The sequence below is a fragment of the Pituophis catenifer genome, unplaced genomic scaffold (genome assembly GCF_029215685.1).
Source record: "Pituophis catenifer annectens isolate HBS135680 unplaced genomic scaffold, rPitCat1.0.hap2 SCAF_2, whole genome shotgun sequence".
Classification (NCBI taxonomy): domain Eukaryota; kingdom Metazoa; phylum Chordata; class Lepidosauria; order Squamata; family Colubridae; genus Pituophis; species Pituophis catenifer.
In genome coordinates, this window is record NW_027256882.1 from 283,229,341 (window position 1) to 283,301,429 (window position 72,089).

Below are 72,089 nucleotides of genomic sequence, written 5' to 3' on the forward strand. Positions count from 1 at the left end.
ACGCGGCACTAGGGATTCGAACCACTGAACTGCCGACCTTTCGGTCGACAAATTCAGCATCTTAGCCGCTGAGCCACTGCGTCCCTATAAATCTTATAAGTAAATAAATAAACAAATGGTTCTTTGATGTTGAAGTTTTTAAGTATATTATGAAGTAAAAGCTATCTTGACATATTCTGAAATAAGTTGTTTCCAGATTTTCTTATATATTCTGGAGAATCAACATAATCCTCTCAAAATTCTGCTAAAGCTTTTTTTCCTATTTTTCTCAAATCAAAGTGGATGGTATTGCTATAACACAATAGTTTCACAACTTTAAGCATAAAGAAAAAAACCACCTAATTTTGTAAAAAAAAACCCAAACAATTTAATCTATATCTGTGTATTGGGCAAAAATAATTTAGCACTCATAAATTATACACTGAAACATTGAAACTTATGAGAAGTAATAAGTGAGCAAATGCTGAAAGATATATTTTTTTTACAATGAAAGCATTTCTTGTATAAAGTGCTGTTCCTATGAAGAAACTCAACTACCATACATAAAAAACACATTGGTTGCTAAACCAACTATTCCAAACAACAACACACATTTTTTTAAAAAAATCAGGTTTATAAGGTGACATATTTAAGCATCCATTTCCGTGTTTCTATTCCTTGTACACACTTTTAATAGGTCCCCTCCTTCTTCAGAGACCATTTAATGAAGCAATAAATTAATTTGTACTTTGAGTGAACTCTTTAATCCCTTTTTGTTCTCTCCCTCCTCACAAATCTATGCACACTCCAGAATTTGCATCCATTAGCATAAGACTGCATTAATTACTCCGCATTTCAGCTAGGACAAGCCTGTTGCTCCAATCAATCTCAATCTCAACATTGGAAGGGGAAATAGCACCAGTTAGCTTTATCAAGACAGCAGAATAGACCCAAAATGTATACCTGCTGCCTGTTGTGGACATGATGTATCCTCAACGTCTAAAACAAAAAGCAGAAAATATGGACATCAGTGATGTGTGGACAAATGAAATGCATGGTTTTAGTGGAACTAAAGTGGCTTTTTATCAGGGGAATGAGGTAGGATGAACCAGCAAAAACTCCAGAGACGAAATTACCTTTTTCCTAGTTTACCATCTGTGCTACACCACAATAAGGGCCTGTATACCTTTTGGGATAAATTTGGAACCAGGTTTTGAACTATTTAAGACTCTCTGGGAATAATATTTCCAAAGTTCAGGGCTCAGTCAAATTCTTCATGTGGAACAATCTTAAGGAAGAATGTTGTTGAAAATATGAAGAAAAGAGGGATATGAAAAACACATTTACACCCTCCAAATATCACCGTAATTGTCCAGGCTATGAATTCAGACTGAAAGGAATGTGCTGCAGAACCATCTTTTCTATACCTTCTCTTTAAAAAAGGGTGGGAGGATGGACACTGGGTGAAAGTTGTCCAGTATGGTGGGATCCAGAGATACCTTCTTGAGGAAGGGGTGAACCAGGGGTGGGTTCTAAATTTTTTTACTACCGGTTCTGTGGGCGTGGCTTATTTTGCGGGTGTGGCTTGGAGGTCATGTGACTAGGTGGGCGTGGCTAGCTGGTAAAAGTCATTTCTGGAAGGTCCTCGCACTTACGACCAAGTCCTCGCACTTGCGACCCGACTCATTTGTTTGCTTTTAACACTAATCAGCTGTAGGACGGCCCTTTGAAGCCCCACGGCAAGAGTTTAAACAGTTTTTTTTCCCCTCTAGTCATCAGCTGGGACTCAGGAGGCAGCAATAGATTGGGGGTGGGACCAAATAAAAGGTAAGAATAATGTGGGGGGGGAGGGCGGGGGGGGAGAACCGGTTCGGTGACGTCATATCGTCACCGCTACCGGCTCGACCAAACCGGACCAAACCAGGAGGAACCCACCATTGGGGTGAACCCAATTCATCCTTATGTGGTAAAGCAACAACCACCCCTCTCTCAAAAATGAATTTACCACTGCTAGAATCCACCCCCCCCCCCTGCTCCAGGCAGCCTTGGTCAACCATGAAGGTTATGTTTGTATAGAGAAGGTGGGTAGGTTCATAGCAGTGGTGGGTTTCAAATTTTTTTACTACTGGTTCTGTGGATGTGGCTTGATGGGCATGGCATGGCTTGGTGGGCGTGGCTTGGTGGGCACGGCACAGCACGGCAGGGGAAGGATACTGTAAAATCTCCATTCCCACCCCACTCCAGGGGAAGGATACTGTAAAATCTCCATTCTCTCCCCAATCCAGGGGAAGGTTACTGCAAAATCCCCATTTCCTCCTGATCAGCTGGGACTTGGGAGGCAGAGAATAGGTGGGGGCGGGACCAGTCAGAATTTTTACTACTCAAAATTTCTGCTACCGGTTATCCAGAACTGGTCAGAACCTACTGAAACCCACCTCTGGTTCACAGTCATAAGAACCCTCTTCCCTTTCTCAGGCCAAAAAGGTTCAAACCATTCCAAAGAACAGGATAAGACATCTGCATAAGACTTGCACCAAGAGTGAAGTCTACCGGAGATTGAATCCAAGCAATTTTGTCCAACAGATGTTCTGAAAAATCTCTTGTAAATCTTAAATCTAAGTAAATTTCTGGGTCCCTCTGGCCCAAAACAGTTTGGGTCATTCAGAACAAGGCACGTTCCCCCCTCCCCTCCCAGAATCTGGTGATATAACTTACAAGTAGAAAAAAGACAACTAAAATGGATACGGGGGAAATGCATTTCAAAATGTAGAGGTCAGACAACAATAAGAACACATATGAAGAATGGTTACAAGAATTGGATATGTCTAGTTTAATGAAAAGAAGGAATATCTTCCAATATCTGCTACAAAGAAGAGGGGGTCAGCCTATTCTCCAAAGCACATAAAAGAAGGACAAGAAACAGTGTATGGAAACTAATCAAGGAGAAAACCATCCTAGAACTAAGAAAACATTTCCTGACAGTGAAAACAATCAATCACAGGAACGGCCTGCCTCCAGAAGTTGTGGGTGCTCCATCACTGAAGGTTTTTAAGATGAGATTAGATGACCATTTGTCTGTAGGGATATATAGGGTCTCTTGTTTGAGCAGGGCCATTGGATTAGAAGTCCTCCCAAGGACTCTTCCAACTCTGTTATTCTCTTTATTCATTGACAAAAAATAACGCTTGTAAAGAGAATATACATGGAGGAATGGGTCCCAGGTTGTGTTACAGATGCATTTCCGCCCCCCTGGAAAGGCATATGTCAGCATTCTGATGCTGCCGTAAAAAGGAGGAGACGAGGCTTGACTTTTCACCTGCTTATTCTCTCTGTAGATAATATCCCCTAGGAGATGGGATGGGAGGGGGGACATTCCTGTGGGCTGAGGTCAGAAGCTGGGGAGACTGACTTGGAAGATGGCCAATGAGAAGATGAGAATTGGGGAATGGAAAGGGAAGGGTTTGGGGGTCAGAGAGTTAGTATCGGCCACGACGAAGTCGGGGCCAGATCTGTCGTACTCAATAAATGGAATATTTCAGCAAAGATTAATTGTTTGGGAGTGCAATTTATTTGAGATGATATCGAAACTTGACAGCATAAAAAGTGCAACTGAACACACAACTTAAATTTAGGAAGATATTCTATTATTTATTTATTTATTTATTTATTTATTTATTTATTTATTTATTTATTTATTTATTTATTTATTCAATTTGTATGCCGCCTCTCTCCGAAGACTCAGGGCAGCTCCCAATGCATTTAAAATCATTAAAAAAAACATTTAAAAATTAAAAACATTAAAACTCATTCACACCATTCATGGCCGGATCTCGCCGGATCGCAAGAGCAAGTTCAATGGCCCCAGGCCTGCTGGAAAAGCCAGGTCTTCACCACTTTTCGGAAGGCCAATAGGGTGGGGATGGTCCGGACCTCAGGAGGTAACTGATTCCAGAGAGCTGGCGCAGCCACAGAGAAGGCCCTCCCCCATGGACCCGCCAGCCGGCATTGTTTAGCTGATGGGACCCAGAGGAGACCAACTCTGTGGGATCTTATCGGTCGCTGGGAGTTATGCGGTAGAAGGCGGTCTCGAAGATACCCTGGCCCTGAGCCATGTAAACATGATTAACATGAAAGGGATAGAATCATCCATCCATAGGCCCATCTGGCTTCCTAAAAACTCTCTCTTTTCCCTTGACTTCTTCCACATTTCAATTTGAGACTCAGATTCTCCTAAAACCTGGCATGAAAAATTAACTGAAGTTGAAAGAATACAGAGCATTATATTACGGGATCTGGCATGAAGCAGGTCAAGCATCAAGTGGCAACAACTGTATGAACAGAACTTGCTGATATATGACAAATATTTGGATGGACAGTTTTCCTTCAGCAAAGTTTACCATCCATGTAGATTTTAATCAGGATGTATTTGGCTCCAAGGATGGCCAGAGGTAGTCAAGGCCCTGGTGTGCGTTCCCCTTCAAGCAAAGTCCCATCTGCATAGCATTATCTACACGACTGGTTTTCTCCTCAGAAAACAACAAAAGCATATGGTGGTTTTCCAATCTGAAAATTATTTCGAATGGATTCCTGTGTTGCAAACAGCACCATGCTCGCTAGCTTTCTGATTTCATTTTGAAAACCTGTTCAAGTGAATAATTTGGTGGAGGACTAAAACACACATATACACACACACACACACCCTAATCGCCTTTAGAAAGTTGGAAACAACAAGTAGAAGGGGAAAGGAGACAGGAGTTTTAATTTGTTTCTTTTAGTCTTTAAAATGAAATAATTGTAAATATGTTTTATTGCATACAGGTATTCGTCAACTTACAATCATTCATTGAGTGACCATTCAAAGTTACAATAGCACTGAAAAAGTGACTTATGACAATTTTTCATACTTACAACCGTTCAGTGGGGGGTTTCAAAATTTTTTACTACCGGTTCTGTGGGTGTGGCTTGGTGGGTGTGGCATGGCTTCATAGGCGTGGCTTGGTGAGCGTGGCAGGGGAAGGATACTGTACAATCTCCATTCTCACCCCACTCCAGGGGAAGATTACCGCAAAATCCCCATTTTCTCCCGATCAGCTAGGACTTGGGAGGCAGAGGATAGATGGGGGTGGGGCCAATCAGAATTTGTACTACCGGTTCTTCGAACTACTCAAAATTTCCGCTACCAGTTCTCCTGAACTGGTCAGAATCAGGGGTGGGTTCTAATTTTTTTTACTACCGGTTCTGTGGGCGTGGCTTATTTTGGGGGTGTGGCTTGGAGGTCATGTGACTAGGTGGGCATGGCTAGCTGGTCAGAGTCATTTCTGACCATTTCTCGCATTTACGACCAGTCCTCGCACTTACGACCTGACTAATTTGTTTGCTTTTAACACTGATCAGCTGTAGGACGGCCCTTTGAAGCCCCGCAGCAAGAGTTTAAACAGTTTTTTTCCCTCTAGTCATCAGCTGGGACTCAGGAGGCAGCAATAGATTGAGGGTGGGACCAAATAAAAGGTAAGAATAATGTGGGTGGGGGGTGGGTGGGAGGGCGGGGGGAAAACCGGTTCGGTGACGTCATATCGTCACCGCTACTGGCTCGGCCGAACCGGACCGAACCAGGAGGAATCCACCACTGGTCAGAACCTGCTGAAACCCACCTCTGTAACTGTTGCAGCATCCCCAAAGTCATGTGATCAAAATTCAGATGCTGGGCGACTGAGTCATATTTATACGGTTGTCATAATTTCTTTTTGCAAACTTCTGGCAAGGAAAGTCAATGGGGAAGCCAGATTCACTTAACAACCGTGTTACTAATTTAACAATGGCAGTGATTCACTTAACAATTGTGGCAAGAAAGGTCGTAAAATGGGGCAAAACTCAATTAACAACAGAAATTTGGGGCTCAATTGTGGTCGTAAATCAAGGATTACCTGCAATATTTCCATGTCAATAATGAGTGGCGTGAACTGACCTCCAAGATCCTTTCTTTCAGAGATATCAGAAGGAAGTGATCTGCCTCATAAATAGGTCACTAATATACACTCTGAAGCCCAGTCTTGTCTGCATCGGGGGTTTAGGTGTGTTAAGATGACAAACATTCCAAATCATCATAGAAATGATTGTTCTTATAGTCTGTAGAGATTCTCAGTCATCTAGTGTATGGCTGTCCCAAAGGTGCTTTTTCAGGAGGGACAACCATGACCTGGATGACTGAGAATCTCTACAGACTTTTAGCTATACAATTTGGGATGAATACCCTTGGAATGGTGTGGCAATAAGAAATGGATTTCCAGAGGGAAAAATTGCAGTCTACAGGAACTAGGAGCACTACTCAGGTGAACCTGTGGGCACAGATAAACCTCCAAGTGCTTCAACGACCCTATAAAAGGATGCAAATGACCAGCTGTCGGCAAAGTATATAAATCCTTCCATTCCCCACTGTCCTTTCAGAGCTGAAGAAGCTTCTTGGATGAGAAGTGAAATGTCTTCAAAGAAAAAACAAGAAAGTCCAGTTGCAGTGGTGGTATTCAGCCGGTTCTATCTGGTTCGGGCGAACCGGTAGCGGCGGCAGCGGGAGACTCTGCCTACCTGCCCAGGCATCATCGCGTCCCATTTTTGATGCTCTGTGCATGCACAGAGCTGGTGCGGGTGAGCAAAGTTCAGGCGAACCGATAGCGAAGGTAAGTGAATACTACCCCTGTCCAGTTGCTTCCTGAAAAAGCACCTTTGGGATTCTTCTTGTAGAGCCTTCCTTCCTTCCTTCCTTCCTTCCTTCCTTCCTTCCTTCCTTCCTTCCTTCCTTCCTTCCTTCCTTCCTATTCTGAACATTCCACAGTTATCAGATATAGCATTTTGGACCCAGCCACCATTCTCTCAGACCATTTTCCAATTCACACATGTGATTTTTGTAGAATTTATTAGCCACTATGTAACCTGTGACCCGTATAAGCTCTTCTTTTACTGGACATCCCTTTGAAAGACATGTTGTAAATACTGAGATCATGGATTTAGGTCAGTAAGTAAACCTTTGCTGATACTACTTTGGCAGTTGCCTACTTCCACAACCCCAAAATGACTGCCCAGGGAATAAGTGGAGAATCAGTCCTGAAATGTCAGGTTTCATTTAGTGAGCTGAGCCCAGGGCTGCAGCAATGAAGAATTTATAGCTTGGATGTTTAAAAGAGGGAAGATTTTAAAAAGCCAATGGCAGAAAGTACAAAAGAGAAGAATGTGAAACTAAAATGGAAGGACTATCATCAATCTTTTCTAACAGTGGAGCTTTTTAAAATGAGACTCAATGGTTAATCTGTTGAGTTCTGTAGTAGTCATAGATTCCCGCTTTGGACAAGGAGTTAGACTGGATGATCTCTAAGTTTCCTTCTATGATTTTAAACCGGAAATCATCCATGGGAACAATGCTGGCTGGGGAATTCTGGGAGTTGAAGTCCACAGGTCTTAAAGATGCCAAGGTTGGGCACTCCTGCTGTAAACTCAAGGCCCGTAGGCTGATTGCGGCCCGTGATGTGGTCGGATTCAGCCATCCTGGAAAATGTAAGGGGTCGGCCCACATCACCTTGGCCTGGTCTACCCAATGCAAAGAGGAAACATTGAGCTGATATGGCTTCGGCTCCGTCTACCCAGTGTGAAGAGGAAATACCGGGCCAGCTTGGCTTCAGCTCAGTCTACCCAGTGCGAAGAGGAAACATGCCAGCAGTTTGGGAAGTGGCGTCAAGCTGGCCACGCCCACCCAGTCAGCCAAACCCATCCAGTCAGCCATGCCCAGTGAGTGGAGTCAAGCTGGCCACGCCCACCCAGTTGACCACACCCACCTGCCCCCCCGAGGTCAATCACAGGCTTGATGCAGCCCTCAATGAAAATGAGTTTGACACCCCCGCTGTAAATTATGACGTGATCCACAGCCGGCTTTGTCATTTTGGATTTTAACATAATCATTTCTAATCTTAGCACACAGTGAGTTCAGTTATTAAATATGAATTAGAAAACAGATCACTCCTGATGAAAGGTGGTCATTATCACCTCTTATGGTCCTTACCCTGCAATGTCATTTTTGGGGAAGCAGCTGACAGATTAAAAACAGCCCCTTTGCAAAATATATAGTCTACCTTGGTGAAATTGGCAGAGATCACAAAACTGGCTGTTCTAATTAAAGAGAGGAATATATCCAGTTTTATTTCCAATTGGAAACCACCTCCGGATTTTGCGCTCAAAACTGAAACAAAAATGAAAGTTTAATTTTGGGTTTTGAAATTAGAACGACTTTGTTTTTAAAGAACTGGCTCGAAATATTAAGAAATGTAAAACGAAAGATTGAGCTTGCAACTTTTTTTTTTTTGTATTCTATTGCACTAAGTAGGAAATAATCATTACTTTCCTTTTCCTTTTTCTCTTCTTCCTGCACTTCTTTTCATCTTAATTTGTATTTTATCTTAGAATACACTTTAATAAAATAAAAAAGCAAAATGTATTTCTACCTACCAATTATTCACTAAACTTTTTTTTTTTAAAAAAAATGCTTCTGATTATTTTTTACAACTTCTCCCCAAACTTTCTTTTTTTTCTTCTCCACTTCTTTTTTTTTTTTAAAGTGTTGATGGAAGACTTTTCAAACACAGAATTCTGTTTTCCAAAAATAGATAAATGTTAGGGTTTCAACTTCTTGTCAGAGCTCTGACAAGAGATGTTAAGGATTGAGGTGTTCCCCACCCACCTATTTTCTCTGATTGTGATTTGGTGTCTTGAGTTTCTTTTGGGGAAGAAAAGAAGGGCAGATACACTTTTAAAAAAAAACATCATAAAGAGTTCTTATTTCTTGTGAGTCAAAAAGTGGCAAGAATAATTTTCTTCATGTACGGATAGCCCTCGACTTATGACTCCAATTGAGCACAAAATTTGTGTTGCTAAGCAAGACAAATGTTAAGTGAATTTTGCTCCATTTTATGACCTTTTCTTGCCAAAGTTGTTCAGTGAATCTCTGCAGTTATTAAGTGAGTAAATACAGTTGTTAAGTGAATCTGGCTTCCCCGCTGACTTTACTTGTCAGAAGATCTCAAAAGAGGATCACATGATCCCAGGACACTGCAACCATCACAAATATGAACCAAGTATCCGAATTTTGATCCCATGATCATGGGGATGCTGCAATGGTCATAAATTTGAAAAACAATCATAAGTTTCTTTTTTCAATGCCATTGTAACTTGAATGGTCACTAAATGAATGGTTGTACGTTGAGGATTGATATAAGGGGTGCGGTGGCTCAGTGGGTAAGACATTGAGCTTGTTGATCGAAAGGTCGGCAGTTCAGCAGTTCAAATCCCTAGTGCCGTGTAATGGGGTGAGCTCCCGTTACTTGTCCCAAATTCTGCCAACCTAGCAGTTGGGAATGACTAGCACATATGTGCGAGGGGAACCTTTACCTTTACCTTTAAGTTGAGGATTACCTATACACATAGATCAGGAGTGTCAAACCCAATTTCATTGAGAGCTGCATCTGGGTTATGTTTGACCTCAAGGGGGCCAGGATGGACGTGGCCAGGATGGGCATGACCAGCTTGACATCACTCGTGTCGGGGGCACTTGTAATGGCTAGAGCACTCTGCTAATGACAATGAGCTTTGTTTTTGGCTGCGACAGCCTCCTGCAACCCTCTGCCAGCAAAAATGAAGCTCGGGAGAGCCTCCTGCAGCCTTCGTGAGCTCCGTTTTCAGCTGCAATGGCCTCCTGCAACCCTCTGCCATCAAAAATGGAGGTCGGGAAGACCACACACAGCCCTTGTGAGCTCCATTTTCACTGGCAGAGGCCCCATGGGCCGGTCCCTCACTGTTTCCAGTGCAGCCCAGCAGGCCAGATCTGGCCCATGGGCCTTGAGTTTGACAGCCCTGACATAGATCAGTTCTGACTATGCATTGGGCACCAATATTCAACCAAGTTAAGATCCAGTTGCCATTGGTGCCATCCAAATCACATTGTTCTATTGTATCAACAAAGAGGCTATAGTCAACTTTATCAAATGCCTTACTGAAATGTAGCCAGACTACGTCTGCAAGCATTATTATTATTATTATTTTGTCTAGTTACTCTGTCAAGAAAGCAAAAAAGATTTGTCTGGCACAATCTATTTTTAACAACTTCATGTTCACTTCTAGTAATCACCTTGTTTCTATCTAAGTGCTTGTGGACTTAGATGCTTGGTGTTTTCTAGAATGTTCTCAAGTATCTATGTCAAGCTGGGTCCACTTATTCTCCTTTTTTAAAGATGGGAAGAAAATCAGCTCTTGTCAAATATTCTGACGCTCAGGAGCTCTCAAAGATTACAGATAGCGGTTCTGAGATTTCATCCATCAAATCCTTTAGATCTTTGGATGTTATCTGTCTGATCCCAGCAACTTGAATTCATTCAAAACAGCTAATGTTCTCTCACCACTTTCTTGTTTATTTTGAACTGCATTTCTCTTCTGCTCTCCATGGGGCACCCTGTGAAAATCACTGATCGCTGCTGTAACATTTAGATATTCAATGTCCTATGTCTGATCTTTTTTTCTCTTCTTTCATAGGGCAAAGATAGTTTTAACAAGCACTCTGTTCATGAATTGTTTTTCTCCGAAACACATCCTGTTCCTAAAAAGCGCTAATCACAAATTAATAAGTTCAGCTCTGCGACCCTAATTAGTGAATGGAATGGAATGGAATGGAACAGAACATAACAGTTGGAAGGGACCTTGGAGGTCTTCTAGTCCAACCCCCTGCTCAGGCAGGAAACCCTATACCATTTCAGACAAATGGTTGTCCAGTCTCTTAAAACTTTCAGTGTTGGAGCATCCACAACTTCTGGAGGCAAGTTGTTCCACTGATTATTTCTTCCTAGTACTTGGTTGCTTCTCTCCTTGATTTGTTTCCATCCGTTGCTTCTTGTCCTGCCTTCAGGTGCTTTGGAAAAATAAGTTGACTCCCTCTTCTTTGTGGCAGACCCTGGAAACTGCTATCACATCACCTTCTTTTCATTAAACTAGACATACCTAATTCCAGCAATCGTTCTTTATATGTTTTAGCCTCCAGTCCCTTAATCATCTTTGTTGATCTTCTCTGCACTCTTTCTTGAGTCACAACATCTTTTTTATATTGTGGTGACCAAAACTGGATGCAGTATTCCAAGTGTGGCCTTACCAAGGTTTTATAAAGGGGTATTAACACTTCATGTTATCTTGATTATGTCCTTCTGTTAATGCAGCCCAGAACTGTGTTAGCTTGGCAGCTGCAGCACACAGCTGGCTCATATTTAAATGGTTGTCCACTATGACTCCAAGATCCCTCTCACAGTTATTACTATTGAGTGAGGTACCACCGATACTGTACCTGTGCATTTTGTTTTTCTTGCCTAAATGTAGAACCATACTTTTTTCATCATTGAATTTCATTTTGTTAGATAGCGCCCAATGTTCAAGTCTGTCAAGAACCTTCTGGATCTTAAGCCTATCTTCTAGAGGGTTGGCTGTTCTTGCCACTTCGGTGTCATCTGCAAATTTGATGAGTTCCCCATCTATCCTCTCATCCAAATTATTGATAAAGGGAATTCTGGGGCATGCTAATAGCTGCTACATGAATCTGACCAGACCTTAATCAGTTTCATACTGAAGACTTTTGTTGTAATAAATGCAGGAATTATCATAAAATTACTTTTTCATCAGTGCTGTAACTGTGAACAGTCAGTATCTAAATGAAGATTATCTGTACTATTTTTATGCTGGTCTATGACCATAATAAAGATGTAATTTGATTTATTATGATTCACACCTTTTTGTAAGATCTTTACTGAACTGGAGACATGCCAACAACAACTAGTATGTACATTCTTAAAACATTTAGTTTTATTGCCTCAAACCTTCTGCAATTAATAAATACTACTATTATAGCTAATGCACAATGATTAAATTGAACTGAATTTGTCCCTTATTAGTTTGTCAAAGCTATTTATGTTAATTTTTCAGTCAAGGTCATTTTCCTTAAATATCATTGATCTAACTAAAGATGTACTTTAAAGATGTACTTTAATTTCCTCTTGCATTGCAATCATAAATTAACAATAAATCAATTTATTGTGCTGGATGAATTTATATGCATGATGAACTGCAGTCAGCAAACCATCTCAGGATTCACTATGAACCAGGGGTGAAATCCAGCAGGTTCTGACAGGTTCTGGAGAATCAGTAGCGGAAATTTTGAGCAGCTCAGAGAACCGGTAGCGGAAATTTTGAGTAGTTTGAAGACCGGCAAATACTACCTCTGGCTGACCCCAGAGTGGGGTGGGAATGGAGATTTTGCAATATCCTTCTCCCAGGGGTGAGGAGGGAATGGGGATTTTGCAGTATCCTTCCCCTGGAGTGGGGTGGGAATGGAGATTTTGCAGGATCCTTCCCCTGCCACGCCCACCAAGCCATGCCCACCAAGCCACACCATGCCCACCAAGCCACACCCACAAAACCGGTAGTAAAAAAAAATTGGATTTCACCACTGCTATGAACAATTGTTGTATGATTTCCCAGATGTTTCCAAAATATTTAACCAAAATATTGCCACTCTCCATAGAAGATGGAGAGGTTGACCATGGTCAAGAGAGGAATCAGCCTAGAATTGTTACATTGTCACAAACGATACAAGTTTAGCCTTCTTAAAATCCATTAACTCTTATCTAGTGCCAATTTAGTACTGATGGTTAGTTGACTAGATTCTTGTGTATAAGCATGAGCAATAAATCAACAGCTGGAATTTACGTGATAACAAGGATCAAACTGGATACACCTCCCTCGCTCAGTTTAGAAAATGTTCAATTTATGCAGTGCAACCTTAGCAGAATATAATCTAGGAATTTGTTTTATGGTTAGGGGTGTCAAACTCAAGGCTTGCGGGCAGGATCCGGCCCATGGAATGCTTAGATCTGGCCTGCCAGCTGTCCTGGAAACAGCAAAGGACCAGCCCACGGTGCTTCTGACAGCAAAAATGGAGCTCGGGGGGTGGTGGTGCTCCATTTCCACTGGCAGAGGGCTGCAGGAGGCCGTCGCAGATGAAAGCGGATATTGAGCTGGCCACGCTCACCCTGGCCACACACACCCATCCCCCCCCTCGAGGTCAAACACAACCCTGATGCAGCCCTCAATGAAATTGAGTTTGACACCCTTGTTCTAGGTGATTTGCTGAAAAGAAATTGTGTACCACAAACCAGACCAATGAGACTACTTCTGTTCATCCTTCTGAAGTTTTAAAAAAATTAAAGAGAACCTATCATGTTTTTAATAAAAAAAATAATAGTAAATTGATGAATTCTTTTACTATAAATGAAGCAAGTATATAGTCGTCTCATAGACAATGAGAAATGTCTATGCAGCCTACTTTTTTGTGTTCCTACCCTATGTGAAGCAATATGGGTACAGATTAGGAACAATCTTCCTATCTAAAAGAATTTTCTGTTGCTACCCCACTCTTTAAAAATAATTTTCTCCACCCCAGGTTCCCTTGGGATGGCAATTATTGCAACAAATCTCTGCAATAAGTAATATAATATAGTAATATAACTAATGTACAGTGATCAAATTTAACTGAATTTGTCCTTCATTAGTTTGTCATAGCTGTTTTATGTTAATTTTTCAGTTAAGGCCAATTGTCTTCTGCCAGTTTCTTTGGAATTTAATCTATTGGCAATTATCATTATTATATGAGCTGGATTTATGTATTAATTATATGCTGTTAGTGCATTGGATGTGACGGAATGTCATCCAGATTCCCAGGAGGGAGGCAGTGTGTTCTAGAAGAGCAACAGGTAACTTAGTGCAGATAGTTTGTGTGAGAGAAAGAGAGTGAAGACAGTTTCTTCTCAATAGTTCCCAGATTATATGCTTTAGGTGAGTGGTATTTTCCTTTAGTTTGGCAATTCTGTGTAAGGGTGAAAAACAACAGAGAAATATGTTTGGAAGAATCACAACATGTCTTTTTGGGGTTCGGGAGCCTGACATCAATGCAAAGCTAATTTGATCTAGTGGTTACGGCATCTTAGAAATTGGGAGACTGGGAGCTCAAGTCCTGCCTTAGCCATGAAAGCCAGCTTGGAGGCATTGGAACAAGTCATCCAGCTCTCAGCCCAACCCACCTCAGAAGGGTGTTGTTGGAGGAAAATAGGAGGAAGGTTTATTGGCTATGTCACCTTGAGTTATTTGTAAAAATAATAAAGGTGGGATACAAATAAATAAATCATAACTACCGTACTTTTCGGAGTATAAGACACACTTTTCCACCCTAAAAGAGGGTGGAAATGTTGGGGCATCTTATACACCGAATACAACCATTTTTGCCCTCCCTAGCCCCTAGGAGCACTCTGCAGGCCTCCCAAACCCCCTGCCTGCCCTGTTTTTGTGAAAAACAGGCCCATTTTTTCAAAAAAATGGGATGCACAGAGGGTTTGAGAGGCCTGCAAAGTGCTCCTGAGGGCCGGGGATCACAAAAACGTTTTTTCTTGTTTACCTATTCGAAATCTTGGTGCATCTTATACTCCGGTGCATCTTATAGTCCAAAAAATATGGTAACTAAATAAAGTGTTATGATTTTATTCATTTTTAAGCCATGTGAAACTCCCAGGATTATATAATTTTAGCCTATGATTTGGGGCAGCAAAGAAATAATGGAGAATAACTAAGATAAATAACTATTATTACTCTGTTCTTTATCCACAAAGTATGGTTTAAGCCAAAGCCAAGATGGCGGCCTGACAGTACTCTTGAATCTCTGGCCATTTTCATACAGGCCACTTGAATTGCATTGTTGTGACCACCATCTTGGTTATTTTTTTCTTAATTAGCATTTTTATTGAGTTATAAGATAAAATAAGATACAAAATAGGAAAGAAAATAGGAAAACAGCAGGGAGGAAGCGGGGGGAGAAGAACAGTGAGGAAGGATTAGGAAAAAGAAAAAGAAGCATTGACTTCCGACTCTCTCTGTTGCCGTAAAATAAGGCATTAACATCAAATCATAACTTTTTACTTTTTTTTCATAATAATATAAACTAACCATTTCTATAAGGATTCATCAGTCTAACCAGTAAAACCCAAAATCAAAGTTTCATTCTTTTCCACGTCAAGCACAAAGTTCAGAAGCGGTCTCCATGTGGAAACAAAAGTATTTATATTCTTTTCTTTAATCAAAATAGTCAATTTTGCCATTTCAGCCAACAACACAGAGGTGGGATCAGACCAATTCACCCCAACTGGTAGCGAAAATCGCAGGTGGCGTCCCTGCTCTATGCCATCCTATTTAGGCACGTTTTAGGCATACACAGAAGGCAGGGGTGTGCACGAACTGGGCACGTGCACGCATGAAACGAGTGTGTGTGCGTGGGGCAAACCAGTAGTAACCTAATGTGAAGCCCACTGCTGCAACAACAACAGCTTCTGCAACCATTCATGCATGGTAAGAATTGAAGTGTCCTTCCATTTTTGTGTGTACAATAGTCTTGTCAACTTGACAAAGTTCCAATTTTTCTCTCCAGTTCTTTTTTCCATTAGGCCCAGAAGGAAAATTTCTGGTTTCATCTCTATCTTCATTTTCGAAAGGTATGTCAAATGAATGTTGGAAGTGTAAAAGTAAAGAAGGGACTTTTTATCAACTATGGTGATAAAGCACCATCTTGATTTTTTTGACTCTACACTATTGACCTTCCAGTCCTGTCTGATGCCATCTCTTTATGGCATCTCAATGGAATCTCAATGGAGATTCATACTCTCAAGAACTGAAGAAGCTTCTTGGATGAGAAGCAAAATGTCTTCAAGGAAAAACAAAATCCAGCTGCCTTTTGAAAAAGGACCTTTGAGCCATTCCTGTATTTTACAAATGAATGGTGGAACTTCTTTCCTTTAAAATCCATTTCTTATTTGGATCCATTCCTTTTTACAAAGCCTATTCAGAAATCAAAGCATTTAAAGTTAACTCTCAAACTGTAAAAGAAGAAGAAGAAGAAGAAGAAGAAGAAGAAGAAGAAGAAGAAGAAGAAGAAGAAGAAGAAGAAGAAGAAGAAGAAGAAGAAGAAGAAGAAGAAGAAGAAGAAGAAGAAGAAGAAGAAGAAGAAGAAGAAGAAGAAGAAGAAGAAGAAGAAGACGACCTCTAGCTTTTCCCCTCTTGGTTTTGACCCTCAAAGGTCAAAAGGTGATTGATCAAGAGAAAGGTATTAGTCAAAAGGCAGCTTATACCAACTGAATATTTGTTGAATTTCTAATAATTGCTTTCATCACAGCAAACAGACAAACCCAGACTTAAAATATTTGGTTTCTGCTCATAGAGAAAAGAAGTAGAATGACTGTCAAAAGAAAAGAAAAAAGGGAAGAGAAGGGAAGGGGGAGAGGGAAAGGGAGAGGGAGAAGGAGGAGGAGAAGGAGGAGAAGGAGAAAGAGAAGGAGAAGGAGAAGGAGAAGGAGAAGAAGAAGAGGAGGAGGAGGAGGAGGAGGAGGAGGAGGAGGAGGAGGAGGAGGAGGAGGAAGAAGAAGAAGAAGAAGAAGAAGAAGAAGAAGAAGAAGAAGAAGAAGAAGAAGAAGAAGAAGAAGAAGAAGAAGAAGAAGAAGAAGAAATAAAGCAAAGGTAGTACCAATAGTAACTTGGTTGCAATCCCATAACAGTTGGAGCACCACTTAAACACCATTGGCATTGATAAAATCACCATTAGTCAATTGCAAAAGGCAGCTTCAGCTGGAGCAGCTTAATCCCATGACAATACCTCTAACACCATCAAGCAACCATATCTGCCTATCCCAGGTCCTTGGGAAGGGCCAACAGGGAATAAAGATGCCAAATCCAGTCTAAAGCAACTGTCTGATTGTACGAGGAACCGTAATAGTAGTAAAACCAATAATGTATAGCTTGTCAGCGCTTCATTTTATATCATTTTCTTTAAATGAATAATTAATTCCTTGTCTGGTGTGAAGTAATAGGCAATGGGATTGGAAACGTTTGAGATAAAAAAAAATAAAAAAAACAGAATTTGAGGTAGAACAGACTGCCAAACAAGGCCAACAAAATATTTTGTCGTCATAATTTATGTTAAACAGTCAAGATACAACTTTGGATTCCTAAGAAAAAATATTGCCTGAAAAAAGATAAAAATATAGCATTCTGGGTTTTTGTTTGTTTGTTTGTTTATTAAAGCTATGAATATTCTTTCTTCCCTTCCCCCATACTCATGATTAATTCTTCAGTGATGAGATGGAACAACCTAAATCAGGGGTGGGCAACTGTGGCCCTTTTACAACCTGTGGACTTCAACTCCCAGAATTCCTGAGCCCGCTGTCTCAGGAATTCTGGGAGTTGAAGTCCACAGGTTGTAAAAGGGCCACAGTTGCCCACCCCTGATCTAAGTGAATGTGGGGATACTTATTGGATGGCCTATTCATTTGAAGATATTCCATATCTGAGCCATGGATTTTAATTACTGCTTCTGCAGGTGACTATGATGGATAGAAATGAACTTACTGCCAACCTCCATTTCCAGTTAGACTTTTTTTTAAAAAACAGAGATTTACTCCTTACTCTGTCAACTGGTTTTAAAACATCTAATGATTGCAATGATAGTATAATTTTACTATATATAACATAATATATTATATTTGGCTAATTGAGTCTACTGTTCCTGTTCTTTTAGGAACAAATCCAAATTGATCTAGATAAACATAACTCCTTAAGAAAGCATTTAGTCTTCTGACCAGTACAGTAGAGCAGAGCAGAGCAGAGTAGAAGATAGATAGATAGATAGATAGATAGATAGATAGATAGATAGATAGATAGGCAGGCAGGCAGGCAGGCAGGCATATGTTTTAGCCCTATTTATTTTCTCTCTTATTATCTGTTAATGCTAATTTGTATTTCTTCATCTTACTTAAACTCAATTTGTTAGTACCTTTCGTGGAATATAGTCCCAGGACAGAGGGAATGAATTCCAGAGGGCAAAGAGACAGTAGCACATAGCAATAGCACATAGACTTATATACCGCTTCATAGTGCTTTTACAGCCCTCTCTAAGCAGTTTATAGAGTCAGCATATTGCCCCCACCAATCTGGGTCCTCATTTTACTCACCTTGGAAGGTTGGAACCTTGAGCCGGTGAGATTTGAACTGCCGAACTGCAGGCAACCAGCAGACAGCAGAAGTAGCCTGCAGTACTGCACTCTAACCACTGCGCCACCTCGGCTCTTATGAAGTTTGGAAACTTTGGTAGGCAGGAAGAGAGTTAAGATGGCCCCTCCTTAGCAGTTCACAGACTATCAAAAGTTACACCAACATAGTTGCATTAATCTGACAAGATTGATGCCAGGCTCAGGTACCAAGAATGACATGTGGAGTTACTTTATTGTTCTTCACCTATAGACAGAATCTTGCCAGATTATCTTTTTATAGGGTCTTTTTATCAGGTCCGCCTGATACGCCAGTTGCGTCCCTTTCTAGATCAGGACTCCTTACTCACTTAGGCACTCGTCACTTCCCACCTGGACTACTGCAATGCTCTCTACATGGGGCTCCCCTTGAGGTGCACCTGGAGGCTCCAGTTGGTCCAGAATGCGGCCGCGCGGGGGATTATGGGAGCGACGGGGCGCTCCCATGTGACACCTCTCCTGCGCGAGCTGCACTGGCTTCCTGTGGTCTTCCGGGTGCGCTTCAAGGTGTTGGTGACCACCTTTAAAGCGCTCCATGGCTTAGGGCCGGGGTATTTACGAGACCGCCTTTTGCCGCCAATAGCCTCCCACTGGCCAGTTCACTCCCACAGAGAGGGCCTCCTCAGGGTGCCGTCGGCCAGACAATGTCGGCTGGCGACCCCCAGGGGGAGAGCCTTCTCTGTGGCGGCACCTGCCCTCTGGAACAACCTACCCCCAGAGATACGCACGATACCAGACCTCCGGACTTTTCGTCGGGCCCTGAAAACACATCTATTCCATCTAGCCGGGCTGGCTTGACCCCATCCTTACGGTTTTAAATTTATAATTGGTTTTAATTGGGTTATTTTAAATTGACGGCCAAAAGTATTTAATGTTTTTTAAATTGTTTTTAAATTTTATATATTGTGTTTTTACCGTGGCTGTTCACCGCCCTGAGTCCTGTTGGAGAAGGGCGGTATACAAATTAAATAAATAAATAAATAAATAAATAAATAAATAATAATAATAATAATAATAATAATAATAATAATAATAATAATAATTAAAAGAAATATTTGCATAACTATAGAAATACTCTCTGAACTGCTAGGGAAGGGCAATCTTAGTCCCCTTCCTGCTTACCAAAATTTCCAAGATTGATAGGCAGGACTCCAGATTATATTCCATCACAGTATCCTGAGAAGGCATAAATGCATTCCTAATTCTTGAGATGAGGGGCACAGCATTTGGTGAATAATGTAGAAGGAAGTTCTAGTGTTTGAATCAGATCCACGTGCAATAAAATGCAATCAGTGAGGAAATCCTTGGATATAAGTGAAAAAATGCTTTTTAAGCACCTTTTAGTTTCAAAAGAATCAAAAATATTTAGTGTACGGTAAATAGTGACAAACATAGCCAAAGAGCCACCTTCTTGATCTAAGACAAAACACCAGGTTTTCAAGGAGACATGACATTTGAATGACATGTTTGAATTCCTAGTACAGGTCTCCTGCGTGAGCAGGGGGTTGGACTAGATGACCTCCAAGGTCCCTTCCAACTCAGTTATTTGAATAACAGATATTACTGTTATTATTATATGTAAAATTCTTAGTGCGCTCTCATCAGAACAGCTCCTACCATAACAAATAAAATGAACTAACTTGTTCTAGTGTTTAGTCACTAAAAATAGAGAGATCCCATCCCATTTCTGATCTTTAATCTTGTTGCTAAGTAACTGTTTATGCAATTGCTTTTTAAATTTATTCACACATATCAAAACTACAAATGTTTGCAACTCAATATAGTTTTGAACTTTGTGGGAACATAAAAGTTCTTGGCTAATTACTCTCTTGACTCTGCCCCCGGGCTCTGCCTGTCCATTTCCTACACCCAGTTCGCTTCATATCTAAGACCTGAGTAGAACTCATAGTCTCCCAGTTTCTAGGCTGCTGTCTTGAACCACAGCACAAAACTGTTTCTCTTTTTAATGGAAGAATATTATTCCGTAAATGCATATTATACGCCTTCTTTCTGGGAGAAAGAGATTGATGTCAGTCAACCATACAATATTTGGAATGAAATCCTTTTCCTGTCTAATAGTAGAAGTTAATAACTTTGATGAACCGTTTCCAAATCTGTAATATCTATATGTCATATAAATTATATACTCATCTTTGATATCTTCTCATTATATTTTAAAGGAAGGAAATAGTTCGTTTAACTATGTATAAGTTAGTTAAATAATTAACTTGGTAAGTTGTCTATTATGCCAACGATTAGACTAAATTGAGGATTGGATGCTGTGGTTTCAGCACCAACGAGATGGGCCCATAGAACAGATGGCACCAAATTGTGCTTCAATCTATCTAATACCATGCAGAGTGCCAGCTATTTCAGAAGTATCTTTTACAAGAACAGTATAGAAATTCTCCAAGGACTAATTAGTTGAGAAGACTTCTTAAACTATGAACAAAGCTACTGATGTGTCATATTCTGAATGTCATTGATTAGGTATAATCGTATAATTATCTCAACTAAAAATAATGGAAGCTAAAAAGAAGTATTGAAATAGATTTTAAATGTGGGAGAAATCAGTCAACATCTGTTAAAATTATTAGTTATAGTGCCAGTTTGCCAAATCCTTTTTTCCCCATTTCTTCAATACAGAAGCTTTCTGCTGCTTACAAAAACCTAAGTACTCTGGAAAATACTCTATATAAAGAAGAGTTTGGAATAATCTTTCTCTCTGAGCAGAAAGCAAACTGCCCAAAACAGCAGAGAAACAAAAGGTGAGGTCCTAATTGACAAGATGATTTTGGAAAAGTACAAGAGAAGTAAGACCAACTTGAATGTATCTTGGATTGGTTAAAAAAGGCATTTGACTCCCTACCACATGACTAGATCTAGATCAAGAGTCTAGAAATAACAGGAGTCAGTAAAAACATCAGAAGCTTTGTGCAGAGACCAATGGCACAATGGGAAGACACAGTTTTTGGTCAATGGTGGTAGATTGGAAGAGGTTATCAAGAGAGGAATCTTTCAAGGAGACTTGCTATCACCACTACTGTTTGTCATTGCACGGATTCCTCTGTCAACAATATCAAACAAGTCAGGCCATGGCTATCAAATTTCAAAAACATTCTATAAAGATGTCCCACCTCTTTTACAAGGACAATCTATTACAAGGCAGCTTTACTTTCAACACCTTACAGCTATACCTTTAACACCATCAGACAGTATCTGCTTATTCCAGGTCCTTGGGAAAGACTTGATATGTAGATATAAATGTCAAATCTAGTCCAAACATCTCACTGACACTGTGACCAACTTTAATGCCTCATCATTCTGATTTTCTTGATTGGGCTTTTCAGCATGCTTTGGTGCATTTTTAAAAAACAATTAAAAAAATAAATATTTTCCTTTTGCTGATCATATCAAGAATCAAAACGGATTATGGGATTATATCACAGAATTACGTAAGTGATGCAATAGCATCATCAAGGCAACCTAGAGTGGTTGCAACACTTTCTATTTTCCTTCTGGGGGAAGGAGAAAGACTATAATCTACTTTTCAGGCCCACTGAATCAAGAATCTATTTCTCAGGAGTCATCAGCCTTGGTGGTGGACTTGATGGAAAGTCAAAGTCAAAAATGTAGCTTGAATTACAAGGGGACTATTGGCTCAGTGACAATTTTGAACAGATGTAATACGCTTTGACCCTGAAAGACAACTGAACGCATAAAAGCATTTTCCTAAGATTGCAAAGTTCAGTCATAACTTCATGAGATTTTCTGGACAACCCCAGTTATCTCTTTGTTGAGCTACAACCAGGGAGAATTAGATTCGAGTTCCCACTTAGTCATGCAGACTCCCACAGTCCAGACAACCTCTCAGGCTTGTTGTTGTGCGGGTACAAATAAATGGATATCCCTATATAACACTTTACAGACAAAAGGTGGGATAGAAATCTGACAAAGTGAATAGAGGAATGTGTGGGTGGGATGGAAGCAGGGGTGAAATTTTCCCGGTTCAGACCGGCTTGGGCAAGTAGATAGCGATGATGGCCGGTGGTTCGGAGAACCGGTAGCAATGGCAGCTGGAGGCTCCGCCCACCCACCCACCTGCCCCATTCCCCGGACTCGGGGAATGCACCATTCTCGGACTCCTACTGCTCACATTTCTCCCGCAGTTGGCCGTCAGGGAAGGCAAGCGCCCGAAAGGTAGCGGAGTTGCTCACTTTCCTTCTTGAATGAGCCGCTCTGGTCCACGCGCCAGCTGCGCAAGTGCACACTGTTTATTTAATTCAGTGGCAGGTTGGATGTGCGCTTGCGCAGCCGGCTCATGGACCAGAGCGGCTCATTCAAGAAGGAGAGTGAGTGACTCAGCTACCTTTTGGGCGCTTGCCTTCCCTGACGGCCAGTCGCGGGAGAAAGGTGAGCAGTAGGAGTCCAGGAATGGTGCATTCCTGGACTCCATGGAATGGGGCAGGTGGACGGAGCCGTGTGGTGAAGGGCGAGCAGGCAGCGGCTCTGCAGCAAGGCCGGAGTTGAGGAATGGTGCATTCTCCGACTTCTACTGCTCACCTTTCTCCCGCGGCTGGCTGTCAGGGAAGGCAAGTGCCCGAAAGGTACCAGAATTGCTCACTCTCCTTCTTGAATGAGCCGCTCTGGTCCATGCGCCGGGTGTGCAAGCGCACATCCAACCTGCCACTGAATTAAATAAACTGTGCGCTTGCACAGCCGGCGCGTGGATCAGAGTGGCTCATTCAAGAAGGAGAGTGAGCGACTCCGGTACCTTTCGGGTGCTTGTCTTCCCTGACAGCCAGCTGCGGGAGAAAGGTGAGCAGTAGGAGTCCGGGAAATGGGGTGGGTGGGTGGAGCCGCAGGAGAAAGAAATTTAAAAAGTTTTCCTACTGGGTTCTGTGGGCGTGGCTTGGTGGAAGGGGGTCTTGTGACTGAGTGGGCGTGGCTGTGAGTGACATTGAGTTGGCCATGCCCACTCAGTCACAGGACACCCCCCCCAACAAGCCACGCCCACAGAACCGGTAGGGAAAAATTTTAGATTTCACCCCTGGATGGAAGGATGGCTGGATGGATAAATAGAGCTGAACTGGGGCAACAGCTCGTGTGCCCACAGAGAGGGTGCTGCATGCCACCTGTGGCACGCGTGCCATAGGTTTGCCATCATGGACATAGAGCAGTGTTTCTCAATGTCGGCCACTTTTAGCCATGTGGAATTGAAGGAATTGAAGTCCACATGGCTTAAAGTGGTTGTTCTGCACCAGCTACGGAGCCCAAAGAATGCAGCACACACAAAGTCTGTACAAACCTTAGTTTACTAAATTAAATCAGTCTTTTTCAAACAAAGGCTGTTAATTAACTTTCTTAACAGCCTACAAGAATCCAAAGAATAAATAATCGTAATCTTACTATGGTTGGCAGAAAGCCCAGAAGCAATTTGCAGAGAACTAAGATCAAGACACGAAGGAGAGTGAACAAAGTTGTTCCCTGCAAATTGCCTCAGTCGTCGTCCTTCCTTAAATAGGCTAAGGGAGTGGCCAATTAGCCCCAAGCCTTACTCTTGAGGAGACCTCCTCCTGAGGAGCCATTCCTGCTTTTTGGCAGCTCTGCACACCCATGAATCGAGAAGAGGCTCCTCCTCTTCGTCCTCTTCACTTAAAGGAGCTTCTGGAGGTTCTGAATGCCCTGGCTGAATCCCCACCTCTGGCACCACTTCTTCTCCAGCCTCCTCATTGTCCAACTCAAGTGCCAGCTGCACAGGCTGCTGGCGCAGCACCACACCAGCCTCCTCGCTGTCGGAATCAGCTACTAGCTGCACAGGCCGCTGACGGGCCACAACAGTGGTTGAAGTTGAGAAACACTGACATAGACTCTCATAGACTAACCATCTCTCTCTCTCTCTCCCTCCCTCCCTCCCTCTATATATAAACAAAAAAAAATCAGCTTCTTCCTTCATGGAGAACGTTTCTTCTTCCCTCTGTCTAATTTAATAGATGAGCTCATATATCCTCAAACACAGATTTATCATCTCAGAATTAGAACCGCTCCATTGCCCTTACATTTTTTGTTCATAATAGTTTTATTATTTATACATTGTTCATATGAATTATTATTGTTGTTGTATTTTTATTATATACATTATCAACGGCTTAGAGTCAGCAAAGTAAAGAACTGTGGGAAAAGAATTGCAAAGGAATACTATTATTTGGGGAAAGAAACAGACACACTTTGTATTTGCTTACTTTAAAAAGGTGATTCATAGCAATTCTGTGCAGAAGACCTTTGTCTAACCTACAGCATAACTCAATATTTGTCAAAGCCTCCTTGACTAATGCCTCGTCAAATGTGCTTCTAGCAGTAAAAAGGAATTAGGTATATAGACAGATCAGTCATTCAAATAAGGCTGCAAAAAATTATTTCCCTTGTCCCACATTTAAACTGCCAAAAGGAAGAGACAGAGAGGAAAAAAAACCACCTTGGAAACTTTCCTATTCCCCGGAACCAGTTTTTAACTTGTTTCAAAGCTTGATTCAAAATATTATTTTCTCGCCTGCCATATCTATCTATATCATAAATTGATGGAGAAAACAGTAGGGTCTTCCCAATGTCTCTGTTCCTAGATTAAAAATCTGAATAAAGGAAATTATTGGACAAGTCACATTTGTATATATAATTATTTGTGTGCTGCCGTCTATAGTGTCCCTCAAAGCCACTTGACAATTGTTAAAAGTTAGAGAATGGCAGCTGGGAACTCTAGGATAAACCAGAGTTTTCACTTGAGGCACAAACAACCAGGTTCAAATCATCCTATTTTGGCTACATACCACATCCAGTTTTGGTCACCACAATATAAAAAAGATGTTGAGACGCTGGAAAGGGTACAGAGAAGAGCAACAATGATTAGGGGCCTGGAGGATAAAACATATGAAGAATGGTTGCAGGAATTGGGTATGTCTAGTCTACTGAACAGGGACACGGTGGCTCAGTGGCTAAGATGCTCAGTGGCTAAGATGTTGATCAAAAGGTCAGCAGTTCAGCGGTTCGAATCCCTACTGCCTCGTAATGGGGTGAGCTCCCATTACTTGTCCCAGCTTCTGCCAACTTGTTGTGGCTCCGTTGCCTGAGCCTGGGCTATCGACAGATGCAGACTCTGAGAGTGAGGAAGAGGAGTTGGCAAGGCCTCCCTCTCCAGGACCCTCCTCTCTGGCAATGCCTCTGGAGGACACCGAAGGCCAAAAGATAGGCTCAGAGCCAAGCACGTCCCTGCAACCACAGTTGGACAGCGATGAAGGAAATAAGTGCTGGCTGGACCTCGCCAGGGGCGCAGGGAGAAGTGTGCGCAGCAGAGGGGAAGGCATCCCAGAGATTAGCTGAGTCACTGGACCACACCCCACAGGGTATAAATGTGGGTGTGGTGGCCAGTTCAGTTTGTAACGAGCAAAAACTAGAAATAATCCATGATCTCTGCGTTACTGGACTTTGCCTGCTTTATCGGACTGCATTTGGATTAATCCTTGTATTGTTGAAAACTCTGCCTGTTTTATCGGAATGCTGGCAGTCTAATCTTTGTTTTGTGTGAGTAAAGTCTGAATTGGCAGCTGCCAGCTTTATTTTCAAAGAATTTTGTCGTGTGGCTTATTAACTCCAGGCGGTCTGTGGGGGTGCGTGAGTGGAACGGGGACACAACACAACCTAGCAGTTTGAAAGCATGTAAAAAATGCAAGTAGAAAAATAGGGACCACCTTTGGTGGGAAGGTAACAGCGTTCCTTGCACCTTTGGCATTTAATCATGACCACGGAGACGTCTTCAGACAGCACTGGCTCTTCGGCTTTGAAACAGAGATGAGCACCGACCCCTAGAGTCAGGAACGACTAGCAGATATGCACGAGGGGAACCTTTATCTTTACCTAATCTACTGAAAAGAAGGACTGGGGGAGATAGCTATAAGTGTTCCAATATTGGAGGGGCTCCCACCAAGACGAGAGGGGCAAACTATTTTCCAAAACACCAGAAGGCAAGACAAGAAACAATGGATGGAAACTAATCAAGGAGAGAAACAACCTAGAGCTACGGAGAAATTTCTTAACAGTGAGAACAATCAACGGTGAAGGAATGTCTTGCCTTCAGAAATTGTGGGTGCTCCAACACTGGAGGATTTTAAGAAGACTGGACAACCATTTGTCTGAAATGGTAGAGACTCTTCTGCTTGAGCAGAGGGTTGAACTAGATGAACTCCCAAGGTCTCTTCCAACTCTGTTATTCGATGCTCTATGTACATTATGCAAAAACCCAGTCCTTAGAGAAGGCTTTAGCTCTAATGCTGGGTGAGGTGGAAGGAAAGAAAAGAAGAAGAAAACCAGAAGCAAGATAGAGAGACTCAGTTAGAATGGCGATGGATGTGACGTTGGGAGAACAGGTTGGAAATAAATTATCATGGAGAAAAATCTATGTGGTCACTAGGAGTTAAAAATGACTTGATAGCCCATAATCTATCAATCAATCAATCAATACTTAACTGAAGAAAGAGAAACTATTTCTGGAGCTGATTGAAGATGGAGGCCCACTTGCATAAAATATGTACAATTTTTATTTATATAGGTATAATTGTAAATTTAGAAATTGTTACTATGATATTAATAGATATGAAAACATTTGCATTGCTGTAGTAGAACTTTTTTGACTGGTTGCATGGTTAAGGACTTGGTTCCCTATTTAAGAGATATGCATTGATGGTCCACATCAAAATCTCAGATTTATAAATGGATCTTGACTGGATATCCTTCTCTAGACCATACGTGGTACTCCCAGGAGATCCAGCTAGTCTGTAAGGTTTTGAATGACATGTCACCTCCTTTGCCAAACTGTAACCCTAGTTTTCTACATCCCTCCTATCAGCTATTTAATGACAGTGCTATGTAGGAAAACAAAACAAAGCTACAGCTTTTCTACCGATTCTATCTCATTCTATTTGAGGAAAACAAAGCCTACTTAACAAAGTAGGAGTTGATCGATTTCATGGGTCAGGGAATTCTTTAGAAAAGTCCTGCCACCAAAAAACAAGCTTTTCAGAACTCCCTCTCCTAAATATCCCAGAAATTTGGGTTAGTAATAGATTCCCCTGGGAGAACGACATGGTAGCATAGTGGTGAAGATGTTCACCTCCCATTCAGAAGAGTACAATCCTAGGTAAAGCGGATGTTTCTCTCTCAGGGCACAAAGCAAAAATATCTGCTGTGAACTCTGCATGGCATCAGGAAGGGCATCCGGTCAGTAAATGCTCAGCTCCAACTGGTGTCTCTGACTCTACTCTGAATTAAGGGATTACAGAGTCCTAAAAAAGGATTAGATCAGTGGTGGGTTGCTACCGGTTTGCCACGGTTAGGGCGAACTGGTAGCTGTGGTGATGGGAGCCTCCGCCCATCCGCCTGGACGTCTCTGCGTCACCCACAAGCAAACTGGTAGCAGCTGAAATTGAAACCCACTACTGGATTAGATTCTCCTGGGAGCTCCCCATTAGGTGGGTTAAATGGGTTGAGTAAAGAAGATACTCCTTCAGGTTTACAAAGAGTGCCTTCCACTATAGTTAATGGAGAAAGGTGAGTATGTATGTGCTTCCTTGAAAATGCCATTACTTAATGGCACATGAGCTATTTTTAGGGCAATGTTTTAGAGAATATAGCCAAGATAAAAAATAAATAAGATTTATGAATTTATGATGAGTTGATGAAGCTAACTACGGGAAAATAAACAGCACAAATGGAGGGAGGAAGAGGCAGCCTGTGAAAATGTATGCTCAGTTCTTGAATCTGAGAACACTAAGCCACCCGATGCCAACACAATCATATATTTTATAAATAAATTTAAATCAAGGGCAACATTTCAATGTGACTGCTTCTTGAACAAAATTCAAGGACAAGAAACAAACAAACAAACAAACAAAAAAGGAATCTGGCAGCCAATAGATTATAAACATGGTCCCTTTTACAAAATAAATTGATTTCCACTCACCTCCCCCCCACCCCCTTCCATCATTTCAGGTCTCCAAACTAGCATTTCTGGAAATGGATTCCGAAGTCTTTGTAGTACAAATTGAGTTGGAAGTTTTCGAGTAAAAGTCTTCAGTCCAAGGGAAAAGAGTTTTAATAAACTGCAACGGCTAATAGGAGGAACATTGCACTTAATGCATTGTAACTCATGGAAATTGAAAAGGAAGGTTCCCTAATGACACGCTTGCAAAATAGAGTTGTGCCACTTCTCTAATGAGGTCATTTGCAGCCAATGAATTGTCATCCTGGAATGGTGGCCCAGGCCTGCTTTCTCCAGAGAACTCAATTCCTATGAATGGTGGCTTCATCATTGACCCTTCAGGCTCAGTGGTTCCATTAAAGCTTGGCCTGGCTCAACTGGACCCCTTTTCCCCTCCCCTCCCCACAAAAAAAAAGAAAGAAAGAAAGAAAAAAGAAACCAAGATGCCAAGTTTATCTTATCTTCATCTTCTCTGAAAATGCTTTACTGTGTGGTAAGAATAGGAAAAATAGGTAAAGGTAAAGGTTCCCCTCGCACATATGTGCTAGTCGTTCCCACTCTAGGGGGCAGTGCTCATCTCCGTTTCAAAGCCGAAGAGCCAGCGCTGTCTGAAGACGTCTCTGTGGTCATGTGGCCAACATGACTAAACACCAAGTTCACGGAACGCTGTTACCTTCCCACCAAAGGTGGTCCCTATTTTTCTACTTGCATTTTTCTACTTGCTTTTGAACTGCTAGGTTGGCAGAAGCTGGGACAAGTAACGAGAGCTCACCCCGTTACGCGGCACTAGGGATTCGAACCGCTGAACTGCCGTCCTTTCGATTGACCAGCTCAGCATCTTAGCCACTGAGCCATCATGTCCTCTGTAGATGGTAAATAGATGATAATAAAAGAGGTGGCAGTAGATGTAGCTGTTAGTGTGTTGGTTGTTGATTGTTAACGTGCTGCCCTAGAAATCAGGGGACTGTGAGTTTTAGTCTCAGCTTAGACATGAAAGCTGGGAGTTTGGGTCAATCACCAGGAGATGGTGAGTTCTAGTGCCGCCTTAGCCACGAAAGCCTGCTGGGTGACTTTGGGCCAGTCACTCTCTCTCAGCCCAACCCACCTCACAGGGTTCTTTGTTCTGGGGAAAACAGGAGTAGGGAGTAATACTAAGTATGTTCACCACCTTGAGTGCCATATGAAATAATAAAGGTGAGATAAAACTCCAATAAGTAAATAGAATAGAATAGAATAGAATAGAATAGAATAGAATAGAATAGAATAGAATTAGAATTAGAATTAGAATAGAATAGAATAGAATAGAATAGAATAGAATAGAATAGAATAGAATAGAATAGAATAGAATAGAATAGAATTTTCATTGGCCAAGTGTGATTGGACACACAAGGAATTTGTCTTGGTGCATAGGCTCTCAGTGTACCTAAAATAAAAGATTAAGAGCAATGGGAAGGATAGAAACACAAGGAACGCACAAGAGTTCAAATGAAGGGAGAGGACCGCTCTTTAGGAGGACCTCAGATCTGGTCTGCAAAATCTACATGATCAGGAGATTGCAGCCAAGAATGACAGCTACCTGTACCTCTTTCCTGCCATGTATAGAGTCCTCTGGATTTTTACAGACCAGATGTGGCATGCTACGTATTTATGTTCCACTCTTTTGTATTTGTATCACAAAGATGCAGATTGAGACATAAAGGCTGGAATTCGTGTGGTGATACTGTGGCAAGGTTCAGTCATTTGCCATGGAGCCTTCTTGTTAGCCATAGCAATCCAGGAACAAAATGCTGGAGTCTTTCTTAAGAAAGCTGGATAAGTTGGCAACTAAACCAAAGACTTGATGCAGACAAAACATCTGTCCCATCCCTAATCTTTCCATCTTTCCATCCCAAGTGATGCAATGGATAATTCCCCGTGCTGCGACCTTAGAAACAGAGAATCTAAACGGGGTGGGGATAAAACAAGGAAATGATCAATGGACAGAGATTGCTAGAGAAAAAGGTTAATTAAATCTTTTGGTGGCTTATGGTTGAGGACACACAACCACACAATGTAAATATCTAAAGTGCTCTTTTCTGAGTTCCATTTACCTACATTCTTGGCATGTGGGAATTGAAGCCTATAATAAATCATGGCTCTGCTTCTACAGAAGGTAGCAATGCTGCAAATGTATAGTGGCTGACCTGCAAATAAATCTTGTGTGGCAGGCACGTCCACTCTTGCTGGCTGCATTAACTACAACCGTCTATCTCTCTCTCTGTGTCTGTCTCTCCCTCCCTCCCTCCCTCCCTCCCCTCCTCTCTCTCTTCCTCCCTCCCCCTTCTCTCTCTCTCTCCCTCCTCTCCCTCCCTGTTCACACTCAACAAAAATACAAGTATTTTTCAACTTACAACAGTTCATTTAGTGACCATTCAAAGTTACAACAGACTGAAAAGCATGACTTTTCACAGTTACAACCATCCCCATGATCATGGGGATCAAACTTCAGATGCTTGGCAACTAGTTCATACTTATGACCGTTGCTGTGTCCCGAAATCATTGTCATCCCCTTTCGCGATCTTCTGATAAGCAAAGTCAATGGGGAAACCAGATTCACATAACAACTGGGTTACTAGCTTATCCGCTTCAGTGATTCACATAAGAACTGTGGCAAGAAAAGTTGCAAAATGGGACAAAATTCACTTAACGAATGTCTCACTTAACACAGAAATGTTGGGCTCAATTGTGGCTGTAAGCCAAGGACTTCCTGTATGTAGAACACAATTATGCTATTATGCTACATAAATCTCCATGGGTTAGACACTTGCAATGCTTTTTCAAACCACGGAGAGAGCATAGACTAAAAATAATTATTTCTTATCCATTGCACCCTCTCTACTAAAGGTCACTGGCCATGGCCATTACTGGAATTGCTCTCTTGCACACATACCTAACATACATATGCTACCTTGGGTATAGTTCTAACTGATGACAGGAAGTCCCAATTGCTGAAGAGTTATGTTAAACGTAGGCAATATTGGTGTGTGGCAATAAGAGATAGACCCGAGGAAGATTGCAAAAAATTTGCCTTAATTAAGGCTGGTTTAGGAAGAAAGAAAGGTCAGGACGGGTACTCATGCATGCGAGTGACAGAACTGAATCAAAACTACTCAGAATTTCTCCCATAAATATTTTCATCTCTTTCCATTTACTATCACTCTCCCAGGAAAAGGTACCGTATTTTTCAGAGTATAAGACGCGCTGGAGTATAAGACGCACCTTAGTTTTTGGGGAGGAAAATAAGAAAAAAGCTGATTGGCAGGTGGATCGGCCTCCCGGAATACCCCAAATCAGCTGTTCCCAGAGGTGAATTTTAGCAACAGGTTCCTTGATTATGAGCTCTGTGTCTTGTTTTTTTTTTTTTTTTTTTTTGCTTTTTTTCCTGCCTCTGAAAGCCTCCAAAACAGAGCTTCAGAAAAAAAGCCTCTGAAGCTCCGTTTGGGGGCTCCTTTTGTGAAGCTCAGTTTGGAGGCTTTTTTTTCTGAAGCTCTGTTTGGGGGTTTCTTTTCTGAAGTTTTTTTTCTGATGCTTTTTTCAGCCTCTGAAACCTCCGTTTGAGAAGCTGGGCGGGGCTACATTCGGAGTATAAAACACACCCAGATTTTTTTTGGGGAAAAGGTGCATTTTATACTCTGAAAAATACGGTAACTTCTTAATTGACCTTGCCCTTGCCTTCGTTTGACTTTAATTCCTTCTATGAGGATATCATGCCATTCGATGAGGCCATCAGACTACATCAAATTATTCGTGACTATTCTAGGAAGGAAAGTCAGCCAAGATGGCAGGAAACAAGGATTCCAGCATTCCAAAAGAACTGTCCACCTGCTTTTCCCATAGGGTTGCCCCAGGAAGATTGGGGTGGGTGAATTTCTTTTCTTTTGGCAGCCTCCAGTCACATCCAAGCCATTTTTAATTCAATCTTTCTTTTATTTTATGGTGGCACAGTGGTGAGAGTGCAGTACTGCAGGCTACTTCTGCTGCTTGCGGGCTGCCTGCAATTTGGCAGTTCAAATCTCATCAGGCTCAAGGGTTGACTCAGCCTTCCATCCTTCCGAGGTGGGTAAAATGAGGAGCCAGATTGTTGGGGGGCAACAGGCTGACTCTGTAAACCGCTTAGAGAGGGCCGTAAAGCATTGTGAAGTGGTATAGAAGTCTAAGTGCTATTGCTGTTTCCCATTGCCAGCTTGCAACTCCAGATTTCATCCCACCCATCCAGAGTTTCCAGAGACCTGATAAAAAAACAAACACTGTACAGGTATTCCTCACCTTACAACAGTTCATTTAGTGGCCGTTCAAAGTTACAACGGCACCGAAAAAAGTGACCCGTGTTTGCACTCACATTCATTGCAGCATCCCCGTGGTCACATGATTAAAATTCAGATGCTTAGCAACAGGTTCATATTTTTGACGGTGGCAGTGTCCTGGGGTCATGTGATCCGCTTCTGCGACCTTCTGACGAGCAAAATCAATGGTGAATCCAGATTCGCTTAACAACCACGTGACTAACTTAACAAATGGAATGATTCACTTAACAACTGTGGCGAGAAAAGTCGTAAAATGGAGCAAAACTCACTTAACAAATGTTTCACTTAGCACACGGGGGTCAAAGTGGAATTTTTCAAGGGTCGGATCAGCATGTATTTCTCCTCCACGGGCTGGCAGGGGGGAAAGGAGGAGCAGGGAAGACCGGATGGATGCCTCCTGCAGCATTCTGCTGGCCAAAACGGGGCACAGGGGGTGGCAGAGTGCTGCAGGAGGACATCCAGGTCAAAAACAGGGTGCAGGGGGGCCATATGCGGCCCCCGTGCACCCCATTTTGGCTGCCAGAGGCACCGCAGGCTGGTCCTTTGCTATTTCCAGGCTGGCTCCCCGGGCCAGATTTAAGCACCCCAAGGGTGCTTAATAATTAACAGAGTTAATTATCCCCTGACTTAGCAGCATAAATTTTGGACTCAATTATGGTTGTAAGGCGAGGAGTACCAGCATCGGAAAGAATCTACAAATGGTATTTCTATGTCTATCTATCCATCCTTCCAACTGTTCACACTCATCTGAGCACACACTTGGGGGGACAGTTTGGTATAGTAGTTAAAGGAGCTGGGCTAGAAGCTGTGAGACCAAGAGTCTTGGAGTGAGGGGACTTTCAGCCATTCTCTCTCAGCCCTAGTCCAGACAGCTGAAAAACATCTACTAATCTACAGTTACAGTGGACGGATGTATTATACTATGATCCTTCATTGATTCATGCTGATATTAATAATACATATACACCTACAAGCCAAATGGTTTTAAAAAGAAAAAAAAAACATTTCCAACTTCTCAAAACTATTTTTCTTATGAACTCCTCCTCCGCTCCATGGCTTAGGACCTGGTTATTTATGGGACCACCTACTACGACAAACAGCCTCCCACCGGCCAGTACGCTCTCATAGAGAGGGGCTCCTCTGGGTGCCGTCAGCCAAGCAGTGTCGACCGGTGGTCCCCAGGGGGAGGGCCTTCTCTGTGGGGGCACCCACTATCTGGAACGAGCTCCCCCCGGAGATACGGAGGATCCCGGATCTGCGCACTTTCTGCCGTGCTCTTAAGACCCTCCTATTCCAGCAAGCCGGCCTGGCCTAATTTTCTCCCCTTTCTTTTAATTTTTTTTTTTTTTTATTGCAAAAGTTTTACAATTAAATTTTCACCCCTTTTTTCACCCCCCCACCTCCCTCCCCAAACCCTCCCTAACCCTCCCTAACCCTCCCCCCCCAGACTTCCCTATTATATACTCATAACTAGTAACACTAGTAAACAAGCTTAAACCCATCCCTCCCCCTGTATAATTTTTCCTCTTTATCTCTTTACATTAAAATATTTCTAATACATTAAAATATTTCTAATACATTATTTTCAAATAAAAGCTATTTGATACTTTCTAGTTTGGTATTTGTTCTGAACATATTCTATCCACCTTTTCCATTCCCATTCATAAGTCTCTTGTGAACAGTCTTTTAAATATGCTGAAATCTTCGCCATCTCAGCAAAACTAGCCATCTTCAAAATCCATTCCTCGATAGTGGGTAAAGCTTCATTCTTCCAATATTTACCTATCAACAATCTTGCTGCTGTTATCATATACAATATCAGTTTTATCTCGCCCCGTGTAAAACCCTTAACTATACCCAATAAAAACAACTGTGGAGAAAATTGATTTTTTTTCCTCAAAACATTCTGCATGACCCACCAAATTTTTATCCAAAAAGCCTTAACTTTCCTACAGGTCCACCAAACATGATAATACGTGGCATCTAAACATTCACATCTCCAACATTTTGGCTGAACATTAGGGTACATACATGACAACTTTTTGGGATCTAAATGCCATCTATAAAACATTTTATAAAAATTTTCTCTCAGGTTTTGCGACTGTGTAAATTTAACATTCTGAACCCAAATCCCTTTCTTTTAAATTTTTAAACTGAAATTTTAATTTGTTTTAAATTATTGGGATTTTAATTGTCCTGGGCTAAATTATTTAATTTGGCTTTAAATTGTTTCTAACTTTTGTATTTCTGTATTTTATTCTGTGCCTGTTCACCGCCCTGAGTCCTTCGGGAGTAGGGCAGTATACAAATTTAATAAACAAAAAAAACCAAACAAACAAAAATATTCTGCACATAGCTTTCAGCAACGTATATATTAAGATGCTTAATTTAACATGGCTCCCCAATTTTTTTTTAAGTCTATAAGAGAAAGAAAGAGACAGAAAAATGCAGCTTCGAAATTTTGGAAGGTTATATTGAGAAAACTGTCACTGATAGAGCTTTAAAGTGTTTTCCAAAAAAACCCAGAACTCTTTTCTCAATGATACAGAAATATTAATATATTGGACTTAGTCTTGGAATAACTGTATTGTCACTTTGAATGTACACTAATTGGCATACATTAAAATGAAATTTTGTTGCATACAGCTCTCAAAGGGTCTCCACATCTAATATACACTACATAAACATGGCAAAATAAATAAATGAATACAAAATTATGCATGTACCCACATATATTATATGGCACAGTGAAACAACACAGTCTAGTTCGGATGTGTGTATGTATATGGTGAGAGAAACGAATCTTGTGAGTTTACCAGATGGATGGCATAGGGAACAAAGCTGTTACAGAATCTGGAAGTCTTGCTAGAGATATTTCGAAAACTCCTCCCAGAGGGGAGCAACAGAAACAGACCGTGAAGTGAGTGTGTGGGGTCTCTAACAATGCTTTGAGCTCTAAATACATAGCGCTTATAAACAGTATCCTGAATGACAAGAAGCAAGCTTCCGATAATCTTCTCGGCTGTCCTTACCACTCTCTGTATGGACTTTCTGTCTGAGGCATTGCTGCCACCAAACCAAACAGCGATGCAGTTTGTTAAAATGCTCTCAATCGTGCCTCTGTAAAAAGTGGCCAGGACAGAAGCAACGAGCAACCAGGATATGAGCAACGAGAAATATTTCAGGTATGAAATCCAAAACATAGAAATGCAATTTCCAGTTCTTTCCCAAGTGCAATGTGTCTGATAAGATGCTACAAATCACTCCTAAAACTCATGCTGAGCTGATCTGGGGTTTGCATTTTTGAGGTACAGGTTTATAGCAGGGAGTACATTGTTCCCATCCTCTTACAGTATTATGAAATGTTTTCAAAATGCATTTTGTCTCACAACAAGCAGTTTGAGAAATTCTAGTAGATTTCTGCAGGGATGAAAAGAAGTATAATTGGATTGTGGCCAAGGACCGAACCTTTTTTTTTTTTTTTTTAAGAACTCAGAATGCTTTGCGTACATTTTTCTCAAAAACATTTTCATTAAGGATTTACTGTGGTACTGTCGAATCTCCAGCTAAACTAGAGAGAGATCTTAAGAGGAGCCTGAATTTAGAGTCCTTACACAGCAGAAAATGGCGCAGGCAGGGTGGATTTGATTTAAATCAAGTCAATTTAAATCACGATTTAAATCACGATTTAAATCACTAGTAAAAAGGCTTGATTTAAATCAACTCGATTTAAATCATAATTTTGAAAGAGCAACTGTCATCTCTGTCCTACAGCAGCTCCTCCTCTGACTGCTGTTGACTCACCGACAGTCCCAATATAGCAGAATATACAGCCTCATGTTACATAACTAAGCTCCATTTCATCCACTAAATTATTAATGTATTGTAAATAGAAAACTATCTTTAGATAGATTTTTATTCCAAAAGCATTTTATTAAAATAAATTTGATAAAAATAAAAAAAAATCTGATTTGAATTTTTAAAAAATCTGATTTAAATTTTTTAAAAATTTAATAAAGTTTTTAATTTTTTACAAACATATCAAATCAATGCGTGAACAGCATGGCACCAGGGTGTCCAACGTTCTAATACAAATAAAGCTAGTAAAATGAATCATAATTATTAGATTCAGTCAATTTATATATTTCTAGTAATGACACACAATTGTAGTAAGTTGCAATCAGTCATTATTCAATTATTCCGTTTCTCCTATTGTTACTTTTGTTTTATTACATAAAAGAGTATACACTAACATTCCCCCTTCTCTTATATCTATCACTTATTCGAACTTTTAATCATATCACCTTTTACTTTAAAAAAAAAACATTTTCTTTCTATCCTACCTAAATCTCATTTTTTAAAAGTTTTTTTTTAAAAAAAATCATAAATTTTTATTCACCCTGGGTGCAGTTCTGAGCTCCCCCAGTATCTGTCCATTCTCAAGAGTATACAGTCAGTCTGATGAGATTCTTATAACATAGGTGACTGATAATAAAGCTTCTTCTTGAGACTATTCACAAGTAGTTCTGGTTGTTTGCGCCTGACGGACTTGGTGCTCACCTGTTGAAATTTTTGAAAGTTCAATTTAGGGAGCACCGACTGTTCTATTTTAATGCTGTCTCAAACACTTATTTCAAGGCATGGAAAGGATTTTTCCTCTGGAGAATATAAGCAATTTGGGCAAGTCAGGCAATCTCAGGTGTGAGTCACCGGTTCTATTCCATTCAACTCAGCAATCCAATTTGATTCAGACTTGTAAATTGATCCAAAAAATAAATAAATAAAAATCACTTCCATTCAATCTGTACCTCCAAAGTGAACAGCAGAATTGAGTAGATTTGGACTTCTGATTTTAAAAAGTTCCATGCAAGCCCAGAAGTTGTCTAAAGTGCCTGAATTGATTCAGTTCAATCATCTAAAATTTCAGAGTTGCTTCGGCAACTCAAACCTTCAGATCAAATATTTGGGCTTTAGAAATAAAAGGCAGACTACCAATTTTTCACTAAAAACATGGTGTTTGTCATTGTAGGAAGTAAGCACCCACCCCTCTCCTAGGAAAATGAGATATTTTGGGAAATATTAAAAGGGCAGAATATTTCCCCTATAAGGGAGGCAGCTACTCAGCCCCCCACCTTTGTCAATGGGCCATTAAGGTCTGGGCCAGTCTATTCTACATAACAAAGACCTACCTCCTTCAGGCAGAGCCATAGTAGGAATTGCCCAAAGCCCTTTCATTACATCATCACCCAGCAAGACTCAACCAAGCCTGGGACTCAAAAGACAACCTACAAAGTTACCACTGCATAACCCCATGGGAGTCTGACAACCAATCAGAATGCAAGATCAAATTCAAAGCCCAACAGAGGGCATAAAACCCAGGCACTCTCAGCATCCTCTGCGCTTTTTCTGCCAGGATCTCAAGCCATGTGATCCTATTCATCAATAAACCTTTTTTCCAAGCAACTTCCATGAATCCAGGGTCTTTTTCCCCACTTGGAACTGAACCCAGAAGGATATTTCTTCCAACATCGTCCTAGTAGGATGATGGGCAACACATGCTTATCCCATTTTAACTGAACTATGGTTTATTCATTTGATCCAATTTTCTGGATCTGCTTGACACAATGAACCATAAATTAACCCTATCAGATGGCTTTGCATTTCTGCTAGGTTAATCTTCAATTAATTTATGAATTACCTTCTCTGTATCAATCAGCATGTCATTTTATAGTAAAATACCTTGCTATGCGATTGAGACCTTCTCCCTAACAGGCAGCACTATTTATTATTTATTTATTTATTAATCAAATTTCTATACTGCCCTACTCCCGAAGGACTCAGGGCGGTGAACAGCCAAGATAAAATACAGATAATACAAATATTAAAAAAAAATCCCTTAAAATTATTAAATATTTCGGCCGAAACACAGATTAAAACACCCAATTTATAAAATCACGAATTAAAAAATTTAAAAATTTAAAAGATGGGAGTTAGGCCAGGCCAGCTTGCTGACATAGAAAAGTTTTGAGAGCACGGCAAAACGTGCGCAGGTCCGGGATCTTCCGTATCTCTGGGGGGAGCTCGTTCCAGATGGTAGGTGCCCCCACAGAGAAGGCTCTCCCCCTGGGGACCACCAGTCGACACTGTTTGGCCGACGGCACCCTGAGGAGCCCCTCTCTATGGGAGCGTACTGGTCGGTGAGAGGCTATTGGTAGCAGAAGGCGGTCTCGTAGATACCCCGGTCCGATGCCATGGACTAGAAGGCTATTTGACTGAAATACCCTAGAGTAGCTCTAAAGTGAATTTGTTGTGTGAGACTCAGCACATTTTCAAAGGGGTTGTAGGAAGTTAGCACCCACCCCTTTCCTAGAAGAGTGAAATATTTTGGGAAATATTAAAAAGGCAGAATATTATATTTTCCTGGATGAGAAATGGAGAAGCATATTTTACAGACAAAGCAGCTCCCACCTTCCTGCCCCCCACCCTTTGTTAACGGACCAGAGGCAGAAACCTAATCCTTTGTCAAAGGACATTTGCAACACAATAACAACAGAAACTAACACAATGGTCCCCATCTAGCAACCGAAACTCACCACACGTGACCTGGGAAGCATGTGACCTGGGAAGCACATGTGACCATCAGCCAGCAAGGCTAGCTAAGACCCCCACCCCCTGGGAGTCTGACAACCAATCAGAATACTCTTTTGGGGCCCCAAGAAATGCAGAGCCAGAGAGAGCATAATAACCCGAGGATTTACTGTATCTGCCCCTTTTTCTGTTCAGGAACTCAAGCCATGTGATCCTGTCCACCATTAAACCATCTTTCCAAGCAGTCTCCATGTTTCCAGTGTCTTTTTCCCCACTTGGAGCAGAACCTAGAAGGAGATTTCTTCCAACAGGGTTGTGTAAGATAGGAGAAAATCAGTAACTATTCTAGGGCATTGGGGCTTGGAAGTCTCCTTAGAATGCCATGTGCTAATATTTTATGCATTATCTCAAGAGGATAAAATAAAATGATTAATTTCAGACTTCAAGTTTGCTTCCCATCTTCCCACAATAACAAAATTTGTAGATTGGTCTAGTGATGCAGCCTTCTCCTTCTCCTCCTCCTTCTCTCCTTCCTTCCTTTTTTCTTTCCGTCCTTGGAATGGCATTTTAATGTGCAGCCTAATTTGGTATAATCTGCCTTATAACCTCGTTTAATCTTTCATGCTTCTCATTTATTTTATTTATTTATTTATTCAATTTATATGCCGCCCCTCTCCGAAGACCCAGGGCGGCTCACAATACACTCAAAAAATCACTATAAAAACACTTAAAAATTAAAAACATTAAAAACATTAAAACCCATTCACACCATTCATCGCCGGATCTCGTCAGATCGCAAAGCGAGATCAACGGCCCCAGGCCTGCCGGAAAAGTCCTTTCTTCCAACCTTCCAGATATGTAGGTACTAAAATTAATTCTTAGCAGCACGGCCAATTTTCTCCCAGCTGATGTGATTATTTTTGCTTTATATTTAACAGTTCCTCAAAAGCTCTGGTCTGTTCATATTTCAGATAAGATGACAATGTATCTGAAGAGCCTTATGGAATAAGACACCAAGATCTGCCTTGCAATTTCTTAAGTATTTTGTACTGTTTTTCTTTTAAATTTCTCTGACGGCATGTCAAGTATGGCTGTTGGAGTATTAGAGTGGGCTACTGCTGGCAATATTAGAAAAGAAAGATGATGAACAGAAGAAGATGAGAAGGAGAAAAATTTCAATTTGCGTTCTGTATTTCTGCCCAAGCTCCTCTGACTGCTAACACTTTCAAATTTAAAACATCTCAATGGGAGAACTGAGATTTTTTTTAATGATGTAATTGCAGTATGGGCAACTTAGAAGACTGGAGATTGTTGAATTCGACAGATGTGCAATAGTTCAGATTTGAGTCACCCCCTGAGGGTGATGGGCAGTTGCTAAACGTGATACATAAATTAACAGTAACAGAATAACAGAGTTGGAAGGGACCTTGTAGGTCATCTAGTCCAACCTCCCCTCCTGATCAAACAGGAGACCCTATTAAATTAAATAAATAAATTTCAAACACAGGCTTCAGAACATACTGAGGAAAAAGATGCCACCGGTATGCAACTCTTTAATAGTTTTATATATTTTTTGAGCCCGCAAGGCAGATGCAGAGGGCTGTCGCATGAGAAAAACACAGCTGCTTTAGAATTGTTTTCTTGTGCAAATATGTGCCTCTATATGTTTAGTCCCGCCTTCAGTATGAAAGCTGGCTGATTTTAGGCCAATCACCAGGAGACTATGAGTTCTAGTCCTGCCTTGGGTGACTTTGTACCAGTCATTATCTTTCAGTCCAACTCACCTCACAGGGTTGTTATTGTGTGGAGAAAGAGGAAGGAGTATTGAATATATTTGCCACCCTGAGTTATCTATCTATTTAAAAAAAAGGCAGGATATAAATAAAATAAATATGAATACATAAATAAAACATAAATAAATCTCACCTCTAAGTGAACACAAGAACTTACACCACACCTGAGAATTTCCCTCAAATATAAAAGCCAGGGGTGAAATCCAGCAGGTTCTGACAGGTTCTGGAGAACCGGTAGCGGAAATTTTGAGTAGTTTGGAGAACTGGCAAATACCACCTCTGGCTGGGCCCAGAGTGGGGTGGGAATGGGGATTTTACAGTATCCTTCCCCTGGAGTGGGGTGGGAATGGAGATTTTGCAATATTCTTCCCCCCAGGAGTAGGGTGGGAATGGAGATTTTGCAGTGTCCTTCCCCTGCCATGCTCAGCAAGCCACGCCCACCAAGCCATACCACGCCCACCAAGCCACACCCACAGAACTGGTAGTAAAAAAAAAATGGATTTCACCACTGATAAAAGCCAATTCTTTTCATCAAATTCAATGATATCTAATTCTAAAAACTAAGGGGAATTTCTGTGAAGTCCCTCACAAACTGAAAGGGGCCAAAATAAAAAATAAAAAAAAGAGCATTTTCTGAAGGGTAGAAAAAAAACCCACTTTCCTTTCCCTCAAAACTCCACAAAAAATAAGAAAATGGCAGCCTTAATTCCTTGTGTGTCCAATCACAGTTGGCCAATAAAGAATTCTATTCTATTCTATTCTATTCTATTCTATTCTATTCTATTCTATTCTATTCTATTCTATTCTATTCTATTCTATTCTATTCTTATGTTTCATCAATGGTATGGTCCAAAAAAACCAGAATAGCATAGTCAACCTATGAAATCCTTTTGAAGTGGATAAGGCAAATCCACAGAGTATCATTTTTTATGTTGTTTTCATTTTTTTTCCAATACTGTTAACACATCCCCTCTGCCCCCTTCCCCACCGCTTGTTGGAGCGGCTAAAGTATAATGAAATAGGGCTGCTGTTCAGGTTTTACAACTCCAGTGAACTCTGTGTAAAATAATCTGCTCATTCCTACCTCCTTTCTGTTGCTGTCAATACAGGTGTGCAAGCACACACACACACATACATACAGAGAGAGAAAGAGGGAGGGAGAGAGAAAGAGGGAGAGAGAGATGCAAAGCTACCAACACAAAGAAGGAAACTGTTCCATTGTGATGGTAAATAAAGCTCAAAGAAAGGAAATGGCTCTTTCTCAGCCTTTGTATTTTTTACAGTGGCAGTGGGTGGGTGGGAGATCAGGAGGGTCCCTTTATCTATCCTGCAGAACAAAGGTAGCCCGAAAACTAAGAATAGAAGCAGAAGGCGTAAAGCCACCTTCATCCTGATCAAGATTCCTTAAAAAAAAGCCTCCTGTTTCAATCATGCTTTCCTGCTTTCAATTTGACTGGCCAGTTTGACCAGTGATTAGCGGTCAGCAGAATGTGATCAGAATGAAAAGGGTGAAGGAAAGGTTGGCCGTATCTGTTTTATTGATCCAGCTACTCAGCAACATGGCATCAAGCCATCCCAGAAGTGACTTCCTAGTGAAGACATCAAAAGAGCAGAGAAATCAGCATTTGGTCATCTTGATCCTCCCCAGCAGAGGTCAGTATCTCAATAATTAATATGTCAAACAAAAGGAGGAAAGGGAATGGGGAGGGGAAGAGAAAGGAGAAAGGAAGAGGAAGGGGAGAAAAATTTAAAAAGGGGGAAAGGGAAAGGAAAGAGAAAGGGAGGGGGAGGAGAGGAGAGAAGGGGAGGGAGGGGAGGGGAGAGAGAAGAGAAGAGAAGGGAAGGGAAGGGAAGGGAAGGGAAGGGAAGGGAAGGGAAGGGAAGAGAAGAGAAGAGAAGAGAAGAGAAGAGAAGAGAAGAGAAGAGAAGAGAAGAGAAGAGAAGATTTTATATTATCAGAATGGACAGGTCAGTTAGAGGCATAAGAAACCTTAAGATAAGCTTGCAAATAGCTTCAGGGGAAATTAAATCAGGTTCATGCCACTAAGAAATGAATAAACCTTTCCTTCCTCCATTTAAATTGCATCTCTACCTTATAAATAAATACAAGTAGCTATTAAGGCAAGCTATTTTAACTGAGAAATTAGTTGTTGTTATAGGGCAGCCTGCTCTCTCACTCCTATTCCTAGATTTGAACAAATCTAAGAAAAAATAATATTATTACACATGCATGCACAAACCAACTTGCCCCATCTAGCTTGATCGCTGGCCTTAACAAACAGAAACAAAAAATCCTCTCCTTAATCTTTGACTCCATGTACTCAGTCCTCATGCGGGAAAGAATGTAAATTGTATGTATACGTAATTTCAAATCATATAGCCTCCTATCCATACATAACTCTGGATTGCTAACCGTATAGCAATTGAAGAATACCAATGGCCATACTGGGGGAGGGGAAAGGCCAGGCATTTTCTCAACAAGCACTTTGCCAGTATGTTCACCCCAGATGCCCTACCCTTGTGCCCATGGAAAGGTCTTTTGAAGGTCAGCCATTTATATGCTCTTTTTGTCAATTTTATGCATTAATGCTGTATTTTGTTACGCCATACAACATCATCTGCAAATTTAAGTAGGATGCCTTGTGTGAAATATTTCAATATATTAATTTTGACTCTCTAGCAGAGCTATAATCTTTTGTCACAGGTGTCCAAAAAAATCTAAGAGTTTCTTCAGAATGATAAAACCTCTGCTATGTAATCAAGATATAAGTTCCTAGGTACATGCATGCACATGTACAACAGGGGTGGAGTTTGCATCACAACGTTGTATCATAGGTTTTGCCTTTAGTTGTCCCTCTACCCCTACCTCAGATGTCTAGAAATATAGATATTTCTGGCTCTGAAAGCAATATGCTGCAAGAATATTCACATTCAAAGCTACGTCTAAATACAATCTTTGCTACTGCTTAAACTTTTAATATTCAAGGGATACAAATTAGACACAGAAAAGAATATTCTTCTTCCCACGCTACCAGCAGTAACTTGGTATGAATTTCTTTTAATCAGCGCTCCGTCTGTCCTTTCCTTGCAAACTTAAGCAACATGAGTTAAATCCAACATTCTCTGACCTTTGCTGAAATACGGGAAATAAATTATTTCCTTTCCTGCACACACCAAAGTTGATTGCAAAATGGGTTTATGCTGAAATATGAAAGCAAAGAATACGCAAAGTCCCTGCAGGGGGAAAACGTGTTGCTTGATGAATATATTTTAAAATGTCGATTTGTCTTTCTCTCTTTTTCTTAAATAAAAAAGGCATTTTTTAATATTTTTATTTTATTTTATTTATTTATTTATTTAATTTGTATACCGCCCTTCTCCAACAGGACTCAGGGCGGTGAACAGCCACGGTAAAACACAACATTTTTAGTTTCAGGTCTCGCTTTGATGCAGGCCCCATTGCTTGATTGCCACCCTATCAGGGATTTCTGATGGTTGACCCATAAAACGCTCATTTCGGTTCTCTTCCTAGCCCTTATCATTCTTTATTTTATCCTGCAAAGAGTCTGCCTTCTTGGCCCACTGCCTGCTTTTGGGGGGAACATCAGCCAATGAATCTGGAATCTTCCATGAATGAACCTATTGGCTCTGCCGCAGAATGTGTCTGTTTCTTATCCCAAGAGAAACGTTGCATAAATTAGAAGATGTTGTGGTGACCATTGTCAAAATAAATGTGTTCCTATTTGACCCAATTGTCAACAAGGAAGGAGGGACTTTGACGCAACCATGCTTTTCTTCAAGGCCCAGATGTCAAGGCCTCCTCCTGCTGGGGTGTGGCCTTGATAAACCTTAGCCAAACCCCAGACTGTGGGAGAAAAAGATAGTTGAAAAATAACATTAATTCAGGGCTAGCAGACAAGTTTTTTTTGAACGATAAGGCAATCTGTGGCTGCACCATTTATCACTAAATTGGCATGGAAGGGACAGCCGTTTCTGAATACTGGGGTAGGTGGGCAAAAGCAAAATAATTTTTTCTCCAAATTATTAGCTGGACCAATTTTTTTTAAAAAATTCTTTCTTTAAAAAAAAATAGCTTTATTAATTCTTGGCATTCATGATCCAAGTCAGTTAGGAATCGGCTTCTAAGAATCTGTGCTATGTGGTCGGTCAGAAGCCAGCTGGGAAGGTTACAAATGGGGATCATATGACCCCAGGACAGTGCAACTGTCATGAGTACATGCCAGTTGCCGAGCACCTGAATTTTGATCACGTGACAGGTTGAGAACCACCGCACTACAATAAAACATAGCAAAAACAAGAAATAGCAATAGCAGCCTAGGCCTCTAAAGAAAAAAAAAATCTTGTGACTATGATAATAGAAAGACCTGCACTTATTTCAGAATCCCATTAGCACCCTGGCCTCAACGCCTGTAGGATGAGCCAAGTCTTTGTGGCCTTCTATATATCTAAAGAGTTCAGTAAGTATTTTCAGATGCAAACGGCAAAAAATTACAGACCAGAGACAACCTTGTCCTATCCATTTTCTCTCCTTCATTTGTGGTTCAGCTCATGTTCAAAAACTGTGTTGGAAGAAATATCAATCTGGTTCAGTTCCAAGCCGGGAGAAAGGCACTGGAGACAAAATGGAGGCTGGAGTCTGATTGGAAAGAGGGTCCATTTACTGATGAAGCAGAACCACCAAGCATGTGTGATTCTGGGCAGCTGACCACATGGAATTGAGAGTGGGTGGATTTTATACTATCTCTGGGCTTTGCACTTGAACTTCCTATTCCTGTGCAAGAACATGTATTCTATTGGCTGTTGTAGGGGTTATAGCAGGGGTGAAATGCTCCCGGTACGGACCCGCTTGGGCAAGTAGGTAGCGATGGTTGCGGGCAGTTCAGAGAACCGGTAGCAAAAATCCCTGCCCCTACCCCCCATGCCCAGCTGAGCCGCGCAATCATCAGAGCCTTTTTTTCCTTTTAAATGGCTCTGACAAGCCAAGCTCTGACTATCCCAGCTGAGTTGCATGCTAATCAGGCAACTCAGCTTGGATTGTCAGACCCATTTAAAAGAAAAAAAGTTTCTTTTTTTCTCCCCCCCCCCCCTTAGCTGCTGGTTGCAACGCGTTTGCTGTAATACCTGCAATCCATTGCATCAGCAAGCAACTGAATCTCCCTGCCTGCAATCAAGCTCATCGGTGAGCAGCTCTATCTGCAAATTTAAGACTTGTGGACTTCAACTCCCAGCAAAGCTGGCTGAGGAATTCTGGGAGTTGAAATCCACAGGTCTTAAAGTTGCCAAGGTTGGAGACCCCTGTTCTATTGAGTAAGTTTTTTCCCCCTTTGGGAGCTTTAAAAAAAATAGTTAATTGGGGTTTTTTTTAGTTGTTCTTTTTTTAGACCTAGCCATTTAAAGTTTAGGAAGTTTTAAATTTAGCTGCTTTTATATAAAAATAAAAATAAATTAAAATAAAATAATATTTGTGCAGCTTTCTGAGATTTAGTGTGTTTCTGTAGTGTTTCACTCTAACTACACAAACACACAAAATCTCACAAAGCTGTATGTGGAATTTTGTGTGTGTAAAGTGTGAAAGTTGGTTTTTTGGGTTTTTTGTGGCTGTGAGAGGTTCCTGCTTGTTGCAGGGGCCATTTTGGGTCTAGCACAGCTGCTTTTACATTGTGGGTGAGCGAGTTGTGTTGTGTTGTGTTGTGTGTGTGTGTGTAAAGTGTGAAAGTTGTTTTTTTGGGGGGGGCTTTTTGTGGCTGTGTGAGGTTCCTGCTTGTTGCGGGGCCAGTTTTGGGTCTAGCACAGCTGCTTTTACATTGTGGGTGAGCCAGTTGTGTTGTGTTGTGTTGTGTTTTGTAGGTTAAAGAACAAAGAAGTGACATTGACTTGGCCACGGCCACCCAGTCACCTTACCACCAAGCCCCGCCCGCTAATTAAGCCACGCCCACAGAACCGGTAGCAAAAAAATTTAGATTTCACCCCTGGGTTATAGCTAACTTTGTAGGTTGTTTGAGTCCCAGGTTTGGTTGATGCTTGGAGGGTGATGATGTAATGAAGAGGCATGTGTTCTGAAAGGGTGTTGGGCAATTCCTATTGTGTCTTAATGGCTTTGTCCTGGTTTGGGTCTTGAGTGAGGGCTAATCCCATCAGCCTGGATCTGAAAGTCTTTTGTCTTGTAGATAGGCTGGCCCAGTCCTTCTGGGGCTATTAAGAAAGGTGGGGGCTACTTTCCAAGCCCCCACCTTTCTCCTTTAGGGAAATATAATATTCTGCCTTTTTAATATTTCTCAAAATATTTCATTCTTCTAGGAGATGGGTAGGTGCTAACTTTGTACAATTGCCTACATAAATGCTACATATTAATTACAGTTTAATACAGCATCATATTCTGTTGGAATATGCATGTGCATGGATAAGTACAGATATATTATAAATAAGACCCAGTTGCTAGCTTCTGGATATGGGCCAGTCATCTTTAATTGCGTCTGCTCTTCAACATTTTGTTTTTTTTTAAAAAAAAAGTACAACAAAGACGTTGCTCGATTCCAAGTCAACCGTTAAAAGAGTCCCCCTGTAATTAATGCTCTGTAATTAAGCTTAATATGATTATATTTATATCCTCTGAGGTAGTTCACTGCACTGATAATTAATACACTGAAAACAAATGTGAGGTAAGCTTCTCCCGCTTTATGAGAGAATTCTTACACTGACTTGCTGCTTTATTTCAATGTCTTCTTACAATAAAAAGGTAAAGGTTCCCCTCGCACATTTGTGCTAGTCGTTCCTGACTCTAGGGGGCGGTGCTCATCTCCATTTCAAAGCCGAAGAGCCAGCACTGTCCGAAGACGTCTCCATGGTCATGTGGCCGACATGACTAAACGCCAAAGGTGCACGGAATGCTGTTGCCTTCCCACCAAAGGTGGTCCCTATTTTTCTACTTTTATTTTTTAATGTGCTTTCGAACTGCTAGGTTGGCAGAAACTGGGACAAGTAACGGGAGCTCACCCCATTACGCAGCACTAGGGATTCGAACCGCTGAACTGCTGACCTTTCGATCGACAAGCTCAGCATCTTAGCCACTGAGCCACCACATCCCTTTCTTCTTACAATAAAGGAGGGGGAATGAGGATATGCAGGGCAGCTTCACAGTCTGGTGACCTAAATGCCTGGGACCACAAGTGCTCTTCCTCAGGGGTCCCCAACCCATGTGCCGTGGCCCACTACTGTGCCAGGCCACAGAAGCAACGGGCAAGCATCCGTGCATGCATCCCCAATTGCGCAAGCAGCGGGATAGCATGTGCGCTGTATTTGTGTGAGGGTGCACGTGCCCGTCACTTGTTCAAATGGAGCTGTGAACACACGTTGGCCACTCGCACAGAACCATCCCCTCTCTGTCCCCCCACCCCACCCCTTTACCTGTCTGCAAAGCTAGAAAGGTTGGGAAACTGTACTTTAACGTACAACCATTTGGCCAATTGCTTGAAGTGATTTGTTTGGGAAAGGCGAAGAGAGGAGAAGGAGACTTGGTATCGGCAATTTCAAGGAATTTTTGAACTGGTCGCATTGCTTTATTTGGGCATGTGCAGGGGTGGTATTCACTTACTTTCCCTACCAGTGTTGTGGCTCTGACCCCTGAGCCCATCTTATCAGAGGAAGAAGGCTCTGAACATGAAGGAGAGGAGCTGGCCAGGCCTCCCTCTCCAGGCCCCACCTCTCTGTCTATGCCTCAGGTGTCTGCCGAGGGAGAGGAGATTGGCCAGGAGCCAGGTGTCTCCGATGACAGCGATGGTGATACGTCGTTCCTGGATCCACGCCAACGAAGGCGAGATAAACGTTTGCAGCAGATGAGGAGGCGTGCCAGGGATTAAGCTGAGTCACTGGACCACACCCCACAGGCTATATAAGAGAGTGTGGTGGCCATTTAGACTCTGTGACAGACAAAGCTAACTTCTGGCTAGTCACTTTGTACAACGTCTGAATCTGCTGAAGGTTTCATGTTTGAGCTGGACTGTTTTGAAAACTGTGTGTATTTGTCAGTGTTTATCTGGTGGAGGAAAACTCCCTCTTCTTGAAGTAAAGCACTTGGCAGACGTATTGCTGCCAAGTTCCTGATAACGAACCTGGTGTGTGCCAAGTAATTCTTTAACCCCCGGCTGGCTGTTTGTGTGTGGGGGGGGATGGGGACAGAACAACCAGTTCACAAATGTGAGCACGCACACACTCCCACTTCCGTGCATGAACATGGCCTTCCACGCATGCACACGGCCTTCCGTGCATGCACACAGCCTCAAAAACATGCCTAAATAGGACAGCATAGAGCCGGGATGGGTGGGCTGGCCCACCTGCGATTTCCGCTACCGGTTCTGGCAAACCGGTACGAACCGGCTGAATTCCACCTCTGGGCATGTGCCACTGGTCCACCTAAAGCAGTAGTAGAGCAAATGCATCCCCACAGCTTCATAACCCATTTACCAAACTTCACTTTTTAATGCAGAGTAACAGAGTTGGAAGGGACCTTGGAGGTCTTCTAGTCCAACCCCCTGCTCAAGCAGGAGAGACCCTGTACCATTTCAGGCAAATGTGTGCCCAATCTTTTCTTAAAAACCTCCAGGGTTGAACCTCCATAACTTCTGGAGGGAGGACGTTCCAATGTTTTGTCAGGAAATTTCTCCTTAGTTCTAGGTTGGTTCTCCTTAGTTTTCTCCTTGGTTCTAGGCCAGGAGTATCAAACTCATTTTGTCATGATGGCATCATGTGATTTATCATGACTTCCCCCCCCCCCCTTTGCTAAACTGGGCATGGGCGTGGCCAGCGCGGGCCACGAGTTTGACAGCCCCGTTCTAGGCTGCTTTTCTCCTTTTTTTTTTTTTAATTTGATTTATATGCCGCCCTTCTCCGGAGACTCAGGGCAGCTTACAATGCACTAAGCAATAGCCTTCATCCTTTTGTATATTTATACAAAGTCAGCTTATTGCCGCCACAAACTAGGTCCTCATTTTACCTACCTTAGAAAGGATGGAAGGCTGAGTCAACCTTGAGCCTGGTGAGATTCGAACTTACAGTAATTGCAGACAGCTGGTGTTAATCACAATGCTTTTAGTCTGCTGAACAACCAGGCCCTTCCTTCATTGCTTATTGATTAAATTAACATTTTGAGACTTGGTGCAGCTTTGCTCTTTCAAGACATGTCTTGCTTCTGCAAATACAGGTCTTTTATTTATACAAGACAAAGACATGAATAGAAATGTTGCCTAGAGTCCAAAGCTGTTATTTGGGTGGAAAAAAAGAATTGCCTTGGGTTGCCTCTTTCCCCAGCCATCACACACCCTCCTGAAACTACCATCCTTAGCTTAAATTTCCAGGCAATCTGGTCAAAACTCAAAAGTTAAGTCTTTTTCTTCTCATATGGTATCTCCAGTGCTGATTCAAGGTTTCAGGGTATCAATAAGAACAGCAGGCAAACTATTATCCCTCCGTGGTGTCTCCTTGTGGCCAATAGAATTGCCTCTACTTATTTGCCATATTTCAAGGGTCAGAAACTTAATTAGAATTTAGTGGAGAGAAACATCTGTTGAGACGCTAAGAAGACGATTCCTATCTCTCCTTTCCTCCACCTCTTATTTTTTGGCAATGTTTCCTTATGCTGTTAGTTGCCACTTCTATGCATCCTTTGGTCTCCTAGAGAAAGATTGGCTTAATGAGGAAGTGCCCACCAACTTTTAGTGGACTTGGGATAGTTTCTTGTTTCTTAGAAGACTTTCTGTAATTAAATTAATGACCCATAGCAAACATTTGTTTGGACATGTAGCCACATGGGGGGCAGATTTCACTTTTATGTCTTGGTCTACCCTGCTGATTTATGGGGAATTGGCCTCATAAAGATTTTTTAAAAATTAGCTTTCAGGTAACTTTGTTGATGCTCTATAACACAGCGGAAGACAGAACAACAGAGTTGGAAAGTACTTTGGAAGTCTTCTTGTCCAACCCCCTACTCCAGCAGAAGACCCCATACCTATGATGGCTAACCTATGGCATATGCTCCACAAGTGGCACACAGAGCCTTCTCTGGGTACTCGGAGGGCACTGACAACTTGAAAGCTTTTCGGAAACTTCACAGGCACACAAGTTGCCGCCCCAGCTCAGCTCCACCATGCATGCATGCACACCTACTGCCAGCCAATTGATTTTTGGGTCTCTGCCATGCATGTGGGCGCATGTGCACATGCATGGTGGGTGGGGCCAGGTGGCCAATTCCCCCACACCTGTAGCACCTCAGCGGGCTCCGTGGGACAACTGGCCTCTGGGTAGGCTATGGTGCTGTGGTTCCTCGTCTACTGTGTGGTCCCTGCTCCGGTTGGCCTCTCTCCTTGCCATCTGGTTGCTTTGACATGTCGTTGGCACGCAGCCCTCTGTCGACTTTTATCGCTACCCAGAACCATTTGGAGAATCGGTTTGGGATGTCCCGATAAGCGGTCACTTGGGCGATTCGCTTATCTAGGCTTGTTCTAAAGAAATATACCAGTAGTTGCTCTGGTAAGGGAGGTAAGGTGCCAATGACTCTCTTGAATTCACGGATATGCTCTTTGATGGGCCTCCCCTTCTGCATTAGGTTCCTGAGCTCGTCCTCCACATAGGGGTCCTCCTCTGGCTCCTCGAACTGGGCTCGTAGTAGTTGTAAGAACTACAACTGGGTGGGGGCACGTGTGCATGTGTGGGGGTCATGTGTGCATGTGAGGGGCAGGAGGGGAGAGTGGGGGGAGTGGCATGCCCCCCCGTAGCCCGTTTTTGGTCCCAGGAGGCTGCAAAATGGGGCAAGAGGGGGTCGTGCACACATGCGCAGGGGGCGGGGGGAGCATGTGGGGTGTCGCACACCCATTGCATTATGGGTACGGGTGCGCACACACACACTTTCATCACGTGACAACAAAAAAGTTAGCCATCACTGCCCTATACCATTTCAGATAAATGGTTGTCTAATGTCTTCTTAAGAACCTCCACCTACAACATCTGGATGCAAGGACATAAAACCAGACACTTAACAACTCTCTGTATCTCCATAAGGCCGTCTTCCAGGGGTGAAATCCAGCAGGTTCTGACAGGTTCTGGAGAACTGGTAGCGGAAATTTTGAGCAGTTCGGAGAACCGGCAAATACCACCTCTGGCTGGCCCCAGAGTGAGATGGGAATGGAGATTTTGCAATATCCTTCCCCCAGGAGTGGGGAGGGAATGGGGATTTTGCAGTATCCTTCCCTTGCCACGCTCAGCAAGCCACGCCCAGCAAGCCACACCCCACCCACCAAGCCACGCCCACAGAACCGGTAGTAAAAAAAATGGATTTCACCACTGCCATCTTCCTTATTCTCCGCTTCTTCTGCTGCTATTTTGAGTCTTTTCGCATCTCTACACCACAAAAGATGTTGCTTAGCACTAAAGAAATGAACATGGGTGAAAACTAAATGTTCTTTCATTTTGAGTATAAATGTAATTTAGGTTAATTTAAGTAGACTATACATAGTTACCTTACATTTCTGTTACATTGACAATTGTAACTCCATGGCAACTTAGGAGAGGGGTTGTTATCTGCTGCTTCTGGTTGTATGTATCTAGTAGAACAATGCACCACACAGCAAGCTATGGCTTAGCCAACAAACCAGGATTAAGCAAACCATGTCATGGTGCAAATTATGAATCAGTCCACAGAAATAAATCCTTTGATTATTTGGATTAGTACTGTGGAAATGACAATGGCTTTCTAAGGTTTGACACATACCTCCGCTGCAGGGGTGGGTTCTAAATTTTTTTACTACTGGTTCTGGCTTATTTTGTGGGCGTGGTTTGATGGCCATGTGACAATTCTTTAGGATTTAGCAGAGGTACTGGTCTACCAGGCTTTTAACTGCTTGCAGAGCTGTACCGGTCTACCCATTTTTTTTTTTTTTAATTTGATTTATATGCCGCCCTTCTCCGGAGACTCAGGGCGGCTTACAGTGCATTAAGCAATAGCCTTCATACTTTTGTATATTTATACAAAGTCAGCTTATTGCCCCCACAAACTGGGTCCTCATTTAACCTACCTTAGAAAGGATGGAAGGCTGAGTCAACCTTGAGCCTTGGAGAGATTCGAACCAGCAGTAAATTGCAGGCAGCTGTGTTAATAACAGGGTGCTTTAAACCACTGTAGTACCAAGGCTCTTGGTTTGTTTTTGGAGCACACTGGTCTACCACCACACTGCCTTTTAACACCGATCAGCTGTAGGGCGGCCCTTTGAAGCCCCTCGGCAAGAGTTTAAACAGTTTTTTTCCTTCTAGCCGATCAGCTGGGACTTGGAAGGCAGCAAATAGATTGGGGGCGGGGCCAAATAAAAGGTAAGAATAACGGGGGGGCGGGGCGGGGGGCCCAAGCTCCCGAACAAAGAGAACCAGTTCAGTGATGTCATATCGTCACCGCTACTGGCTTGGCCGAACCAGGCCAAACCGGGAGGAACCCACCACTGCTCTGCTGGCCCTCCCTGCAGATTTCATGAATTGGAACATATTCAAGGGGGGGAAAAAATTAAAAAAGGTCAGTTGCCTTTTGGAAAAGCACCTTTGGGACAAGCATGACCTGGATGATTGAGAATCTCCATCGACATTGAATTTGGGATCTTTTCCAAACAAACATTTTCTGAGAAGGACCATCAACTTTGCTTTCAGGGTTTACTGAATGAGATCCATAGTGATTGTTTGGGAAAAATCTCAAAACAAGAATCTTTGGTACCACCACTGATCTTCTGTAGTAGCAGTGGATTATTTATGGACTCCTATTTTTTCTTCTTCTTTTAATCAATTGTGTCTGATTTTCAGAGACTCCCAGGACAAGGTCCTGTAAATTTCTTCACAAAGTTTTTCAGAAGATTTTGTCATTGCCTGCTTTCTAGGGCTAAGAAAGAGTGACTGGCCCAAGGCTGGTCAGCTGGTTTTGTACGGAATTAGAACCCATAGTCTCTTAGGTTTCTAGCTTTGTGCTTTTAACCACCATATAAAGAATAACAGAGTTGGAAGGGACCTTGGAGGACTTTTAGTCCAACCCCTTGCTCAAACAGGAGACCCTATACCAGTGATGGCTAACCTTTTTGCCATCACGTGCCAAAAGCTGGGGGAGTGTGGGGTGGTTGTGTGCGCGCGTGCCCACACCCATAATTCTATGTGCCCTGTCCCCCCACGCATGCTCATGCGACCCCCCCATGCTCCCCCCGCTTTTGGCATGTGATGGCACGGTGGGCCCGGTACACCAGTTTTTTGCCCTCTCCAGGCTCCAGAGGCTTCCTAGGAGCCTGGGGAGGGGAAAAACAGCCTCCGCCCCCACCGGAGGCCCCCTGGAGGCCAGAAACAGCTCATGTGCTGACTTAAGGTGGGCCCAGAAGGCCCAAAAATCAGCTGGCCAGCATGCACATGCATGCTGGAGATCAGCTAGGGCAACACTTGCGTATCCACCAATATGGCTCCGCGTGCCACCTGTGGCAAGTGTGCCATAGGTTCGCCATCACGGCCTTATACCATTTTGGACAATCTTCTTAAAAGCCTCCAGTGATGGAGCACCCACAACTTCTGAAGGCAAGCTGTTCCACTGGTTATTTGTTCTCACAGTTAGGAAATTTCTACTTAGTTCTAGGTTGCTTCTCTCCTTGATTAGTTTTCGTCCATTGCTTCTTGTCTTGCCTTCCTATGCTTTTGAAAATAGGTTGACCTCCTGTTCTTTGTGGCAGCCCCTCAAATATTGGAACACTGCTATCATGTCACCCCTAGGCCATTTTCCCCCCACTAGACTAGATGTACCCAATTCCTTCTTCCTTTGTTTTTGCCACCCCTAATCATCTTTGTTGCTCTTCTCTGCACTCTTCCCAGAGTCTTAACATCTTTCTTATAACGTGGTGACCAAAACTTGTTTCAAACTGTACCAAACTGATTCTCCTGTATTCCTAATATGGGTGAAATCCCTCCCATGTTATTATTTAGTTATTAAGACAGAGTTCGTGAGTGCTGAATCTTTATATTTCTGCTGCAATTCTTCATGCAGTTTCCCATAAATTCCCATTTTACCATGATTTCCCCAAACGACTCTTTCTTAATTTAAGAATTAAATTAGTGCAGCTTTCTTTTTCTTTTTCTTTTCTTTTCTTTTTAAAACCAGAGCACACTAGTGTTAAGAAGCTATCTGCATCTTCCAGATAGCTTTCCTTTTCAAATTTCTACCTGGAGAGGCATCAAGACATGCCCTGAGGCCTTTTGGCCTCCTCGGTCACATCCCTCAAATTCAGAAAGATTGTTTACATATTGCAAACGATAAATACATCTATATTGTAAGAAAGAAAGATGGGGTCGGTTTTTGCAATCTGCTAAATTGGGTCAGAGGAAGGTCAGGTGTAGCTCAAACTCAAGAATTCAGCTAATTGACCCAACTAATTAACCCTGAGAGTTTTAGTCTTTAGTCCCAGACAGGGCCTAGTTTCTTATGCACATAAATATAAATAAAGAGATGCCTTGAGCAAGAAAGCAAAAGGAAAGGAGTCAGAGTGTAAACGTAAATATAATTGGAAAAGTCAAAGATCCAAGTGAAGTACAGAGTTATAGAACAGAATAGAATAGAGCTGGAAGGGACATGGCCACGCCCACCCAGCAACCGGGCAGAGAACCCCTTGCTAAAATTTTTGTAGCCCACTCCTGAGTCTAGTCTAGGCCTCATGTGGTAACATCTGACCCACAGGACTCTAGTAAGAATGAAGTCTTATTTCTCCATCATCCTGCATGGTGGCCCTTCTGGTATGCATCTACATGGGGCTGCCCTTGGGATGTGTCCGGAGGCTTCAGCTAGTCCAAAATGCAGCCGCGCGGGTAGTTACGGGGGCGTCTAGATACTCCCGTGTAACACCTCTGCTGCGTGAGCTGCACTGGCTACCGGTGGCACTCCGGATACGTTTCAAGGTGCTGGTGCTCACCTATAAAGCCCTTCATGGCTTAGGCCCGGGGTACTTGCAGGACCATCTCTAGCCGTTCTCCCATCGTCCTGTGCGCTCTCACAGAGTCGGCCTCCTCAGGGTGCTGTCGGCCAAACAATGTCGGCTGACGACCCTCAGGGGGAGGGCGTTCTCTGTGGGAGCCCCGACCCTCTGGAATGGATTGCCCACTGAGCTCAGGACAGCCCCCGACCTTCTTTCCTTCCGTCGCGAGCTGAAGATGTGGCTCTTCCGCCAATTAAACTGATCCATTTGGGGGTACACTGGTATAATTTTAAATTGTTTTTTTACTGGGTTATTGATTTTAATTTTGTATTGTATTGTGATTTGTATTGAAGTTGTCATTTTGTAAGCCACCTTGAGTCCCTAGGGAGAAAGGCGGCATATAAATCGCAATAAATAAATAAATAAATAAATAAATAAATAAATAAATAAATAAATACCTCATGCTCCTCTAGTAACATTCCCATGGGCTGGGAACATGCAGAAATTCTGTTCCAGCCTTCCCCAACAATGTCAGACAAGCAGATGTTCAATTAATGGTGATTCCTGATGTCTATTTCCAATCTATTTTACTGGAAAATACTGATTCAACATTGTACTGAATCCCTGTATTGTCAGAAGTTTCCGTATTATCCCCAACATTAGAACTAGCAAAATAGCCAACAATGGCACAACTAGAAGAAATTGGGAAAAGGCCTTGTGACATACCAGCAATTGTTTAATTAATATTAAATCATACTGTTTATTCTACCTGTCATTATAGAATAATAAAAATATTTTCCATTGGACTGAGAGAGACAGAGCAGTGGATCACAATAGCTGGGCTCATACACATATAGTTTAGTTTAGTGTGAATCCATCCATTTGTACTTTATTCAAGAAATCATTAAAACATTGCTCAGTACAGTACACAGAGTCATACACAGAGTAACACTGTTTGAGTATACTACTGGCTTGTTGTAGAAGAAGGAATGGCAGAACATTTATTTATTTTATTTATTTATTTGTTTAAATTTCTATACCGCCCTTCTCCAATATAGGACTCAGGGCGGTGAACAGCCAAAGTAAAAACAAGACATACATACAAAACATACAAAATCTAAAAAACTGATTAAAATAATTAAATATCTTGGCCATAATTAAAACTGTTCCAATTTAAAATCAATTTAAAATTTGACTCAAGCCAGCCCAGCTAGTTGAAATAAATGGGTTTTCAGGGCCCGACGAAAAATCCGAAGGTCTGTTATTGTACGTAACTCTGGGGGGAGGTTGTTCCAGAGGGTGGGCGCCACCACAGAGAAGGCCCTGCCCCTGGGGGTCGCCAGCCGACATTGTCTGGCGGACGGCACCCTGAGGAGGCCCACTCTGTGTGAGCGTACTGGCCGGTGGGAGGCTATTGGTGGCAGAAGGCGGTCTCGTAAGTACCCCGGCCCTAAGCCATGGAGCGCTTTAAAGGTGGTCACCAACACCTTGAAGCGCACCCGGAAGACCACCGGGAGCCAGTGCAGCTCGTGCAGGAGAGGTGTCACATGGGAGCGCCTCGTCGCCCCCATAATCCCCCGCGCGGCCGGAGGATGGGGCAGAGGGGACATGGGGCAGAGTTAAAAGAGGGCTCAGCCTAGAATCCCTACCTAGTCACAAGCAAACTAGCTACAATCCTCCTTGAATTCCACTGAGCTTTATCTAATCCCAGGCAGATGTTGACTGTCAGTTGAGAAGATTCTTGTGCATAGATATGATTAGCAATGAATTAGTTTAATTGGACTTTCTGCCTGGCACCTGGACTTTCCAATCTAACATAGTGATAAGGGAGAGAAAAATGATTCTTTTTTTGGGGGGGGGGGTTCCCTCAAATTTGCTCTCCATGAGCATTGCTCTCATGGACGTCCACAAGAGGAGCAAGAGATGGGTGGCAAGTCACATCACATGTATCCAGAGGTGGGTTTCACATAATTTTACCACCGGTTTTCTGCGCACCGAAAATGTGAGCTTTGCTCGCGCATACGGCTTGTACGCATGCATGCAGATTAGAAAACATGGCTAAATAAGATGGCACAGGTCACCACTATGCCCAAACCGGCTGAATACCACCACTGCATGTCTCCTAACATGTTCTTGCAAATCATTGGGCAATTTGTCTTGCTCCATTTGCATGATAATGCCACAATACATTCAACATCATTGTGAGTTATACCAAATAGCTATGACTCTTGCAAGGAAGTGAAAAGATACTACTCAATGAAATGCCGATGCGGATATAGAAATGGAGGGGAACATACGAGCATCACAAAATGTTCTCTATTACAAGTGGATAAACAACTATAATTCTTTTATAATCATTCACATGAATGTCTCCTAGTTTCAATAAACACTCAGAAAAGAATTGGTTGACTCAAGAGTATTTGATTCGTACAATGCTTTTATTCTTCTCAACAATTCACAAGTGGTCTTTAAGGGAAATATCCCTATTATTCTCTGCTTCCACAATTCTCACCTGCCAATTTACAGCGAAAAGCGTAACAAAATCTACATATTATCATACAATAAAATATCAAGTAAACTTTGGAGGACGTTGAAGAGCTGTCTTCATCCATAAAAGGTAAAGATAAAGGTTCCCCTCACACATATGTGCTAGTCGTTCCTGACTCTAGGGGGTGGTGCTCATCTCTGTTTCAAAGCCAAAGAGCCAGCACTGTCCGAAAACATCTCCGTGGTCATGTGGCCGGCATGACTAAATGTCAAAGGCACACGGAACGCTGTTACCTTCCCACCAAAGGTGGTCCCTATTTTTCTACTTGCATTTTTTACGTGCTTTCGAACTGCTAGGTTGGCAGAAGCTGGGACAAGTAGAGCTCACCCTACTACGCGGCACTAGGGATTCAAACCACTGAACTGCCAACCTTTCGATTGACAAACTCAGCATCTTAGCTACTGAGCCACCATGTTCCTTCTTCATCCATAGAACAGACATAATATTTTAGCATGGAAATAAAATTATGAGGAAAACAAACTTTTTCCATCCTCAAGAGTGACCCTAAATCCTTGATTCTACCAAGTCCATGAATGTACTGCATAGAAAACTGAAAAACTAGACTTTATGAATTCTTCTCTTGTCTGACAGTGGTTCCTAGTTTCATTTTCATTCATTTTTGGTAACTTAAGACGATTGTAGCCAGAATGAGCTCTTCTAGTGGAGAAGCTGGCTGAAAGAAGTGTTAGGAGGAATTTATCTATAGGCTTCGATAAGCATGTCAAGGAATGTATCAGGGAGTTATTCTGATTTTGTAAATGCTATCTAAAGTCTGATTTGCTTTTTTTGTATTTGGGAGTAAGAGCTTTAAAGTAGAGTTAGCTTCAAAGAGAAGGACAAAATGAGAATTTAACGAAAATAACAATATCTACATTACACCTCTTCAGCTCCTAAGATTATTTGAGCACAGATAACTTTCCCACAAAAGGGAAAGTCTAGTCATTGGCTCAGGCTGAAAGCTGGCTGGGTGACTTTGGGCTAATCACCAGGAGACTGAGAATTCTAGTTCCACCTTAGGTATGAAAACCAGCTGGATGACTTTCAGGCTAATCACTCTTTCTCAGTCCAACCCACCTCACAAACCTGTTGTGGGGAAAATAGGAGGAGGAAGGAGTAGTAGAATTGCCTAATTCAATTTTCCATTGAATGTTTCAATGGAACTGAAAGAGAAAAGCAACTAGAATGTCTTAGCATTGCTCCATCTGATGAAACTTCTTGGCCATAACTTGTACTCTATCCAGATGATGAGAGACTACCTACCTGTAGTAGGTGAACTGAAGGTGTGGAGTTAAGGCTGTAGTTAAAATGTTCCTTTTTAAAAATCAAGTTACCGTATAGTCTATAAAATCCACTTCCACCCCACCCCCCAAAAAGTGGGTGGAAATGTCTGTGTGTCTTATAAAGCGAATGTTGCTGAAGCCCTACCCACCCATCGGCCCCCACCTTTCAGCCATTTTTGGCCTCTGTGTGCCCCGTTTTTGGCCTCCATGCACCCCATTTTCGGGTTCCACGCATCTCATTTTTTGCCTCCATGCATCCCGTTTTCAGCCCATTCCAGGTGGCAGTGATCACCACCGCCATCACGTGGAACACCACAGCCTATTGCCTCTGCCACCACTGCCAATTGCCATCACTTATCGTCGCCAGTCGCCACCACTGTTCAACGGTGCCAATAGCCGATGGCGGTGATCGGTGGTGGGAGTGGCAATCCTCACCGCCTGGAATGGGACAAAAACAGGATGTGTGGAGGCGGCAATAGGCGGCGGCGATCCCCGCAGCCTGGAACAGCTTATAGGCGGTATTCTGGGAGCTGATCGAACCACCAACCAGCTGCTCATGCTAAATCAGGCTGCGATAACGTGCTGAAGCTAACCAGGCTGTTTCTGCAAGGATGCTAGCCAGATGAATACTGATGGATGCTGGGAGGCAGAGGTAGATTTTTTTTCTTGTTTTCCTCCCCGAAAGGTAGGTGTGTCTTATGGTCTGGAGCATCTTATAGATTGAAAAATACAGTTTATCTCTATCAATGAGTACATGATTTGAGCCCCATATTCTTACCTGTAGTTAAAAAAACAAACTCCAGTCTTCACCTAGTGCAAAAAGGAATCTATCACCCATGGGATCTTAAGCTGAATTTCATAAAAGATAAATTTGAAAAAAAAAACCTGAATGTCCTCTGATTGTTTTATGGTACCCTGTGCAATAGGAGGTGAGGCAGGAAGCTTTGAGAATTGGAAAGTGAGAAGGAAAGAAAGTATGGTTCAACCGTGCAATGATTAAGATGGTTTCCAGGTCATTCCTAACATTCTTAACAAGTCAGGTGTTCCACATCTACATATCCGAGGTCCTAGCCTTTTTCCTAAAATATGTGTTTTTGTGCATAGGTGTGGTCTAACATAACCCCTTTTGTTTCAGTTTCCCCTAAGATGGGGTTAGGTAGTAATTTTAGGGCTGGGGCACATTTGAAATGCTGAGAGAACAGGCGGTAGAACATTCACAAAATGGTTAATATAGTTTGGGATATCAGTAATTGGCAAACTTGGGTGTTTGTGTGGACCAAAAGAATCACATTGTGCTTGGTGTCATACTTGATTTCATTAAGGGCTGCATCAGGGTTGTGTTTGACCTTGGGGGGGGGCATGGCCAGGGGTGGGTGTGGCCGGCTCAACATTACTTGTGTCAGGGGCGCCTGTGGTGACCCAAGCACTCTGCCAGCAAAAACAGGCTCCCGAGCTCTGTTTTTGGTTGTGTGATGGCCTCCTCAGCTCCATTTTCATTGGCAGAGGCACCATGGTTCAGTCCTTCACTGTTTCCAGGGCGGCCCTGTGGGCCAGATCTAAGTACCCTGCAGGCCGGATCTGGCCCACGGACCTTGAGTTTGACACTCCTGTGCTAGGCTGCTGCTCTACGTTGTAGCAGAGTTGCATTAAGATGTTTAGTAAAAGAATTATGCAAAAAGAGCCTTGGTAGTACAAGGGTTTGAGGCACCCTGTTATTAAGCTGCTTAAGACCAGCTGCCTGCAATTATTGCAGGGTTCGAATCTCACCAAGGCTCAAGGTTGACTCAGCCTTCCATCCTTTCTAAGGTAGGTGAAATGAGGACCCAGTTTGTGGGGGCAATAAGCTGACTTTGTATAAATATACAAAAGGATGAAGGCTATTGCTGAGCACATTGTAAGCCGCCCTGAGTCTTCGGAGAAGGGCGGCATATAAATCAAATTAAAAAAAAAAAAAAAAAAGGTGGGGCAGGAAACTTAAAATAGATATCCACAGGGAGCATTAACTATCCCTGCCCTAAGATCTACATCAGTGGTCCCCAACCTTTTTATCGCCGCGGACCAATCAGCCTTTGATAATTTTACCGTGGCCCGCTGAGCGCGCGCAGGGGTGGGGGCTTTGGGCCACACGTGCGTACCTGCGCGGGGCTCTCTTCCCTGGAGCCTTTGCGCACGGCCCAGGAGCTTTTGCGCACGGCCCAGGAGCCTTTGCGCTGCAGCGTTCATGTCCCCCGGCCGCTGCGCGGCCCGGTGCCAGGTACTCCACGGCCCGGCACCGGTCTGCGGACCGGGGGTTGGGGACCACTGATCTACATTATGTTATTGTCACTTTTTGTGAAAATATTTTGTTTGTGCATTTATTTAGAAGGCTTATAAACCACTCCAGTCAAAGCCACTCTGAGCGACATACAATTCTCCAAATCTGTAAGTTGAGTTAACAACAGACAAAATAAACAGAACAACATCCATCTAAACAAGACACCATAAATCACAATGCAAATAGATATAGACCAGGAATATAAATATTCAAAGCGAGAGAACCTAACTGACAAGAGGAATAATCACAACGACCTGATCTTTTCATGAAACAGTCTTTATAAGCCTTCTAAACTCAGGAGGGAGTCACTTGAAATTCTGTGTATGAAAAATGATAGGATCAATTCTGTCACAAAATTATAAGAATGGCAAAAAAAGAAAACGGGACACGGCAGTGTATGACTTCATCTAATGATCCAAAAATGATGCATTTGGCCAGCTTTTATTAAAATGAGAATGAACCAGGGGTGAAATGTAAAATTTGTTACTACTGGTTCTGTGGGCATGGCTTGGTGTGTGTGTGGGGTAATGTGACTGGGTGGGCATGGCCAACTTTTTTTAAAAAAAACTTTTCAAAGCATTTTTTCTAGTGCTTTGAAAAGCCTCTGCCGATCAGGCAACTCAGCTGGGATCGTCAGAGACTTTTCAAAGCATTTTTTTTACCACCTCTTCAGCCAAGAGGTTGCAGAAAAAAATGCTTTGAAAGCCTCTGACGATCCCAGCTGAGCCACACAATCATCAGAGGCTTTTTTTTTTTTACTTTTAAAAGCATTTTTTCATCGGAAGAGGTTGTAGAAAAAATGCTTTTAAAAGTAAAAAAAAAAAGCCTCTGATGATTGTGCGGCTCAGCTGGGCATGGTGGGGGGGGGGGGCGCAGGGATTTTTGCTACCAGTTCTCCAAACCACCCGCCGCCATCACTACTGGATCAGGTGATCCGGTCTGAACCGGGAGCATTTCACCCCTGGAATGAACCAATATTTTCTTTCACATCTGGTGTTTATCAGCTTGTCCATTCCTTTCGTGGCTCACAGTTGTGGCACAGAAGCGTATAGGAATGCGACTGCTGTGGTTTTTGTGTGTACATCACAGAGAAGCACCCAATACTGCATATGAGAGAACAGGAAAAACCATCACATTTTCACATGCAGAACATGGCAGCGTGCATTTTCTTCAAGCGTATAATCCTGAAAATATCTATGACTTTTTATTATCTATTTTGGCAGGAAATGCAAATACTTCTGCCAGAAACCTCCAGGGCTTAAGTAGCAACCTGACGTTGCCATGTAATTCTTGGGGAAAAAAAACAGCAGAAAGGAAGAACACTCGTGTCTCGCAATGTACTGTTTGAAAATGCTTATCATCAAAACAGTCTTTTGATTCTTCCAAAATGTATTTTGCATTGTTATCGACTGGAAGAGATATCTGTATAGCAGATATTCTACATAACCCCATTTCTCCGATAGAGCCAATATATTGTAAAAGCAAAGGGAACAGATATTCATCCACCTCTGTCCTGGAAGAAGACAGCTAGGTAGATCATGAATTTTTAACTCAACCATCACTGATGTGAAGAAATCCATAAACCTGGGGGCAGAGCAGTGGTGGGCGTTCGGTGACAAACAGAGCACTGTTCATCACTGAACTGGTTCTCTTTGTTTGGGAGCTGGGCCCTCCTGCCCCGCCCCCCCACGTTATTCTTACCTTTTATTTGGCCCCGCCCCCAATCTATTCGCTGCCTCCCGAGGCCCAGCTGATCGGCTAGAAGGAAAAAAACCTGTTTAAACTCTTGCCGCGGGGCTTCAAAGGGCCACCCTACAGCTGATCAGTGTTAAAAGGCAGTGTGGTGGTAGACCAGTGTGCTTGAAAAACAAATAGGTAGACCGGTGCCTCCAAAAACAAATGGGTAGACTGGAACGCTCCAAGAACAAATGGGTAGACCGGTACAGCTCTGCAAGCAGTTAAAAGCCTGGTAGACCAGTACCTCTGCTAAATCCTAAAGAATTGTCACATGACCATAAAACCATGCCCACAGAACCGGTAGTAAAAAAATTTAGAACCCATCCCTGGGGCAGAGGTGGTATTCAACCGGTTTGCACCTGCCCCAGTGCATGATATGCACCGGGGCAGGTAATATCTATGATATCTAGGATATCCCATTTAGTCAGGTTTGCGAAGCAGGACGCATGCACGGAAGGCACGCGAGCCAGCAAAGCACATGCGCGGAAGGTCAGACGGGGCATTTGCGAACCAGTAGGGAAGGTATGTGAATAACACCTCTGGCTGGGGGTATGGATGGCATATTCATCCTTTGCATTAAAAGAGTGTCCCTAATCTCTGAATCATTCCACTAATATATTTCAGGCTAGGCTGGAATGCCGTAACGTCATATTTCCCTCGTTCAACAAAATAAGGATAATCCACATCCAATTTTTTTTTTAAAGTTGTCTAGGTACAGTAGCCAGATATTTCATTTTCCTTCCAAAAGAGCAAAAAGAACTGACAGCTCATAACTCAAATGTTCTTATCTGCCTGAGCACAGCACAAATGTATTTACATCTGTTTGCATCACAAACAATGTTTCTTCAACCATTTCAGCAACAGAGTCGCACGGTGTGGCTTTGTCGGGACAAGATTTCAGTGTCACCCGGATCTTCGGTTTCCTCTTCCATGCTAACCCTTGTGCTTCATCCATTCAGACTGTTAATTTTCTAAACATAATCAAGATCCTCCTTCTGGAAAACCTCAACTACATGGGAGAAAATAGCCAAGAAAGGAAATCACATCTTCAACTATGGGGGAAAAGGACTAACCCAACTCAGTAGATAAATACTCACAAGATAAACAAAAGCTTCAGTTCATGTATCACAGTTTCTGCAGTGCCACCTTTGAGATAAGAATTAGGAAATGATGGGGGGGGGAAACCCTCAAGGTTAAGTTTTAATATCAATGTCACACACTGAGATGGGAAAATTGATATTTGCCACTGATGGTAGGACAGTATGGAATGCCATTAGAAACTGTATTAATTATTTAACTGTTGCTATCTTTGCATTTACATTTGTAGTTAAAGGCAGAAGCTGAGGAAGGGGCTAATGGAATGGAAAAAGAGATCAGGCATCAGATGATGAGTTTTAGAAATTTGTTCTTCCCTGAAAATATTTAACTAGATGCTGGATTAGGCTTTGATGAAGATGCTATAATAATGGTTGCCTCCAGCAAAGTTGACCTAGGGGTTCTGCACCTCTCCTTTTATCTCATGTAGGATCCGTCAAAGACAGCTGCTGTATGTTTAATTCTATCTCCTTGGTCTGGGCTGATCTGCTTATGAATATAAAACTCTCTGTGCTTACGTTTAATGGATGAGCCAAACTTCCAGCATTGTGAGAGGAAGAGAATTCTTATCTCTTTCCATTATTTCCATATTTTTCTGGGCATTTTGCATGCCTCTCCTTACCTGCCTTTGTTCCATGCTGAAATGACCCAGACTCTAAAGTCCTTCTTAGTAAGAAATATCTCTGATTTTTATTCTGAAAGTATCGGGCATTGAGTATTTCACTGATCCCTTCAAAATCCTCGGGAAACGTTTCTTATTCACACAGGAATATCAGAACATGGTAAACTCTACCATGTTTTCAGAGATGAATGATAAGAATTCACGACAGGGTAATGCATGCAGAATGGAAACCATATAAGCAATTTTCATCTCAAGCTATTGTAATTCCAAACCTCAGCTCGGTTTCCTGCCCTGCCTTGCAAATCATCCAACATTGACTCTCGTTCCTCATTTCAGCAGAGGAAAAAAAACCTTCACTCAGAAATGATTTGCAAAAATTAAAGTTTTTATTAGTTGAATAGTAGCTTTGCACATGGCAATCTGGGTTGGTGAGCTCTAAAGGTAAAGGCTTCCCAGTCCAGTTGTGTTTGACTGCAGGGCACGGTGCTCATCTCCATTTCTTGGCTGAGGGAGCCAGAGTTGTCAGAGAATAGATTTTCTGTGGTCAAGTGACCACAGGGAATGCTGATACTTCCCCACCAAAGTGGTACCTATCTATCTCCTCACATCTGCATGCTTTTAAACTGTAGGCGTGTAGAGATTCTCAGTCATGCAGGTTATGTCTTGGATGAGAAGCAAAATGTCTTCCCCCCAAAAAAAAAAAAATAAGAAAGTCCAGTTGCCTCCTGAAAAAGCACCTTTGGGTTTCGAACTATACGTTTGCAGGAGTTATGGCAAGGAATGGGAGCTCACCCCACTGCACAACACTCAGATCTCAAACACAAGCTGTCAGCTTTCCAGCTGATAAGTCTTTAACCACTGAGCCATTGCATGCCTGTGGTGTCCTCCATGAGGCCATAAATGAGGAAATAGGGCAGAATTCCCCAATTCAGAATTCAGTCCACCTTTAATAACTATAACAAATATATTTTTTAATTGAGTTAAAGTTCTCATTACAGTGACATGCGCTTCAGAAGCTTATATAGCTCTTTAGACCAATGCAATGATGCATGTCTTTTTTGGCTGTGCAGCTTTATCTTAACACCAACAGAAGACAACAATGAAACATCAGCATTTGCTAAGCCAATAGTAAAGGATTTGGTAGAACATTCCTTGCCAAAATAACGAATTGATTTTTTTTTTATTGAAAATATAGAGGCATTTCTATTACTACATGAATCTATGTGGGGGGAAATAGAAAATGAGAAAAATGAGTTACTTTTGAGGTAAGATCACAAACAAACAAACAAACAAACAAACAAACAAACAAACAAACAAATAAATCCTTACTCATTTTGTGGGAATTTTGGGTAAGGAATTTTGTTCAGCATTTTTTTTATTAAATCATCGAATATCACTTCATCCAAGAGACTAAGGCCAAAACAGACTTATGTTCCAATATTGATCGAATAACATTGATTTCCACTACCACCAGCCCTGCATTTCTATGTCTTTTCTAAAAAGAGAAAGAAATGATTATTGCATAGAGAGATGGGTAGTGTTTCTGTTTTCAGATTGATCTGAGAGCGTTGTGGGAGAACGTGTTGTTTCCAGCTCAGTGAACTTTATTCTGAGATACACAAATGTTGCTCTAATTTGCAGTAGGTAAAAGAGAGACGGGGGTGGTGAGAAAAAAAGGAGACAGGGAGACAGTAAAAGCAAACATGATAGGTTAAAGAACAGAACAATGAGTCTTGGCATACCAAAGTTGCGGGTGAAATACAAACCTGCGGACTCTGCCTTATGACTGGAATAACCCAAAGAACAACAAGAAGACTGTCTTCAAGCAAATAACAAACTCGGAAGGCACCAAGGACTCCACAGTTATTTATTTATTTATTTATTTATTTATTTATTTATTTATTTATTTATTTATTTATTTATTTATTTATTTATTTATTTATTTATTTATTTATTTATTTAATTTCTATACCGCCCTTCTCCCGAAGGACTCAGGACGCTGTACAGCCTGATTAAAAGCACAAAGACAGACAAAATTTAAAAATAATTAAAATTATTAAATAATAGGCCCAATTTATAAACCCCCAAATTTAAAATCCCATTTAAAACAAATTAAAATCTTTACATTGATAGCCCAGCCTGGCGGAACAACAAGGTTTTGAGGGCACAGTGAAATACATGGAGATCAGAGATTTTACGAATTTCTGGGGGCAGTTCATTCCAAAGGGCAGGGGCTCCCACAGAGAAGGCCCTCCCCCTGGGTGTCGCCAGCCGACATAATTTGGCCGATGGCACCCTGAGGAGACCCTCTCTGTGGGAGCGAACTGGCCGGTGGGAGGCTACTGGTGGCAGAAGACGGTCTCGAAGGTATCCAGGTCCAATGCCATGGAGCGCTATAAAGATGGTAACCAACACCTTGAATTGCACCCGGAAGACCACTGGGAGCCAGTGCAGCTCGCACAGGGTTCAATTCAACCCTGAGCCATATATATTCTCTTCTATTGGTGTCAGTTCTATGCCATGATACCATCAGCTGAGGGTTTGCTGACAGCATGTTCTAAAGCCACCCAGTCTGGACATCTTTCACTCAGATCTGAGAGAGGACTCCTCTACAGCTTTCAACCAAGAAATCTCTTTTCCACCTTATTCAGTAGCATGAAGTAGATAAGAGGATGCTAGAGCGATTCCAGAGGAGACCACACTGAAATAACATGTTCACTGTTTTTAATTCTTTGAAACAACAGTACCACATTGTTTTTTAAAACACTTTTGGGGAAAAACATCGTTCAGAGCTTCAAAGCATCTCTTTGAAGAGTCACACAACCTTGACTCTTGGTGGCGCAGCAGACTAATGCACTGTTAAGTAACACCAGCTGCCTGCAATTACTGCAAGTTCAAATCTCACCAGGCTCAAGGTTGACTCAGCCTTCCATCCTTTCGAGGTAGGTAAAATGAGGACCCGGTTTGTGGGGGCAATAAGCTGACTTTGTATAAAAAAGAACACCACTGGGGGGGGGCAAAAGCCCTACTAAGCAGGTATATACAAAAGTATGAAGGCTATTGCTTAACGCATTGTAAGCCGCCCTGAGTCTCCGGAAAAGGGCGGCATATAAATCGAACCAATAAATAAATAAATAAATAAATAAATAAATAAATAAATAAATAAATAAATAAATAAATAAATAAATAAATAAATAAATAAACCCTGACTGCTAAAAAAAAATAGCACAATGCCTGAATTATTATCACAGAAGTATCAAGTCTGTGCCAATCTATATAGTCTCACATCTACTTCTGAACAACCCTGTTCGCAGTTCCAGCCACATTAGAATTTGACAAAAATTTGAGGATTCTCACCTTTACGCAAACTCAGTTTCTAACTCAAGATGCTTTGCTAAATGGCATACGTTATTAATATTTTTTTAAAAAAATGGGGTACCATGACTAGTAAACAAGTAAAGTTCTCACTCTTTCTCAAACAAATGCATATATCTTCCCATCTCAAAAAAAAAAAGAGAGAGAGTGTAAAATGGAAACAGACATGTTAATTTATATTTAGGATTTTCATGAATTCAGCTCCCTTTTAATTACAAGATGCAAGTCTTAACTCAGTGTAATTTAATTCATTTCCTTGAGATTTATTTATTCCACATTTAATACAGTTCGACTGGGACATTAAAAAAAAAGCTTTATTGGACGAATAAACATCTTCGTAAGTGACAGCACAGATTTATATTTTGGGGAGGGTTGGGTAATGGATTGGTATTTGGTGCCTGAGTGCTTGTGTCTGTGTGTGCGCACACTCACACATGTGTTTTGTCTATCTCACTGTTCATTGTTTGGGAAATTGAAGTGCTGCTCTTGAAAAGCTTGTGATTAGGAATTGTGGGATTTCACAACACAATTTCAAGCCACTTGAATCAAAGTGTCAGGCCTGCCCCAATTTGCTCTCTCAGGAAAGTAAGACTCGTGACTCCGTTTAGTTGAAGTAAATGAACTTTTACTGAAAGAAACTGGTTGCAACAAAGTCAGGTGGAATCTGATGTTCCCGTGCCAAAAACAAAGCTATTCTTTCCAATTCCCAATCCTTCCTCCCCATGACTAGTTCCCCTGTCCAGCCAATGTGATGTTTTGAGAAACTCTGAGGTGTGAAACTGGTAACATTCCATTCTCAGGGCAAACGGCCTTGAAGATCCTGGTAAAAGCCGGTTTGGTGATCTGGTATTCTTCTCTTGTCATTTCCCCTTCTCACCACCTCCCTGTTTCCTACCATTTGATACACAGGTGTGAATTGCCACAAATGCCTCCCCCCTCCCTCCCCCTTTGATGGCAAGAATCAAGCAAGGTGCCAGGCCAATGATGGAGATCCTGACACAAAACCTTTGTGTCAGGATCTTTGCTCATACGTGGCACTTCTGCACATGCGGAGAACCTTCTGTGCATGCGCAGAGTGTCCATGATGACATCCAGGCAGGTGGATAGAGCCTCCTGCCTCTGCCACCAGGATGAACGGGTAGAACCCACCACAGATACAAACTCAAGAATGAAAAGAAAGTTATGGAGTAACACCTTACTCTTCCTGTCTCACAGTATTTGTTGTTTTCCTTCACCATGAAGATCAATGTTCTACATATATATTCTACAATTCTGATTAATTCAAGAACACCTGCTGACATTATGCTAACTCACAATATAGGTTTTCAACAAGTGGGGTTGGGGGACAAGATGTATTTATTATTACTGAAAAATATAAAAGAACAATAAAACAAGTAGCTTGAGGTGAGAGGACTATAGAAAAGATGAAATCCTGAAAGTTGAATTATGAAGAAAAGACAGAAATCTGGGACAAAGAGGATATATATATGATGATCAGCTCTTGAATAACCTTGTTTAGTATTTTTGTAAAAGGAAAGAGGAAAGAAAGGAATCTGGTATAGTTGCAAACCTCTGATTCTCAGCCTTCATTCACACAGAACCGCTGTAATGAGATTAGACTATATAAATAAACATGTTTGCTATCAGTTGCCAAGTGGGAGACCAAGAAGCACAAACATCTTTGCAAGGAAAAAGAGGTTTGCAGCCAGAAAAAAATAAATATGTGATGAAAACAACAGCAAAAGTTTCACTGTAAGATTGGGGTTTGGAAACCTTTGCAAGTGAAAAGTTTATTCTAATCAAAATGGTGGCCATGACACACCTTAAAAGGGCTGGGACTTTCAATGCAAGGTCACACCCACCATCTTGAATTTTTCACCTCAGCCATCAGAGCTTGGTTATATTAGCTATACATTTTGATATCATGCTCATCAAAAAGTCATTTTTAATTCAATGGATCTTACTCTGCCCAGTTGCGGTAAGAGTGAGATAGGTGGCATAAAAAACAATAAATAAATAAATAAAGTACATAGACACAAATACAAAAGAGGCAGGGATTTGTCCATATTGCCTTGACTGCCATCTTGCCTTTCCTAATTTTCACCTCATCACAGACACTATGCCTCCCTCCCATTTTTAGCATGCAGCTCTACAATCATTTGAAAGAACTTTTCTTTGTTTATTTATCAAATTTAGACACCACCCATCTCAATCTTGAAATACTTGAGGGGGTTGTTACAAAGAAGAAGGGATGGACCTAATCTCCAAAGCACCTGAGGGAAGGACAAGAAATAATGGGTAGAAGATCGTTAAACAGAGATCCAACCTAGAAGTAAGGAGAAATTTCCTAACAGTGAGAACAATTAATCAGCGGAACAGCTTGCCTCTGGAAGTTGTGGGTGCTCTATCACTGGAACTTTCCAAGAAGAGACCAGACAACCATATGTCCAAAGTAGCATAGGATCTCCTGCTTGAGCAGGGTGTTGGATTAGAAGACCTCCAAGGTCCCTTCCAACCAGGGGTGAAATGCTCCTGGTTCAGACTGGCTCGGGCGAGGAAGTAGCAATGGTGGCGGGCAGTTCAGAGAACCGGTAGCAAAAATCCCTGCCCCCACCCTCCATGCCCAGCTGAGCCACACGATCATCAGAGCCTTTTTTTCCTTTTAAATGACTCTGACGCTCCAAGCTCTGACGATCCCAGCTGAGTTGCCTGCTAATCAGGCAACTCAGCTTGGATTTGCCAGACCCATTTAAAAAAAAAAAAGTCCCCCCCCACAAGCCTCCAGCTTGCTTACCTTAGCTGCTGGTAACAACGCAATCCATTGCATCAGCAAGCAACTGAATCTCCCTGCCTGCAATCAAGCTCATCGGTGAGCAGCTCTATCTGCAACTTTAAGACTTGTGGACTTCAACTCCCAGCAAATCTGGCTGAGGAATTCTGGGAGTTGAAGTCCACAGGTCTTAAAGTTGCCAAGGTTGGAGACCCCTGTTCTATTGGGTAAGTTTTTTTCCCCTTTGGGAGCTTTAAAAAAAATAGTTAATTGGGGTTTTTTTTAGTTGTTCTTTTTTTAGACCTAGCCATTTAAAGTTTAGAAAGTTTTAAATTTAGCTGCTTTTATATAAAAATAAAAATAAAATAAAATAAAATAATATTTGTGCAGCTTTCTGAGAATTACTGTGTTTCTGTAGTGTTTCACTCTAACTACACAAA